Source organism: Trachemys scripta, chromosome 9, assembly GCF_013100865.1.
Source record: "Trachemys scripta elegans isolate TJP31775 chromosome 9, CAS_Tse_1.0, whole genome shotgun sequence".
Taxonomy (NCBI): domain Eukaryota; kingdom Metazoa; phylum Chordata; order Testudines; family Emydidae; genus Trachemys; species Trachemys scripta.
The window spans coordinates 99,545,940-99,617,017 of NC_048306.1; the positions used below are offsets into that span (position 1 = coordinate 99,545,940).

Genomic DNA, 71,078 nt, shown 5'->3' on the forward strand with positions numbered 1-71,078 from the left:
TCGTCCTTGAATGTTCCTTTAGCAACTTGATCACCCAGTGCCCCAGTGGTTGTTTAGCAGGCTTCCTGCTTCTGATGTATTTAAATAAAAATTTGCTATTACTTTTTGAGTCTTTGGCTAGCTGTTCTTCAAATTCTTTTTTGGCCGTCCTAATTATATTTTTATACTTCACGTGCCAGCGTTTATGCTCCTTTCTATTTTCCTCACTAGGATTTAACTTTCCTTTTTTAAAGGATGCCTTTTTGCCTCTCACTGCTTCTTCTCCTTAGTTGTTTTGCCACGGTGGCACTTTTTTTTTGGTTCTCGTACTATGTTGTTTAATTTGGGGGATACATTTCAGTTGAGCCTCTATTCTGGGTGTCTTTAAAACGTTTTCATGCAGCTTGCAAGGATTTCACTTGTTGCGCTGTACCTTTTAATTTCTGTTTCCTCTAACTTCTGCATGTTTGTGTAGTCCTCCTTTCTGAAATTAAATGCTACAGTGTTGGGCTGCTGTGGTGTTTTCCCCACCGGAGGGATATTAAATTTAGTTATATTATGGTCACTATTACCAAGTGGTCCAGTTATATTCACCTCTTGGACCAGATCCCGTGCTCCACTTAGGACTAAATCAAGAATTGCCTCTGTCCTTGTGGGTTCCAGGACTAGCTGCTCCAAGAAGCCGTCATTTAAGGTGTCAAGAAAGCAGCTTTCAATCAGCCAGCAATTTTTAAAGAATCAGGTGTTATGCTATAGGAATGTGTTTTGTCCTTTCCCCGAGGGTGCAATTTGTCCTCAAAGGTACACTGCTCCCAAACGCAGGACTAATATTCAGTCCTGAATCAGGAACTGGCTTGTGCCTCAAGATCTCACAAGCCATCAAGACTAGAGGGGGGGGAAGACTTTATCTCACTGGAGATGCACCCAATCTCCTTTCCATTTAAAGAGGTCACTTCTTCCTACTCCTGGCATATCATGAAATAGGGACCGTACCACCATCCAGACATGCCATATACAGAAAAGCAACTGTAACTCATGCTAAAGGGATCTGCTATTTACTAAGACATTTTCTCTTCTTTAGAGGCTGATGCAGTTAGGTTCAACAGTTTGGCTTTATAGAGATGCAAAAACTAACACCCCCCCCCCCAACTCTCCGAAAATATTCCAAAGTGTTTAGTTAACAATGTTGCATAACTAAATTGCATCCTAGTGTGGTAGAAAGGTTTTACTGGTGCTTATTTGCGATGCCGTGGGTGTAACTCATCCAGGCACATTGCTACTCACGAGTAAAGCCAGGGCGTCTTGTTACAATGCACGGTTTCAATTTTCAAAGTAGTCACGGGGTTTAAACACACATTCCCGGACAGGTGTCTAAATCCCCTAGACTGCTTTGAAAGGTCAACCTGTAGGTTTTGCGGTGCGAAATTCAACTCACCCTCCGTTCTGGAAGATAGCTACCTGTCCCTATACGCCATGTAGAGAGTAAAGCAAAAGACCCACAATTTGAAGGGCTGTGTTATAGCATGGTTTTTTCTGCACTGTGGTTGTCTGTGGCTGCCCTCCAAGGGAGGGGCTGTTAAAGGGAAAGCCGATCTCAAAGAGGAGACTTGGTGGGTTTTTTTCCCCCCAGTAAACCAACAACTCTAAGCGGCACCGTTTGAAACTTAAACTTTATTGCGACAAAGAACTAAAAGTCGTACATGGGGGCGGACTGTAGAGCGCCTGTCAGAAAGAACTAGTCAGAAATCACAACTCAGGTACAATCGAACGGAAAGTTTTATTAAAACAAGTGGAAATCAACGCAATTATTTCGGTGGTTGTTTAAATTTCACCATTACCGTGGATTGTATATGTACAGTCTTCGGCTCCTGTCGTGAAGGTCTTGCTCGGGATGGGGGGACCAGGGTTGGCGGGGCGGCGGCTGGCTTCGAAAGCTAACAGGATGTGAATGTTTTCCAGAAGAAATTCTTGCAGCCGGCTTTGCGTTCTCGGGGCGCCAAGGCGGGGTTGGGGTTAGCCGATCGCTCCAACTCCAGCCTCACTTCATCCTGCTCTGCGCCTCGGGACAGGTCCTCGGGCTCCAGGGCTTCATTTTCCGGCTGGTTGGGTTCTGAGAGCAATTCTGCCAAAAAGTACTTCGCCAGTTCCTTGGGGGTGGGGGTGGGGGGGGAGAGAGAGAGAGACCGTGAAAAGCTGGGCGCAGCTCGGTTATCTGCCTGGCAGCATTGCTCCCATCCCCAGAGCATCACAGAGTGCAAGGCCCATCTCTCCAAAGCCAGCTCCAACCCACCTGGGCAGCTGCAGAGGTTTGCATATCAACCCAGCCTGGGCCAGGAGAGCGTCAACCCAGCGCCCCCCAGCAGAGAGACCCAGTGTGGAGCGGGGCCGTGTTACACGGGTACAGAAGGCTGAGAAGAACCCCCACCCCCAACCCCCTCAGCTTTTCTTATTCTCCCTGAATTCTCCTCTAGTCTACCAAAGCCCCGAGACGGGCTGGGCTTCCCCGGTTTGTAACCCCGCAACTCGCGGGGCGGGAAGGGGGGTGACTAGAACATCGCTGATCAAAGGTCACTGTCAGGTCTCTCTCCAGACACTCATAGAAAGCGGTGGATCGAGGCAGATGCACCCGGAGACGCCTGGTCCCCATGGGGTGGATGGGACTTATCCGCTATCTCGTTGTTCCCCGGGAGCTAACACACACATCCAGCCTCTACAGCCACCCCCGTGCGCCTTGGCTAGCTCCAGCCCGCCTGGAACCCGCGCCCGGAGCTGGAGGCTTTGGCAGTGGGGCTGGTTTCAGCACCCTGGAGAAATCCCACCACCGCCACCTGGGAGCGACCCCTTCCCCCGGGTTTCTCCCTAGCACCCTGGAGAGTTCTCCCCTAGTCCGGCTGGAGGCGTAACCGCTTTCTTGGCAGGGCCACATTAACCCTGCGTTCCTTTGAAACGCCTAATGGGAACGCTAGCCCCGGGCTGCCCCGTGCACCTGTCCCTAACCAGCCTCAGGACGGTTCCCGCGGAACGACCCTGGCCCATCCGCTCCTGGGGCTGCGACCCAGCTGGAGGGAGCTCTGGGCACAGCTGGATTGCCCCCCCCCCCCCCCCCCCCCTTCCGTTTGAAAAGTGCAAGCGGACGCGTGTTAACCCCCTGCGCTCCTGCTGGCTGGTTTCGTGTCAAAGCAGCCCTGGAAACCCCCCCCCTCGCTTCCGTGCAGGTGAAACGCACCTGTGCATGGACCTGCTGCCCCTGAGGAACTCACCCCCCCCCTGGCAGCAGCCCAAGCCAACGCGCTGCAGAGCCATGCCCGACCCAGCCGGGAGAGAACCTGGTACGAACCCGCAAACGGCCCCGGGCTGCCCGCAGCTCGCTCGGATCCCTGCGGCACACTCCGGGAGAAGGTGCGGGGTGGGGTGGGGGGACTTACCTGTTTGCCCGCTGCCGCAGCCAGTGACTTTTGCAGGAACTGCCGGAGTCTCGGGTCCGAGGGCGCCGCGGAGACGCTACTCACCGCCAAGGCGACGGAGAGCAGGGCTAGGGCGCACTGGAGACGGCAGGACAGCATCTTTCCGACCTGCGCCAGCAAGTCAGACAACGAACGGGAGGGGCCGGGGTGCCGCTCAGTGTCTCCACTTCTCAGGCGGTGGCTGCTTCTGGGATCTCCTCCGCGCCCGACCCCCTTTTTAAACCCATCTCCTGACGTCAAGGCGGAGGCGCCCCCCTCGCCAAACCTAACCACCACTTTTACGCACCATTAGGCGCGCAGATCAATCACCCCAGGTGCTGGCGCTGACACAAGGCGCTTCCTTCCCTCTGCCAAACTGCTTCGGAGCGGCCCTCGTTGTACCGGGGGCCGGGGGGAGAAAGGGGGGCTTTCCCAAGGAACAGCTGCGTCTCCAAAGTAACTCTGGGGGAAGATCCATGGGGGAATGGGGCTCTCTTGATTCCTTCTCGGGGGCTCGCTAATGCTCCTTGAGACGTTTCATTAACCCATTGGGGAGACTCAGGGAGGGAGAACTAGGACATTGACTGGGACTCTCAATGCGCCCGTTACATTTTAGTGGCCAGGTTGTCTTTAGAGTCAGGCCCCCTCGCTGCTGCGACTTTTGAACATCCGGCCGATGGCTTGTTTTCACAGTCACTTGGCCGATGAATCAATCCGGCGCATCACTTCTCATTGAACTTGTCAAAGGTTTTTCTCTCCGCTCCATATTTGATCGTTTGTTTCGCCTCTTGCCAGGGGTCCTGGAACAATTTCTAGATACTGTGTGTAGGGGTGTGTGTGTGTGTGTGTGCTGAGAGCCATTGAACCAAACTCTAACCCCTGTGTATAATGGAAACCACTTCCAGCCAGGGGCTGCGGCAGCCCCCCACTTCCAGCCAGAGGCTGGCAGCCCCCCTACTTCCAGCACCGGTGCATCTGGCTACTTTTATCAAAGAAACTCAAATGAGTTCCATGAGGCGCGAAATCCCTGCTGCAAAAGAAGGCTGGTTTGAGCAGAACGGTGTTGGTGTGAAAGGGAGATGAATTTAAAAGTAAAATACCGCGCATATACCGTGTAACTATCACGCATTGCCAAGCACCGTGAACACCGACTCTCGGTCTGTCAGTTCGTCTGGCTATTGACCTGGGCCAAATTTCAGGTGCCTCTTTTTTTTTCCCCAAAAGGCGCTAAACTTATTTCCACCTTTTAAAACCTGCCATCAATGAATCTGGTTAGCCCCGAAGGTGCTATGAAATATTAGACACAATTGCAACTGTCTGAGAGCTACAACTTGATGAAACCGACAGCACCAGTTCGTTTTCAAAGGCTTATCATTCCCAGGGAGATCGGTTGGCCCCTGAGCCTAATGGCTGTATGATATGAAGAGTCTTCATAACGCCTTGTGCTGGCCATGGGCAGATTTCACCTCTGGGAGATGCATCTTTGCTCATCAATGACCTTAGCACGCTTAGAGGAAATGTTCAGATTTGTTCAGATTTCCGTTTAACGGGCTGAACAGAAACAAAATCACGCTTTTGTTGTTACAATTGTGCCCACCCGTAGAGCCCACAGAGGTGTGAAATATTCCCCCGGACTCGCGTAGGTTTGTCTGTGTAAAGAACTGGAACCGGCCGGAATGATTCGGGTTATTGGTTAGAAGAAAACGGCCCCAAATCTGCCACTTCCCGGGAGGCAAGGCGCGGCTTGCTCCGCGTTGTCGGAACTAGGCAAATGAGGAATTGGGTTTTTAATTCCTTTGATTAGCATCAGCTTCCCTACAGCGACTGTTCGTTCCCCACCTTTCAAGCGCCGTGTAACCACAGCTCTCCTTTCCCCAGTATCCCTTCCCCGCTCGATGGTTCATTAATGAGATTCCCAAGCCCTGTTCGGCTCATTTCAAGATCGTTTCTTCTCGCTGTACTATCTATTGATTGGGCCGTGCATTTCCCTTCCCGGACTTTCAATACCGCGCAGACTTGGCTCTGTGTATTTATTTCTGCTTCGGGGCTGGGCTCGGATTTGCATCTTTAATTAAACCCCTTGAAACCAGCCCGTCGGACGGCACTTCTTTCCTGAGCGCGGCACGAATCGGGGCCGGGAATACCCAGTGGATGTTTGCTAACCAGGAGACTTCCCTTTCCCGAGAGAAGAGCGTCAGCTTCCAGCTCAAACCCACCCAGCCCCACACAACTCCAGTCTGGGGTGATTATGAGACAAGCCAGGGGATGAAATGCACACACTGATCTCCCAAAGACACGCTTTGCTTATCATGCCTGGGCCCCCATCTCTCCCGATGGAGTTCACACCCCTCCTGGAAGCGTCTCTCTGAGCTTCTTTCTTTGGCAGGGATACAGGAGGGTTTGCGGGGCTGCATTTTCATTCCCCTACTGGCAACGGTAAACTCAGGGTCAAGGGAACGCGGGGGTGGCTGGTGATGGGTAGTACGTGCAGGGGAAACTTGGGAGTTGAAGTGCCACGGAGCCAGAGGCGGTTCTCTTTACTGAGCAGCAAAGGGGCTGTTCCCGTCCCAGCCGGGAGCGACTGCTCTGGGTGGGGCCCAGGTCGCCACTGTTCAGACTGTGCGTCAGAGGGACTAGTGCGAACGCCACCGGAGTCCTGCCTTCTCCAGCCTTAATCGTGGGCTAAATCCACCCCTGAGTCACAGCAGGGAGGAATCTGACCCGACGTGGGGCCACCTCGGCTCAGACCAGGCACTCTGCCCTGGGCGCCAGGCAGGTCCCACAAGCGATCCAGTTGGTATACACCCAGGGTTGCCAGTTTTGGTTGGGCACATTCCTGGAGGTTTCATCCCACGGCATAATGGTTCATGAAAGATCGAGCTTTGATTCCTGGAGACTCCAGGAACACTCCTGGCGGCTTGGCAACCCGACGTAGGTCGCTTCCCTGTTGGTAATTAGCTTCAGTGCCAGCCATCTGGTCCTGATGCAGGTGGCAGAGTTCTGCCCTGTTCCTTCAACAGCTGGAATGTGCAAGAACATCTGTTCTCCGGGGATGGGGGGCTAGTTAGTAGCAGTGAAAAAGAGCATTGGTGATTAATTCGTGTTTTGTTTCACTGTTATTCATGTTTGTCATAAATCACCTCCGCACTGTAGAAATTATCCTAGAATCAATAATTAATAATCCTGAGTTAAGGACAACCTCTCACTGAAGTCAACGGTGGATTTCACCTAAGCAAAGGGTGTCTAGATTTGACCCAATTATAACATCAGAAGATAAATCTGTCTATCCACCCATCCCTACATCCTGGTCTGTCTATCTCCCATCCTATCTTATCCTGATTATCAGGCACCTCGATAGAATCATAGAATATCAGGGTTGGAGGGGACCTCAGGAGGTCATCTAGTCCAACCCCCTGCTCAAAGCTGGACCAATTCCCAACTAAATCATCCCAGCCAGGGCTTTGTGAAGCCTGATCTTAAAAACCTCTAAGGAAGGAGATTCCACCACCTCCCTAGGTAACCCATTCCAGTGCTTCACCACCCTCCTAGTGAAAAAGTTTTTCCTAATATCCAACCTAAACCTCCCTCCACTGCAACTTGAGACCATTACTCCTTCTGTCATCTGCTATCACTGAGAACAGTCTAGATCCATCCAAATAGGAAGAATCCACACTCATCTCAGTGAAAGCAGATAACAAAACCCCCTCATTCTTCTCTTCTGCAGACTAAACAATCCCAGTTCTCTCAGCCTCTCCTCGATGTAATAGCAAACAGTGTCTCTGATAGCAGGATCACCTGATTTTCACAAGAACAGACTAGTCCCTTTGGCTCAGTTCATTTGGTAAACTGGCACCTGTTTTGCCTCATTAAATATTTCCTCCGTCACTTTCAGCTTCCCCGATACAATATTCCTGCTACGTTTGTCTGATGAGTTTCTGTGGGGCACTAGCAGCTGGAGGGCTCTTGGGAAGTTGCCACAGGAGTGATCTGGAATGCTGGAGAAAGTGCCACAAAATGTTTCTAGTCTGTGATTTGTCTGTGATTTGTCTGGCATCACCTCCGACGTGGTGTCCTGACACAGGACCAGATCTTAGCTGGTCTAAAGCAGCAACATCACTTCATTAGCATCCAAGAAAATCTAGTCCATAAGACTGTACAAAAGCTCTTTGATCCGGCCCTGCCTTCCAGCTGGTGAGTTTCATCTGCTTGATGGGGGTGCAGTTACCAGACAGGAAATGAACCTCTGTTCCCTGCCTGAATGGGTGAGCATTGCAGAACGGGGTCTTCGAGATAAAGGCAGTTGTTTAGATAATGATGAAGCCACTTGCATGAATCATTTGTGCTGGGAAAATATGAGGTAATTGCGGATTTCTCAGCTTGTCTCTTCAAAAAGAGCAAAATCTCCATGCATTGGGTTCCCCCCCCCCTTCTACAGATATGGAATCCACAACTCGGCATAATCCTTCTCACGAAGGGCCTGAGCGAGCAAAGCAAAGTGTGTGGGAAGTTAAACACGCGCCTCATCCCTGGAAGTCAATGGGACTTCTCACGTGCTTAAGGTGCTTTGTGGGATCAGGGCCCATCTGCAGTGTCCCAGGGGATGCCCTCCTTCCGTGCAAGTCTGGCCAAAGGAAGGACCGCAGGGTCTAGGCCTACTATCACTACTGGCACAGAACTAAGATCTACTCAGCCAGTGGGGAGGGACAGTTCCAAGCCATCTAGTGCCTTGTCTTCCTGGGAGCATGCATCGGGATCAATGATTTGCTTTTAGCTGAAGATCACAACTGATTTTGACAACACGGATGAATAGCACCCCCGGGAGATAAGGCTCATTCGCCACATTTTGCAGAGGGGGAAACTGAGGCCCAGGGTGGTGACGTGACTTGCCCAGGGTTACACCGCAGGCCACCCCCATTTTTCAACTTAAGCTTTCTTACACCCTCTTGTCAGTTGCTTTTCTTTCTACATCCGGCTCTAGCAGCCACGGTTCTAACCTCTTTGGCTCCCTGGACCATGTCCACGGTGGTGTTTATGGGAATGTAAGCAATAGGGTCACGAATGGATGCAAGTCTCAGAGTGCCTAACTGAGTCTAACACCTGGTATAATTTACACACCCAGGTAGCCAGGAGATGTCTGAACTCCCTTGTAGTATCCTCTGAATTGTTCTTCCTCTGCAGCAGAATCCAATTCCCACTGAAGCCAGTGGGGATCCCTTGTCCCTACAGGAGGGGGAAATTGGCCTCTGTCCTTTGATTTAGCCTCTAGAACACATTGCCCCCCTGAATCAGGAATAGGATGCAGAAGTCCTGCCTGGCAGCCTTCTGCTCTAATCACTAGGCAATACTTCTTTCTACAGCAAACAATGTAACCCAGGAGTCTGGGCCCCCCGTTTTCCGGCCAGCAGGTGAGGTTTCCAAGTCCGGCCTAGCTGAGCAGCAAAGCAGATGATGTAGCAGGATGGGGTGGGGGGAGTGTTGTTATTTCATTGGCCTGACTGATGGGAAGCTTTGCAGAGGCCTCCGGAAGTTCACTGGAGTCCCTTCCCTCCCACACCCTCCACCTCTTCATCACCGATGTTTGGTTCAGGAATCAAAGGGCTGATGACGTTGACTTTGCATTCGAAATGCAAGGGAACTTGCCAGCACTGTACAAATGAGTCTTCCAGCCGGAAAACATGGGGGGGGGAGATGGAAACAAAGGGGTACGTCCTGGGTCCCTCGTGTGTCCTTTGTACAAAGGGAACTAAAGCGGCCTTAAAACATCCGCTGAGGGTTCCCCCAGCACAGGGAGCTTTCCAGGGTGGGCTGAGGGCAGAGAGTGGGCATGTCAGGGGCAAGCTACTAATTCCGGCTGGTGGCGGTTGCAGCACAATTTAGAGCTACCCTGAGGCTGCTCTAACTTGCAGTTCAACACCCAGCATGCCCCAGCATTGGGGAAGGAAAAGAAGCATAAAGTGCTTCTCGTGCACCTGGGGCTCTAGCCTTAAATTCATTCATGGAAGGAAACCATGGCCGCTAGCAGCGCTGCATTTATATGCCCTTTAGCCCAGAGGTGGGAGAATCGGTTAGGTCTTGCTCTCGCTCTCTGGAAATCAGTGCTCAAATGCCTGGTGTGTATGCACATCATCTGGTTAGACTGGGGAGGGGGCACAGTTCAAAATGGAGCTGTTCAACCAATTCCCCCGATCTTCCATGTCTCCTGCCTGCTTAGCAGGCCCTGATGCTGCCCTCACTTGCACTGGTGGAAATGAGGAGTGGCTCCATTGACGTCCGTGGAGTTAAACTGGTGTCAAACTGGTGCGAGGTCAAAATCAGGCCCCTAAAAGGTCCGTTCCGCATCTTCCTCTGTGTTCTGTCCAAATGCTGAACACACCCTAACGACAACACCGCATCATTCAGTGGCAATGGTTACAAATTCATCCTAGTGCAGGGGGCTGGTGCCTCCCTTAAGTCCCACCTAGGCCCGATGTTGAGGGATTCACCATTGCCTGGGCCTTGTCCTGGTGTTTGACCAGAGGTGACTTCCACCCCCAGTATGTTGTTGCATTCAGCAGCTTAACAGGTGTGCTCCACCGGAACATGGCCTGGAAGTGATTCCCTGCAATCTAGCAGTTAAAAGCCTCCTTCCTAGAAAACAATAGCTGGAGGCGATTCTTTCTTTGTCGTGGTTCCGTTCCCAGCCCACGTTAGAGCATTACGATGAATGTTCGTGCCATTCAGGTCTTCCCGGGTTCCCATCCCTCTGCAATCACAGTTCAGAAGGGGCTTTGATTCTCCTGCCGTTCGTCAGAGAGGGAGTCGATCTATTGCTCCCTTGTTCTCATAATGACGTGCTTGTCCCTCTGCTTCCCGAGTCGTGCATCAGGCCTTAGTCACACAACTCCCATTAAAGTCGGTGCCTTGAGAATGGGCTCGTTAGTGTCTGTTTAAAGGCACCTGCTGAATCTCCGTCCCGTTCCACATGATCCCTGTGCTCACAGTGACCTGAGTGACAGCATGACTCCTTATCTTGCCTGTGCAGGGGCCTGGTAGTGTCCAAGGTGGGTATGTCTTCACCACTCAACTAACTCCCAGCACTCTCTGCTACTCCCCATCATTCCTAAATTCCCAGGGGGTAGTTCCTGCCGATAATCAGTTGGGGGGTAAAGATAAGTAACACAGAGACAGGAGTTGACAACTGAATGCAAAACAAACCAGTCCGGATTCTGTCCTCAGCCTCTCCCCGCCCCATGCCCAGCTCTGCTGCAGTCAATGGGCTCCGTGTGCATGAGTGTGAAGGCACCATTTAACCATAAAGGTCCAATTCCCACACCCAGCAGAGCTGTGCTTGGCATAGGACCCAAGTGAGTGGGTGGAGGGGAGGGAACGACAGAGGTGGTTTTATGCCCCATGCGCAGATTCTATGTTCTGGGGCAGCCAGGAGCTGGAGTACGTTAAAGCATCCTCCGGGAGGGTGTAACTTACACCTGGCTTCTCATGCCTTCAATCACCCATTCTTGCAGCTGGGAGTAGCTGGAGGGGAGAGGTGCTAGCCATCTCTCTTTTCCCCGGATATGCCTGGTAGGCCTCGGCTTGCAGGGGTGGAGTGTAGGGAGATGAACGGGAGGATATCCAGCTGGCAAGAGCCACCGGCTTTAGGGACACAGCCTTACAGAGTCTGCAAGGTTTGCCCAAGCAAAGCAATAGCTCTTTAAAGGAGTGAAATTGAGTTAACTGAAGGGCCATTTCGCTTTGGGTTGCTGTTGTTTTATTCTGTTATTTCTGCAGCCCTGTTGGGCATGTGGTTTTGGAGACAATCTCGGTGACAGCCTCTTGCCCCTGTTCCCATGATCACCCCTAGGTTTACAGGTTATTCCGCTGGTCCTTAGAGCAATTAATCACTGAAACCAGTCAGTCGTGGCCGCAAGTGTAGATCTCAGGCTGGGGAAGTTTGCCCTCTGCTGTCACAGCAGGGACATGAGCAGTGTTTTCCAGCTGCATGACCCAGGCTCAATGCCTTGCTTAAACCTGAATTTGCATAGAGTCAATCTGGATCCTGCCTTAATTCAGTTGGGCAGTGGTCACAGAATAATAGAATAGTAGGGTTGAAAGAGACTGCGGGAGGTCATTGTAGGTTATGTTATCAGGTGTTATCGAGCTGTGTTGAACTGCTGCCATGTTCCACCCCAGAGATGGCTGCATTTCAGTGCTGTGTGAAGGGACAGATGCCCTGATTGTGCCCTCGCCTTGTAAGCAAGCCCCACAATGGCCAAATTAAGTGGTTAACTCTGAGGCTGCTGCATCTTCCCCTCTAGTGCGTGGAGTTTGCCAACTTAGGGCCTGAATCTCTACCCAGGAAGTTCCATAGATCCCAGGACATCCGTGAAGTGCTAGGGTGCTCCCACAGCGAGCCAGGCCCTCTTCTCAGTGCCTGAAATGGTGCCGACTTCAAAATTGTGACCAAGTTTTGAAGTTTGAAATTTCAAAAATAAACAAATGAAATAAAGAACAGGAACATTTTCAATTACTTTTTTTGGGCGGGGGGACAAAAATCCCCCCTTGACACACACCTTTCCCACACACCACAGAACTGATGGTAACTTTTAAAATGTCAACATTAAAGAAATCCCAAAACATCTGAAAACATTTTTTTTTACTGGCTCTAGTTGTGACCTCCGATGGAGCAGGGCTATTAGCCAGGCCACCCAACGTGTGCAAAGTTCACTGCCCTCCCCTGTTGTGTCGGTGCAAGTGTGCATTGGTTGGGGGGATGTGACAATGATCAGATCTTGAATGTGTTTGTTGCCTTTCATCTCAAGTTTCACAGACTATCTACAGTAATGAACTCCCTAGGTTGTATCTGCACCGCTGCCCACAAATCAGAACTGTTCAATTGTTTCTCATAGACCCTATACTACTAGCAGTGAATGGAGATTCTCCTTCAGCTCAACTGTCAGCAGCTGGTGCTTTTGAAGGAGTGAAATATGAGTGCTGTCGCCATGAAATTCCAATTAGCCCCAGCGTGCAGCAAGATGATAACGATGAATCCCTAACTGGCCACAGATTCGTTATAGAAGCTTACAACCCCCTTGAAATGCAGCCAGCTCTGGGGAGGAGAGAGGCAGCCAGCTGGAGCACCACATCTCTTGCAGCTTACCTTTAAAACACAACAAGCCTCCTGTTTGTGCAGCCGTGTGACTGTGCCAGGGAGGAGACACGCATGCTGGCATTAGAGGAGCTCTTGGTTACGCCTGAAAGATAATGAGCAGGCCGAGCTCAAAAAAGAGCTAGAAACCCCCTTTTGGTTGGTATTTGGCGTATCCCTGGGAGAGGGCTGTTCACAGAATGGGCTCTGCGTGAACCCGAGCTGTGTGCCAATGTGTGTAATTACTACAAGAATGGAAGGGGTTCCCCTTGGGGAGTCTCTGGCTACAGAACCAGCCTGCTCTCAAATGAATGGTTTAGATCACACGGCCACTCCTAGCCATTTATTTTTGGTTACCAGAGTGTCAGTTGAAATATTCCGGACAATAAATTCTTATTCATGGGAAATTAGCATGTGCCTCCCCTAGGAAAACGAGAGTCTTAAAGGGAGACTGTCAAGATAAAATTCCTCTGCATTCTGGCTTCACACTTAGATTGTACACTCCCTGGGGCAGGGCCGTTTCTTCACCGATTGTGTGTGCAGGGTGCTTAGCACAATAGAGCCCCGATCCTTGACTGGGGCTACTAGTTACAACCACAGTACAAATACTAAACAAAAGTTTTACTACTCAGAACACAGCACTTTTCCATAGTAGATCTCAAAGCACTTTCTTTATTCCCATTTGTAAAAAACTGGAAACTCGGAGAGGTTAAGTGACCTGTCCAGGGTCACCAAGTAGAAGAGCCTGGACTAGACCCCAAAGCTCCTGAATCTCAGGCCTATGTGCTGTCCACTAGACAACACTGCCTCCGTTTTAAAAAGTTTTTATTTAGCAATCCCAATGTCATTAAGAAATTAGGAGATAATAAAAATGCAAGTGACTCTCAGCTTTTCGAGAAAAGAAACATAAGAACGGCCATACTGGGTCAGATCAAAGGTCCATCTAGCCCAGTGTCCTGTCTTCCGACAGTGGCCAATGGCAGGTGCCCCAGAGGGAATGAACAGAACAAGAAATCATCAAGTGATCCATCCCCTGTCGCTCATTCCCAGCTTCTGGCAAACAGAGGCAAGGGACACATCCCTGCCCAACCTGGCTAATAGCCATTGATGGACCTCTGAGTTCAGAGTCTCACAAAATCAATGTTCTACAGTACTCTATTGATGTGTTATTTCTCCAATGCATCTTGGCAGGAACAATTCATCTGAGATCCCAAATCCTCTCTAATTAAAACTCTTTCTTGTCTAAAATGTATAATTCAGAGACCAAAGGGGTGGAAAAACCCAAAATATATTACTTGAGTGGAAAGACGGTTCCTAGTGAAGATGGTAACAAGGTTTGGAAATATAGGTTTCCTTGTTCTTGTCACAAAAAATGGAATAGAAGACTTTTTTCAGCTCATACACTACATCCAGTATGTTAAATCATATTAATCAGGCAATCCCAGAAAACTGTGGAAACATCTGGTGAGATGGGCCCTTTAACATCTGGGGTGGTCTTACTTATCCTGCTAGGGGAATGTTTAAATCTCTCCACTGTAAATAATAACGTAAACTCCCCTAGTTTCAGTGTTACCAACTTTCATGATTTATATCACAAGTCATGTGATATTTGGTGTTTTTCTTAAAGGCCTCTTGTAATCACTTAAAGGTGAGAAGTTCAGCTTTCATTATTTAAAACAAGTCAGCTGCCAGCCCACATGGTTGCAGAACAAAGTTTGAAACCATGACCCCTAACGACTCCGTTGACAGAAGGTGAAGAAACAGAACCCCTAATTTATTGGCTTAACTTCTAATGATTTTTAAACCAACCTCATTATCTTGGGGGAAGATGGGGCAAGCTCATGATTTGTGAATGCCTGAGCGTGGTAATACCAGGTCCCTCATGCAAGGCTTGTAAGCAAAGTAGCAGTCTTGGGATAAGAGGGAAGGTCCTCTCATGGACCACTAGCTGATTAAAAGACAGGAAACAAAGGGTAGGAATAAATGGTCAGTTTTCACAATGGAGAGGGGTGAATACTGGGGCCTCCCAAGGATCTGTACTGGGATTAATACTGTTCAAAAATGATCTGGAAAAAAGGGTAAACAGTGAGGTTGACCATGAATTTTGCCTTCCTGCCAGATAAAAGGATCTGGGAGGCCAGAGGTGAATGAAAATAAATAACTGGCTTTTATTAAGAGTGAGAGGTCAACGAAGCCTACTGAGTGCACTGTTTTGCTTATTTTTTAAAACTTAAACACTATTTTAACTAGAAAATACACTGAAAGGTACAGGCCTCTTTTACAGTCTAGACCTAATCACTCTCTATGTATATATAGATATATTACATACACACACATACACACCCCACATTCAAGCTCTCAGTCTACAGCTGTTGTACAGTACTCTCAAACTTTGTCCTACACTGTCACCTTGTGGCAATTTGACAGATTACAACAGCATTCCCCAAAGTCACACTTCACACTGTCTACAGAATAATAAAGTTCCTCCATCACTGAAGGCATGTTATACTAAATTCTGTACATGCAATTGTCAGCAGCTGATGTATGTGTTTAAGACTTCCACTTAATTCATGGGAAAATGATTAAAATAAAAATTGGATTAGTCCATATGCATCATCATTATTATTCTATGTACTCTATCTATATAAAGTCTTATATGGTATCCAGAATTATGATATATATTTCTCTCTCACTAACCTCCAGGCAACATCATTATCAAACAACTTCTGTATATTAAGGCAGTGTTGCCTAGTGGATAGAAACATGGGACTAGACTATAGGTGACCTGGATACAATTTGTGATAGTCTGGCCAGCTGGATGACCTTGAGCAAGTTACTTCCCTGTTGTGTGCATCAATTTACCCATCTGTAAAATGGGGAGAATGATACTGACCTCCTTTGTATAGTTCTTTGAGATCTACTGGTGAAAAGAGCTATGTATTATTAATGATAATAGTGATAAATCATAGATGATATTATCCGAGGTCTCAAAGACTCAGAGAAACTCTGCACCTTAAAGCCTGAAGAAGCTATTTTTTATTTGCTAAAAAATAAATAAAAATACAGGTGTTGGAATTATCAAATCCATCCATATATTGAGGTCAATTTCCATGTATTTGGAAAGTTGCAAAGATAATTCTTGTGTGTAAACATTCCTTATATTTCAAACAAGGAGAGTTTTGCTTCTGTTTTACCTTTAAAAGTGTTTTGTGCGTTTACTTCAGCGCCACATGCTGAGCCAGATCCTACTTCACTTACACAAATGTTGGGGAGGGGGGGGTTTGGAAATGCTGAAAATGTGAAAAACAAACACTTTTCAGGTTTTGGGAGTTTTAGATGAAACCTCCCCAAATTTTGACCATATCCGGAATTAACGTCTGGAAATGCCGGCTTTGTCAGAAAGGTATTTTTTGTAAAAAAACAAACAACAAAACTGTTGCTGTGTGGAATTGACGCCTGTGGAATTTATGGGTGCTGCCTAGTTTTTATTTACGCACCCAGGTTTGGAAACCCTGGCTTTAAATTAACAAACAGGAGCCTTACCCAGTGTTTTATCAACAGAGGACGCGAGTTGCTTTCAACATGTTGCACTAGGGTCCAGACCGGTTGGACTGTCCCACCTTTGGCCAGCAGCCCAGACAGTGCAATCATGTAACCCATCGCCATGCTAGGGATTGTTCATTTCCTGGAGAGGCTACAGACCCAGCTCAGTTTCACTGTTGCGCAATGCAGCAGACGCTAGCAGGGTGGCGGGTAGCAAAAGCCCAGTGGCCTTTGAGCCGCACTTACAATGCTTGAGCGGCAGCAGGGCAGCTCTCCTTAGTTCAAAATACGCTCCAGGCTTCATCAGCCTGAGTGGAGAGGCGAGGAGCAGGGCAAGCAGAGTGGAGTGTAGCTGATAAGAGTGGAGCTCGTAGCAAAACGGTGCTCTTGGACAGTGCAGTATTTTGGTCTATTACTTAGGCCGCTTGGCATGATTTATAAATGGATGCAGTTAGTTTTCCCCCTACACAAATATTGTCCTTTTCCAGATAGACACTGGACTTTTACCTCCCCAGAGGGCAGTGCTTCCAGTGGAACTGAAATTGAACCTGGCTTTTATTAGCTAGTGCTGCTTGCGCACCAGAGCAAAAATAGCAACCACCAAGTCATAAGCTATTCTGTTAAATTTCTCAGCCCATAGATTCCAAGGCCAGAAGGGACCATTGTGCTCATCTCATCTGATCTCCTGCCTAGCGCAGGCCAGAGAACGTCCCCAACATAATTCCTAGGGCAGATCTTTTAGAAAAACATCCCACCTTGATTTAAAAATGGACAGCGACGGAGAATCCGCCACAACCCTTGACAGATTGTTCCAAGGGTTGGTTACTCTCACCGTTAAGAACGTGCACCTGATTTCCAGTCTGAATTTGTCTCACTTCGACATCCAGCCATTGGACTGTTACATTTTTCTAGACTGAAGAGCCCATGATTAAATATTTGTTCCCCCTGTAGGAACTCACAGACTGTAAACAAGTTACCTCTGACCTTCTCTTTGTTAAGCCAAATAGCCTGCTCGAACAACAAAGCGGAGCAGAGGTTCTGGAACTGTGGTCCAGGAACAATTTTTGGGGAGTCACATGATTACTGGTGTCTCCTTCTTTGCAGCTTCTAAAATATATCCCCAGTCAGACTTCACCAGCCAAATGACTGGTGTTGCCACTGGGGTGTTATGTAGTCCTGAATGGAAGAAGGTGGGTTCCTCTGGTTGCAGACGGGAAGGGTGGAGAGTCACAAGAGAATCTATATGGCCTAGACCACATCTTCAGCTGAGCTCCTGAGCTTGAGATTACGGACTCTAACTCATCAGCGATCTAGCCCTTCAGTGCTGAGCATCAGGCCCCCAAATTTGGAAAAACGTTGACTTCCTGGCTAGGCACGTTAGTAACAGTGGTCTGATTTTCAAAGGTGGTGAGCTTTCACAAAAGACCCACTGGAGTCAATGGGAACTGCAGGCTACTCCTTGGTCGTGATCTAGCAAATACTTGAGATCATGCTTCATTTTACACAAGTAGCATAGGCCCTTGAAGTCAACGGCACTACTTGGGTGCACGCGTTGCTGGGTTAGGGCCACGTGCCTCAGTCGGGATTAGGGCGTCTTTCCTATTGACTTCAGGGCATTTTGGATCAGACCCTTAGTGACTAAGCCCTGGTCTACACCGAAGTCGACGTACTTAGATCGACTTACCGTGGTGTTTTCACTGCAGTGAGTCGACTGCTGCCGCTCCCCCATCGACTCTGCCTGCGTCTCTCGCCGAGCTGGAGTACAGGAGTCGACGAGAGAGCGCTTGGGGGTTGATTTATTACGTCTAGACTAGACACGATAAATCGATCCCTGCTGGATCGATTGCTGCCCGCTCATCCGGCGAGTACTGAATACATACCCTAAGTCTGGACCCTTCCAAGTGAGAGAATTTCAGATCAAGATATTTTAAGCCAAACAGACAGAAGAAAATACCCCTCACTCCACTGTACTTTACTTTTCATCGTTTTATTCTTGTATTTGTACAGCTATATTTTACAGAACGTATTAATGCAGTTTAGACACAGCCCAAACCCTGTCTCCCGAGATTGTTCATAACACAAGCATGTAAAATAAGACAAAAAAAAAAAAAAAAAGACCCAAAAAACAAAAAACATTCCCCGATAAACAGTTCTGCCAGAGGACTCCTTTTGCAACATCAGGCTGTACCTTAAAAAGGAAATTGGGCTCATACAGTTCATACATTGAAAACGTCCATTGAAAAGAAAGGCACCGTGCGAACCACATTTTACATATATACAGACTGAAAACAAAACCAAAAAAATTACACTTTATTATTATTTTAAAATTCCTTCTGCAGCTTTGTTGGTTTAATACACTTTTTTTGTAAATTGTAAACCTTCACTTGCAAAAAAATACAAATACACTGATGCATTTAGACAAAATATTTTCTTACTTATACAGATGCAATACTTTAAAATATCTTGTTAAGTGCTCTATCACACTAAAGAGTCTCAAATCAGCGTCTGCCAGCAGACGCTAAATCAAGCCTTTAATGCATTTTATATATTTTTAATATATCTTTAAGGTCTATATATATTTATTTTATATATATATATATATATATATTTATATTTATATATATATTTACAACTCTGCCATAGATTCCTTCACCTTTGGTTAAAAAAGTTAAAGCCCTCTCTTCAATAGTACACAATTCTTTTCTTCTCTTTAAAAGAACACACATTTTGCATACAAAGAGAAAGCAAAAAAACCCCAACAACACAAAAAAATAAACAAAAAAGCCAACTGTTCCCGTAAATCAACATTACATTCCTCATCTTCAGACTGTGAAGGTTAAACACTCCACTGCACAGACATTTTTTATACACATTTAAATCTGAATAAGGTTTTTTTTTATATAGTTTCACATAACTGGGAAAAATAAAAATAAAACCCGTGTAATTTTAAATATTTTTTCCCACCTATCTGCACTATGGGCTTAGAGGCACTCCATCGTGTGATGAAAGTTTTAAAGTGTTACAAGTGTTACAAGTATCCTTTGGATATCTTTCCCCCTCTCCCTCAAACACCTCTTCCTCTCTCTCCCTGCAGAGAAATCCACCTGGCTTTCAGCACGCCTTGGGCAGTTCTGGTGGCAGCTCTGTTGTCGAGACGCGGTATTGCACCTTGGTGTTGGTGATGGCGCCGTGTTTCTGCCGGAGGTGGAGCCGCAGCTGGCTTTTGTGGCGGAAATGCAGGTTACACTTCTCACACTAAAACCGAAAGGATGGGGGAGGCGCTGTTAGCTCGGACGTTTACAGAGCCATATGTAATCTAGCCACATAAATGCCCTCCCAACCCCCACCTGAGTCGCCTCCCAATCATTCATTAATGTGGCCTCACAACATGGCATGGGAGCGTATTTTACAGATGAGCAACTGAGGCGCAGAGAGGCTAAGTGACTTGCCCAAAGCCACGCAAGGCATCTGTGGCAGAGCCAGGATCTGAACCCAGGGCCAGCGCCTGAACCGCCAGCCCACTTCCGCCTCAATTTTAAAATATCATCGTTGCCAAGACGCTAAAGAAAAGACTGACCATCTCCCAGCTAGTCACTTCAAACACAGTGAGTACGATTAATATGAAGCACTTGGCAGGTCTGCAGTGCCTCTGTCTGGGGACTCTAAATCTTGTCCTAATTAAGGATTGCTCCGGACTCACAGCACCCTGGACACCCCCTTTCTTCAGAGAGGGAAAACAGCATCAGCGAGGTTAAGTGACCTGCCTGAGGCCACGCAGCAAGTCAGTGCCAAAGCTAGAAGTAGAGCCCAGGGCTCCCGGCTCGATTGCTTTAGCCTCTAAACCACAGTTCTGCCCCGTGTAAAAGTCAAAGTGGCTTTTTTCTGTCCCTTTCCATCCTAACTATTCCCACCTGCTGAGATTGCACAGGAGATCTTATATAGCAATCTCCCTATGGGCCAGATGGGGGCTCCCAAGACGATGCATGGGAAGGGGGTGCTACATGGTATGGGGTCACTCCAAGCCCCAGTCCCTCTGACTACTAGCATCTCCTCATGGTTAGCTCCAGCTATTTGGATTTGAGGTTAAGCCCCCAGGTTATGGGCCTCGGGGTTCAAAAAGCATCCTGGGCCAAGCTCACCGCTGGGGTAATGCTGTGCAGTTGGTGGTTCACTGGTTAGGGTAATAGCCCTCACTCAATAGAATTATGCCAGGGATGAGTTGAGCCTGGAGAGGACGTTTTGACAAACCTCTCATCTCTAGCGTCTATGATCCTCCGTACAGTAGAGGAGCAATGTCCTTTGTCCTCTACTGTAACATGAGCCGCGGCCCTTCGAAGGAACGGGACCGTCTTCGGTTGGGGAAGGGGAGGGAGAGAAAAGGGGTCAGGGCTGTTCCAAATACAGCTCAGTCCTGGTAAGGATGCACCACAGTGAAGACTGAACTGGTGGTCAGGACTGAGCCATGCCAGGGCGATGCCAGCGGTCAGTGCCAGACCATTTCTCCCCACCATGGTACGTGGCCCTTATGGCTGCTAGGGAGTTCTGGCTCTTGGTCACTAGCACGGATAACATGGGGAGGTCACTTACATGGTACGGTTTCTCTCCGGTGTGGATTCGAAGGTGACTTTTGAGCGTCTGCAGGTGCCGGAAGCGCGTGCCACAGATTTCACAGGGGTAGGGTTTTTCACCAGTGTGGATTAACACGTGAGCTCGGAGATGGGCAACCTGTCGCAGAGGAGACAGTGTCAGAAAACGGGTCCCATAGGCATGCTTGTCACACGCACTTCCCATTCAGACCAAGCTTCCCAAGCCAGTCCTATCAATCCTCATGCTTCAGGGCATTAGCTAGACAACAGCTGGGGTCAGGAGGAAATCCTCCTCCCATCCACTGGCCACGAGAGGAGACACTGGATTGGACTGACCATTCGGTACGGCAGCTCTGATATTAAAGGCAGACTCTAAACCTAATGGATTCTTCTAATAAACCAGCTTCATCAAAAGGAGTTTGAAAAGCTGCCATCTCTATGGACAGAGACTGTAACCACGAGCCCAGTCCTTATGACTCAAGTGACCATCCGAAGGGCCATCTTCCTAGAGTATGGAATCCTAGATCAGACTCCATGGGCATAAGCTAATGAATGTTTGCAGCAAAACCCTTTGAGATCCCAAACGGCTGACAGCACACGGAGAAATGTAAGAGGCACAGATCTGTTTAATTGAAAAACAATGGACTAGCTTCATTGACCTGCCAAGGGTAAAGTTCAAGAGACCTGTATTTGCTCCTCAACAGGCCCTAAGCAAGGAACAGTGCCCCCTTCAGGGCATTTCCCATGTCACAGACATGCAGCAGAGCCCCAGGCCCAGAGCCCATGCTCTGGGCAGGAAGACGCCTCCCACTCTCCAGGGGAATTGTAGCGTATGAAGCGGGATCCCCACCTGGACAAATCTGGCCCCGCAGGTCTCACACTTGTAGGGCTTCTCTCCGGAGTGGATGCGCGTGTGGGTCTTCAGGTTGGCCGGCCGGTTGAACTGCGCTCCGCAGATAGTGCAACGATATGGCTTCTCGCCTGTCACCCCGCCAGAAACAGAGAGACGCCAGGTTAGTGCACAGTGTCCCGAGCTCCCCAAAGCTTCCACTACAGTCACTAAATCGCTATATAGTCCACAAGAGAATGGAAAAGACACGGGCCTCCTAGAAACACCCTGTAAGCGCTGTCCCTGCAAAGCCCAGGGCAGACTCCCTGCTGTGTTCCAATCCCTTTGTTCGGCTTCGCTCCCCCTAGCTGGGAATCACCCAGTGTCTTTGTGATGGGAGTCCCCAGTGGGGATACAGCCATCATAGTCCGGTCCTATGCCAACCTCCCACGGTATGGCATGCTCCAGCTATCCTCAGCTGGCAGGCAGTCCCTTGGGGGACCAGTGCATGTTAGAGCAGTCCTCAGGCTGCTCCAACCTACATGCAGAGCCGGGTTAAGAGTCAGGGAACCTACTGCCTACAACATTTGGGTGCAGCAGACAATCTGCTCACTGGCTGTGTGGCACACCCACTGCACACTGGTATTTTTGGCAGGCAACCCTAGCCAGATGTGACCCTCTCCTCCTTCTCCCAGAAAGTTATTCGAAGAACTACTGTCCGGCTCAGATTGTGAAGCACAGCCCTAGAAATCAGGGCTACCAGGCAAGTCTGTCTGCTTTGCCAGACGGGGATTAACAATTCAGCCCCTCCTAGTCCAGCGACAAGCTGTATCATCCAACTTTATACTGTAGCTGGGTGAGCAAAGCAAAGCAGATGAGATCTGCCTGGCTCCGTTGGTCTCTGAATGGTTTCAAATACGTTTGGTCCAATTGTTGGTCGTTCCTTTGGCAAAGTGAGCAAGGCTGAGAGAGATCGAGGATGGTTCATAGCTATGGAGCCAGTAGTAACTGTGCTCCAAACCATTCAGCCTCAATTATTCCCACCTGCCATCTACACAAAGGGAATCGTCATGGGATCTCTGCCCTCCGTTGCATCCTTGGGATGGATACAGATGGCCTGAAAGGTTCATGGGAGGTTTATTTTTTCCCCCTCCTGCCTTTGTTTTTAAACGAAGAATAGTCTGAACATCAAATCTGCTTTCCCCTGATTTTGCTGGAGGACGTGCTGAGAATCTCCGGGGACGTATATTGTGAGCTCTTGCACCTTACGGCTCCGATCCTGCATGTGTTTAACTATGTGCCGTAAAGTCAGGCCATGTGCAATTCAGCCCAACTGAAGGGGGAGAGAGAGGCTGGGTCTTTAACCCAAACTTCCTTTCCCCGAAGTGTTAGTTGGGCATTGATGTTCTGAGCGTTTACAGAACCAAGCCAACCCCCCCGATCCCTTCCTGTCTCATCTTTCACTGGGCTGGCTTAGACCATTTCATCCGTCCGCCAGTCACCAGGGATTTTGCCAGATTAGATGGCACCCGACTTTCTAATGGAAAAAAACCAACCAGACTATTTGTTTTTGGTAAGAGAACCTCTCTCAGTCTCTTGATCCATCATAAAAAAAGCCCACAGGGCCCATCCCCCGCCCCAAACACTCTGAACGGGACAGCCAATACAGCTCACATGTGGAGAGGGACCCAAATGCTAGGCAACACCTCATAGTCAAGGATCCCAAAGTACTTTGCAGATATTAAGCTTCACAGCCCCCCAGGGAGGAAAACAAGTATTTCCCCATGGATCGCTGAACCACAAAGGGGTTAAGCCATTTCCAAAGAAGCAGAACCCAGGAGTTCGGGCTCCCAGGATGCGGCTGGGACCCTCCCTTATCAGGCGCTGGGGTGCTCTGCCCTTCCCTGCAGGCCCAGTCACAATGACCCAAGTGCAGGGTAGGGATTAGGCCTGCGCGCAAGGCAGAATGAAGCTGTGCCCTGAATCTGCTGCTCTGGCACTCGCGTGCCTTTCAGGACCTGCTTCGACGCATTGCCACGGGCTGGCGCCGGGAGCTGTACCTGTGTGAACGGTTTTGTGGCTGGCTAGGTTTCCCTTGTAGCGGAAGGAGGCCTGGCAACGGTCACACTTGTAGGGCTTATCACTGTGCGCCTGCAGGGAGTGTCTCTTGAGGGAAGCCTCTTCAGAGAACCTACAGTCACACTCATTGCAGAAGAAGGCTCCGTTTTCTGTCGGGGACAGAGAGAGAGAGGGAGGGAGAGGCGGGGAGAATTCATGAGATCAGCAAGTACAGCAGCACACGGGTCATCTCCTGCATGGACCGGGGCTTTTGACAGGGCCAAGGAGCCGATGGGGAGGCAAAGTCAATGTGTCCAAGCTAAAGTCTGTTTCACGAGGGTTCGATGGAGTTGGGGGAAGCAGCCCGGGAGAATGAAATCAGTAGCACTTCCACAGCGTCCGTTACCCTCTCTGTCATACATACACAGCAAAAATCACCCATGGGCCTAGCCAATAAACAAACCAATCCGAGGGAGTGTCTTAGCAAACAGGAAGCAGAAGGTGGGAAGCCGCCTCATGATGGTGGTTTCACTGTGTATGAATTCAGAGTTCTACTCACTGAGGGAACTTGGGTTTTGAGCAGCTTCCATTTTCCCCCCATTGAGTTGGAGGATGGGGACAAACAGATTTTTACAAAACAGGGTTCTGTAAGCCTCTTAAGAATGGCCATATTGGGTCAGACCAAAGGTCCATCTAGTCCAGTCTACTGCCAGTGGCCAGGTGCCCCAGAGGAAATGAACAGAACAGGGAATCATCAAGTGATCCATCCCCTGTCGCCCATTCCCAGCTTCTGGCAAACAGAGGCTAAGGACACCATCCCTGTCCATCCTGGCTAATAGCCATTGATAGACGTATCCTCCATGAACTTATCTAGTTCCTTTTACAGTCTAGCCCTCTTTATCCACAATTGCTCCTCTAGACTGGAGACAGCTCCGAGAACTGATGAGTGAGGCAGATAACATGGCCATGGCCAAGTGTGGGATCATTTCTTTCTGCCTAACTCAGTCCCCCCTGGCAATTTTGAGTGGCTGTGGCATTCTTCACTTCCTGTCTTAAGCTGTTGGGAGACTCTAATTACTCTCAACTAGCCCAAGCTGCCTTGTTAAAAGCAGAAACCAATTCCCATGCACGCTTCATTCAGCTAGTTAGAGGGTTTGGAAAGCACTTTGAGATCCGCTTGGAAAAGAGATGGCCTGAACCATTGAAGTTCAGGTTCAGGATTTGGGTTTAGCCCATTGTAGAGACCGACACCGGCCTGCTAGTCCGGCCGCAGGCTCAAACATGCCCAGAGTTCTGGGGGTGCTGCGGCCGGGCCCCTCTCTCATGTGGTGGAATGGCATTGTGGGAGCATCAGCCCACAGATTCCATGGCGCCCCCCTCTGCCGGCCTGGAAGGGCAAGTGCGGGAGGACGGAGTCTGGACATACCACAACTGGAGTCGGAGTATTCGGAATGGGTTTCGCCCATTTCCTCTCCGAAGGTCGAGCCAGGGGTGTGAAGGCACATCTCAGAATGCTGGGGGGACTGGGAGCCGCAGGTGCTGCATTTTGAGGAATGCAGGTACAGAGGGGACTGCCCCTCGCTGCTCCGAGGGGACCCATCCAGAGATCTGTGGAAGAAGAGCAACGCCCGTTGGAAGGCTTTAGTGACACCAGACCACGGCGCCTCCGTCAGCCCAGGCATAAAGAATACACACGCATTGCTAAGCGGACCCTTAAAGACGCCCTAGTCAGGATCAGGGCCCCATGGGGCATTCAGCAATCACACTTCATTCTTTTATAGTGCCCATCCCACAAGGACCTCAATGCACTTTATAAACATCCCACTTGGGTAGGTAACAGAAGAGTAAACCGAGGCACAAGGTTTAAGTGAATTGGCCATAGCCACAGAGTGAACCAGGACGCCTAGTCCCTAATGTAACCATCAGCCTACGCTGGGTGTGGTTACACATTTGGGAAATGTACATTACTGGCTAGATCCTCAATTAGTATCAGCTGGCGAGGCTCCACTGAACGCTCTGATTTATACCTGCCAAGGAACTGAGGCAGGAGGCTAGTTCACCAATGCTGGGCATCTACCCAAAACATGAATAAAACCTAGCAGCGCTGCAAGGAGTCCTGTCTCCTCCACGGGGATCTGCCTTACCTGTTCACAATGTTGTTGAGCCTGCTTGCTTGTGGGATTGTCGAGTCTTCCCCATTCAAGCTCAGCTTGGTTGGGGACTGGACGTCTAGATTCTCAGGTTCCATGGACTGCTGGCAAGCCGACGTAGACACGTAGGAGCGAGGGGAGAGGGTCCCTGCTTCGTTCTGGTCGGCGCCGTCTTGCTTGGTGCTCTGGTTGAGGTTGTTGAGGACGATGAATTTGTACTTCTTCCAGTTGCAGGCTTTGGGGTCGGTCGGGCTCTTGGTACCCAGAGATCCAGAGCTTTGAGCGATGCGGGCGTTCTTGCTGCTGCTGGACTCAGTTGGCGAGTTGGGTTGGCAGTCTGATTTCTGGGGGCTCTGGGGGCTGATGAGACCCTTTCGGTTCATTGGTGTATTGGTTGGTTCGAAGTGTTGGCTTATCTCGTCTTCCGAAGAGGTCCGCTCTTCTTCTTTGGCCACTTTGTCACAGGCGAAGTAGGGATTGTTTCGGACCGAAGGTGTGACGGGCTTAGGACCAGCGGCTATGCTGTAGTGCATGTCACTTCTGGCCTCTTCGACAGCAGCCTCTTTTGGAGAATAAATGGTGGCATGGCACGTGTTGGCTGAAAGATCAGTGACGGCTCTGGTATAGTCTGTAGGGATTGTCCTGGAGCTGTCACATGGCAGCGTTCTCTCCTTTGGAAAAGGGTTGACCCTCGAGACATCCTGCAGGGGCATCCTCGTCTCTCGCAGCTCGTCGTCCAAGAGGAAACCGTTGACTGGAATGGGGTTGTATCCAGTGTAGGAAAGGGGCGATCCGGACAGGCCACTGTACAAACTGGAGGCAAAGGCCCTCCCATCACAGAGAGGCGTGTTTCGGAGAGGCATGTTGTTCTCGGAGACTTCCCGGCTCCTGTACGCCATCACCTCCGGATGACTCAGCATCCGGCCCGTCAAGAACTCTTCCCTTGGCGTCTTCATTGCGGAGACCATTTCGGCTTCGCTGCATGGAGACAAAAGGAAGGGCGTTACGCTTTATTCCCAGCCTTTGAAACGAGCTGTCAGATGCGTTGGCAATTCCACCCTCTGCCCCACCCCCCCAAAATAGGCTCTCCAACTCAGCCACGGGTGTCTCACCTAGACTTGACAAACCTTCGGCAAGTATCGACGACGTGCTCCATCTGCAGGTAGAGTGCGGTGGCCATGACGGCCATGATGTTGCTTTCCCTCAGGTTGAGGCGGGAGGTGTACATGAAGTCCAGCAGGATGCAGAATCCCTCGGGGTTGATGTCTGGGGCCAGAGTGATGATGTTCAGATTGCACTTTAGCTGGTCGGTGAATATGCTGTAGAAGAGGCCGCTGCAAAGGGGAGAAGGGGTGGGAGGGGAGAGTGAACCCAACGTTCCAAGATTTCAGAAGAAGAGAGGGGGGAAGAGAACTTATTACAGGGGTTCTCCATCGGGACATCATGAACTCTCAACCTCCACCCTTCCTACATTGCGACGCTGGAAGATGGATGGGAGGCCGGCCCCAGCGAGGTCCTGTTATGGAAAAGGTTGAGAACTCTAACCTTAGTTAATTTAAAGACCCTCCGTAGATTTAATCCTCTCACTCCTCCCTATGTCTCCTGCCTCCTCTGATCTAGCATTAAATTCTTCCATTGGTCCCCCAAATTACACCGCTGGGTGCAAGCGCCTTCTCCTCTGCAGCTCCTGCCATCCGGAGCAGCCTCCCTGCATCTCAACTGCTCACCAACTCTCCACCTTCTCCACTTAAATGTCTTTTCTCCCTTGCCTACTTCTCTTAATTCCTCCCTCCCGCCCCGCACTGTCTGTTTTTCCTCCCTCGGTGAGTTATTGAGCTCTGAAGCCGCATGGGAAAACACGGTTTGTGTCAAATGCACACTAAATATTGCACTGTCAGAAGACGTTTATGCAAAATACAAATTGTCGATGATTTGTTTATGCATTTTTCCACGCCAACGGCCTCTCATTTCCTCCACATTAGCGCCACCTGATAAGACGAGGCCCAGTGACAATGCCAGTAGAGGTGGCGGGTGTTTTATTTATAGGGTACAATAGCGAATGGATCTCTCAGTCTGTGGGGAAAGCAGCAAGGGCAAGCTCTGGAAAAGAGGAGATGAAGGGGGGGGAATAGGATTGGGGTCTTCAAATACTTGAAAGGCTGCCATTAAAAAAAAAAAAAAAAAAGTAGAAAAGTTGCTCTCTCTTGCCAAAAAGGGCAGGGCATGAGGCAACGGGTTCAAACTACAGCACAGCAGAGTTAGATTAAATCTCAGGAAAAACCTCCTAAGGGTAAGAACAGGAGGACAATGGAACAGACGCCCAGGGAAGCTGTGGAATCTTTCACTGTAGGGTTTCAAAAGGAGGCTGGATCGCCATCTGTCTTGAATGGTTTAACCACAACAAATCCTGCATCTTGGCAGGGATTAGACTAGATGACTCTTGCGGTCCCTTCTCACCCTATGGTTCTATCATTTCAAAGGAGCAATAATACTACACTTTTAAAATTCATTGAGATGTAGCCCTTGACCTCTGAGGCGATAACCAAAGCCACCAGAGCCGGGTGACTCTAGAGATGGGTGCACAGAGTCTCTAGATCTAAATACTGCTATCTTCCCCAAGGTCGGAGAGGGTTTTGGTTTGGATGATCCCGTGCAATGCTGCATTGCACAAAACACACTTTTAGCTGCACATCGGTATGCAAACCAGCTAAACCAAAGAGTTGAGCATGACGGACTCGAGTCCCTGCCAAGCATCTGCTACTCATGGATGTGAACACAGGGCTCGGAAAGGCAGAGCTGGACCCTGGGAAGTCAGACGTGCTATTTATCTAATGGAACAGTGTGTGCGCACAAAGGAAGGAAAGGGGGCTTGGCGGGGGCGGGGGCAGAAAGCTACTGTGTCATTAGCCCCTCCTCACCTGCAGGCCATGAGGACAGTTTTGTGGGCTCTGAACTGTTCCCGGTTCACGATGATAACAACATCGGTGAGGATATCCCGGCTCCGAAGGCGGTTGAGATTGAGAAGTACGTCACTTGCGTGGCGGGTGAACTGGATGCAGCTGTCTGCCGGAGAGGCCATCTCGACTCTGCCTGAAAAAGAGAGAAGAAAAATAGGACCATGAAGAGACTCAGAAAGCAACAAAGCAGGGCCAAGAGGCTGCTATTGGTCTACTCCAGCAGGGGCTACCCTGCAAGGCAGTGTTTGCTTAGGACAGCAACAGACCCTCAGCTAGAGAAGAAATAATAATCTAGGACGCAACCACATTTCAGCTTCCATCTGTACTGGCCATGAGCACCAGATTGTTCTGCTAAATGTTCCAAAAATGGGGCAAGAACTGGAGGGGCTTCAGCAGGAGTCCCATCCTCCTAGCTGATAGGGGACCACAACAGGACCTTCCTGGGGAATAGGTGGGCAAGGTATATCACACCCCAGGCCTGCTCCCACTGTGGCCAAGCCAGCAGGAACTGTCCTTAGCTCAGCTCCATTGGAAGCTGCTCTCTGAAGATCTCAGAGGAAGAGCAGACAAAGCAAATCAAACCCTGGACGCTACGCCGCAGTAGTTATTAGATTACACACTTTATGGTTTGGTCCCGCAGCTCTGATACGTGCATCATTCCCATGGACGTCAGGGCAGCCAAACTACAGAATCCAGCCATGGAAATTAGAGCTAGTCATAAAGATCCCATACAAAGCTACAGGCGTTCAGCGCTTCTGAAAATCCAGCCCTAAGGGTCTCAAGTTGGGCATCCAAAGATCAGTGGCTACTTCGGAAGATAATTTGCCCAGGGTCACAAATCAGTGGCTGCATCAGGAACAGAAAACCCAAGTCTCCCGATACCCAATTCCCTAGAATCTAGATCACCAAGGATTCTTAATTCCACAACTCTATTCCTCTTCCCTCGCCAGTTCTTCCAAAACACATGTTCTCTTTGATCAAAGTTGGAGGGTCTGCCCCAGCCCTTTCCCAAGAAGCTACCATCCAGCACCTGAAATTCCACACTGGAATTTGAATCTTAAATGCCAAATTCCTCAATGACAGGATTAGTTCCAGCCACGGTTCCTCTGCCGGTGGTGGGATATGAATGTGTAATTTTGTTCAGAGCAGCCACTCTCCTGAATACAGATTCTGGCTGGGCCTAATGAAACATTTCATTCAACACATTTAAAAAGGCATGAAATTAAATTTACATACCCAATGCCTCAATTCACAGCCCAAAAGTTTCTTTCAAACCTACAAAGCAAGCACAAGAAAACAAACACCAGATTAGTTCAGAAATGTAAGTGGGCTGTGGTAGGATGCAAGCTTGTTGTTTTGATGTAACATCAGCAGGATGCGAGCTGAAGCTAATAGTACTTCCACTCTCCAATAAAGTTAATTTGTTTCTCCCAGTACAGTATGTTCTTATTGCAACCACAGGCTTTGGGAATCTAATCAGAGACTCTTCCACACCCTCTACCCCAAACCATGGGTGTATGCCAAAGAGCCTTTCATATCTATGAGTCAGGGACTCGAGGGTAGCTGGGGAGGGTACAGGAGGAGTCAAACAAGAATTCATTTACCACTTCTTTTAGAGATGCCTCTCCCCTTCCACAATATTCCCACTTCTTTCTTCTCATTGCATCACACAGGGCTGCAAGACTCTCTCCCCTCCCCTCTTTCATTTTCCCCAGAAACTAAAAAGGGGCCAGGAATCATTCTCCTTAGTAGCCACCATTCTTCTGAAGATTTCAAAGCACTTTGGAAATATGAAACACTAGAAATTGCTAAAGATTGGGAAACTGAGGCACTGAGAGGTTAAGTAACTTGATCGAGGTCACACCGCAAGTCAGTGGCAAAGCTAGAACCAGAACTAGTCCCTTCTCTGAATGCCAGAAGATGCTCATTGTCTCCACCTGCTGGCTTTGGGGAGTTAATACAGTTGGGACAGAAGAATTTCTCCTTTCCATTCCATGCTAAGAGAATTTTATTTTTCTTCTTACCTACATGAGGACAAATACTCCCCCTCCCCCCATAGTTGGTTGTTACATTTAAAAGAGGGGGAAAGAGCATCATAACTGTTATTTGGCTTTTCAGATAGAACCATAATCCTTTCCATGCCCACAAAGATGTATACCCAGAGATTTATGGGGCCTGGGGAGGAAGAGGAATTAGTATGATTTTTAATATGCTAAGACAAATGCATGGCATTAAAATCCATTTCATACACTCAAATGACGTGAGTTTTCAGAGCGCCTCCGAGTCTCCCTATCTTGAAACTCAAAAAAGGTGACTCATTTCCCAAATACTGCAGACTCTGACCTTTTTTGCATAGCCCTCTGTGCCAACCACTTTCAATGTTCACACAAAAGCCAAGAGATTTACAGATTGTGCTAGCAACTGGCCTAGCTTCCAAGTTCCCACCCAGTGGAATGTGTAAGTGATGTACAACCGGGTCAGAGTCTGAGCTCAGTCATTTCAGTGAAAATGCCAGGCACATCTACAAGCTACTGGAGTTGTCCCGGAGATCAGAACAGGGCCCACTTCTAGGCTACGACATGGGTCTGAGAATTACAAAGCTCACCATGAACTCCATCCCGTTCCACGGAATGCAAGCAGTTCCCGCAACGGTAGAATTCTTTTACAGGGATGCGGCAGGGGACAACCTGCCCTGGGCGCTACCTGGTCCTTTGTACCATCCTGCTGCTGCCCTCTAGCACATCCACAGCACACATCCAGTCTCGCTGCCCAGCCCAGCCTTGGTCCACACGGTGCCCCTCTGCAAACCCACTGCTGTCCTGCCACAGAAAGCAGACCAATCTGGGCTCCTGCCAGCCAAGGGGCCTTTTCCAACAAGGGTCCCTCGCATTGCGTTGCGCAGCAAGGTCTGCCTTCAGTCTGCTGCTGGGATTGAGAAAGAGGAAGGCGCTCCTCCCCCCTCCCCAGACACACCCTTGACCCACCCACCCCATATTAATCAAGCCAGGTGCAAATGAGTCCCCCCACCCCATACAGTTTGGCCTTTGCACCCACCTGATCATAAGAGGGCGCAGTTCAGCAACAATAAAGATAGAGACTGTCAAGATTTGATGGCTGATAGTGGGGAGGTGGGGGGACGACGACGGGAATTCCGATATGAAAAATCCACCCCCCCCCCCACCCAATTTCCCACGCCCCGGGGTTCACCCCCCCAAAGGCCCCTTTTTCTCCACGTGGGGGGGGGGGGGGGGGGGGGGCCCCTTCCTCAAAAACCCCCCCCCCCCCCCGGTCACCCTCTAGCCCTGCTCATGGAAGGGGGGGGGGAAACCCAGGCGCCACCCCCCCCCCCGAGACCTCCCCCGAAGCTTCTCTTTCCCACGGTACCTTGCCGCCAGCTGCCGGCCCCAGCCCCGCCGGTGCGGTGTGAGCGCCGCGTTTAGCCGGGGAGGAAATGCGCCCCCATGGCCGGCGGGCGCCGGGGAAGGGCACCGCGCTGTCATTCCGGGAACGCGCCGGGCTCCGGCTCTCGGCAGCCCCGTTCTAGGAAGCCAGGCGGGAGCCGAGCCCGGGGCATGGCGAGCCCGGGGAGCCCGCCCCCTCTGCGGGCCAGGCTGCAGCCCTTTGCAACACGACCGGGGGGGCTGGAGCCCAGAGCCCCGCGTGGGAGCGCCCCCCTTTCCAACCCGCCCGGCTCCCCCACGTGTGCAAGGGGGCTGGAGACAGGAGAAGTGCTGGGGGGGGGGTCCTGCCGCCTAGGGGTCCGGGCAGCTCCCCGCCCTGCACCCTCCCTGCACGTCCTTGGCAGGAGGCGGGTGGATCCCATCCAGCTGCAAACAAATCCACCCAACACCGGGGAATGCAGCGGTCCCTCGCCCCCCGCCGGCAGCGGCTCGCCCCATCTCCCCCACGCCGGGAGACGCTCTGCCAGCCAGGGCGGGCGGATCCCGCGGGGCCCCTTTGCCCGCTAGGCGGCGCTCCGCCACCAGGCAGTGAAGAGCCCCCCCCGACTGGATACATACTGTCAGCAGGAGAGACAGCTGCAGGGGTCCCTGCCACGGGGCTTGGTTTATTTTCTGGGGGCAAGTGACCCACAGCAGGAACCTCAGGGTGTGTCATCCCCTTCGCCCCTGCCCGAGAAGCAGAGCCCAGCGGGCACCGCCGGGGTCCCCAGTCTAGAGGGAAAGTCACCTGTGGTGAGAGGCTGCTCCGGTCACAGGGACCTCCTTGCAAGCTCCCTGGCTCGGAGAAGCGTTCATTGGTTACAGAATGGCATGAGACCAGGGGGTTGTAAGAGGCCGTCAGAGCAGGATTTTATTAATTTAGTAGCCTCCTGGGGCCAGGCCAACAACTGGTTTGATTAATATGAAAACTAGAGAGAGAGAGAGAGAGAGAGAGAGAGAGAGAAAAGCTCAAAGACTTAAATACTGTGTCAGCGTAAATCAAAGAAGCTTTAGCCACTCTTCCCCATCCCTTGTTCCCTCTGGCGACTCGGTCACTAGCAGCGTATTCAGCATTCTGCACTGCCAGGCTGGTCTAATTTCCTGCCAGCAAACAAATGTTTCTAGGAAATGCAATATATTACAAGGATGGCTTTATGATCAGCATTTGTAACCAGGAAAACTGCACCTGTCCTCTGGCACTGCAAGGTGTTCCAGCGAATTTTAATGTCTTCCTTGGAAGAAGATTTTAAAGGGGTTGCACTTTTGAATGCTTGGAAATGGCCCAGTTTCTAGTCTGCACATTACTTTACTCTTCATTTAAAAATAAAGGGGGGGGGGGAGAGAATACCATTTCAAAATCCTATTGATCTTGCCAAAATCTTGCTTAGCATTAATGAAGATGTAAAGCCAATAAGCGTCCTTGGAAAGCGCTGAGTCAACCTTTTCTCAGGGCTTCCCAATACATAAGAAAGTCCACACATTAATTTTTAAAATGAATACAGAAATGTTATTTCCATGGAAGTCAATGGAGTGACGCCAGGGGAAGTGTGGCCCATTATCTCAAATATCAGGTACTGTTTAAAGTAGCTTAAAAGAATACATCATCCTAACTGCAAGTTTGGAGTGTGGACACACACTCAGGTATACTCCAGCTCAGACTCGGCAAATAAATTTAGCCCACATAGCTGCTCCCAGTGGCCATTAGCACACACTACATTTTTTAAAATAGCACAGCATGGTGGATTTGGGAATTAGCCAGGTAAGTTATCCTACAGAATGGCCAGGCCTGTGACTCCGGGAGAAAGGTCTCTCCTCTACAAACAGTTCTACAGTGCATTAGTCAATAGCTCCCTCTGTAGTGAGTAAAATTCAGGTCTTCATTGTGTCTGACTGATAATAAATGTAATTGGAGGTGAAAAGACTAGCCTATAACACAGGGATGAGGGAGAAAGCCAGCCACTATTTCCCTCCCCCCTTATAAATAAAATTTCCACATGGAAGTTACTGTTTTTTCTGTAATTCTACTAATCACAAGAATTGTTTAAAAATAAATCTAGTACAAAAATATGGGAGTTCTTCATAGGGGAGATTCTTGTTTATAGACCCTGTACTTCACTATAAGTCTGAATGAAAGGTTAAAAGGAGGAACAGGAGTACTTGTGGCACCACAAGTGGGCTTAGTCCACGAAAGCTTATGCTCTAATAAATTTGTTAGTCTCTAAGGTGCCACAAGTACTCCTGTTCCTCCTTTTTGCGGATACAGACTAACACGGCTGCTACTCTGAAACCTGTTAAAAGGAGGGACTCAGTCAAGTCAAATTTCCCCCAAAATGAGTTTTTAAACAAACTTTTCCAAAATGTAGGACCCACTATTTTTTAAAGTTCCAACTAAAATTGTAAACACTGCCCCAGGCAGTGTTTGCATCCAAAATATTGCAGCACTAGAAGCTGAAACTGACTTTACCTTGATTTTTTTTTGTTCAAGAGGAGAAATATTAACTTGGCTATTTAAATTACTTTAATCTTGCTCATCTAAAGTCTTTGTAGCACATTAAGAAAATGTTGCTTGAAATAGGATTTAAAGAAACAACAACTTGGCATTATCATAATTAAGTTTTGCCACCTGCATTTACATTGGTGTTTGTCAATGTGTTATCCAATATAGTATATTTCTTAAGACTTCCTTATAAATAAATAGGTTGCTGCCATGTGGGGAGACTGAAACCTTTTTTAAATGAATGCATAATTCTGCAATACAAGACAACCTGTATTAGACAATGATTCAGGAACAGCAGATGAACACCACAAATAGGAAATATTTTAACATGTGATTTCATGAAAACATTCAGACAGAGCTCCACATGTAAGTATCAATAACATTTTAATATGTACTTGGTTGTTTTCAGTTAGGCTAGTCAATTTCTGTGGCACTAGATGCGTCTCTGTATTCTTCATTGCTGACTTTTAGCTAGCTAGCAATTTTTTTTTGAAGAACTGTATTCAACATGTTTTTGATTTCCCAAGCTTGAAAGGTTAGCTGCAACCAGTCACCAAAAGGAATTTTAAAAACAAACCACTAGATGGTACCCTTTAGCTTTGTTGTAGAGATCTACTATTTCCCTTGGAAAATAAAACCCCACAGCTAAGGCTGGAAAACATATAATTTTGTCCATGTAATTCTGTTTCTCTTAAAACACGTCTGAGCAACATTATTATTTTTTACAAGCTTTTTCATCCTTGCTTTTCACAACTTAAATGTTTCTGCTAGGCTTATTTTAGACTCAGACTGAAGTCTTAAGTCCTCACTATCCAGCATTTAGACTAGCTGGGAACACTAGCAATTAAAAAAAGAGTAATACATGCTTTTGACTTGTTTTTTGAGAATCAAATCTCATTCAGAGTTCCTTCTCTTTAGGATAATAAATAACCAATGAAATACCATTTCTTCTCTGATTATTGACTCAGACAGTCAAAACAGAGGGTGGGAGGTGGGGGAAAATGGATTTGAAACAGATCCCAAGAGATCTTTGATCTATTTTGCCCCTCAACATTGAGGATTTCCCTAGAAATGGAGTCTATTCTTCTTGGAACAATGAAAATCCATTCTTCTGGAAGATCCTTACACAGCCTTTGAATATTTTAAATCACTGATTACTTGACAAAGACAGAAAAATTGAGGGCTTTTTTAAAAATGATGGATTGCTGGTTTAAAACACACAGTTGTAATGCAAACTGCAGTTCTTGCCCCATGAGAAAAAGTTTTGCCTTAAAATATTTTTGAAGGGATTTCCTAGCTGTAAAACAAGCCCTTAAGGCCTGCTGGAAGGAAGTCTGTATTTATTCTGAAAGCACTTATCCCATAAGCCTTTAATACAATATTGTGAATAATCATTACATTTAAAAACCTCAGGACAAGAAGCAAGATGGGTCTGATGACAGACTCAAGGCCCAGTCCTGGAGTCAGGAGTCAAGTAAAACCATCTTCTGGAGTCAATGAGAATTTTGCACCAGTTAGAGGCTGCAGGTCCTTTTCTGCTTATCAGTGTAGATCTCCATTCCCAAGCCAGGTTAGTGCTGACCTTGCATCCAGTGAAGTCAATGGCAAAACTCTCATGGATACGGGCTTTTTTTTTTTTTTGGTACTTGATTTTTAAATCAAATCAGATTTACCTGGTGTATAAACATAGCCAGATCCTGGGTTGGATGCCTTTAAAAGCCAGATTCAAAGAGGGACGAGAAGCCACAAATTTGAAAAAAAACTGTAGGATGTTTTTATTTCCCTACTCTTCCTTCTAGGCTATCAAGGCTATTTCATAATATTTCAAAATATTGTGACAACAAACCAAACCCCAGACACATCCAGAAGGCGATTCCCTTTCAAACAGAGCGAGGTCGCTGCTACTCCACACACCATTACTTAAACCACTAAGTTTTCACAACAAAGTTTCTCCCCCTTTGGGGTGGGGGAGGGGAAGTATTTTGACATCAAGTCACATCTGTCATTTACACAACAAACTAACTGGAACTCTCCAATACAAAGCAATCACACAGACTGTACAGATCACTTTTTCCTATTCCTCCCCCCCCCCCCAAGCAGAAGCAATTTGCTTGGACACATTCCTATGGAGGAGGCACTCCTGCCATTTAAAAAAAAAAAAAACCTTAAAGAAATTAACAAGGTTAGGTGTGAGGAAAATGAACCCTTGGCTCTGTTGGCACTGGAGTTTGATTGACTTTCTCCCCCTGCTTGTCCTTGTAGAGAAATACAGAGGGGTTTTCACCACCCTGCTCACCTCATGAGTTTTAAAAACTCATCAGCAACCCCTTGACATGATCCCATATGTCAACAGGGATCGGATTTCAACCCTGGCTGGCTGAAGTAGAGATTTCTAAAGAGTCACCCCCCTCCTTTCTCCTCCTCCCCCCCATAAAGTTTGATACTTTGCACCTTGCATGGGGGGGGGGGGGGTGCGTGCACTTTTGCAAAGCTCTGAGATTTCCAATCCCCCCCCTTCCTTTTTCAAACAAACCCGCCGGCTTCTCTTTGCTGGTTGCTACCTCCAGGAATAGCGTGTGGAAAGGGGCCAGCTGGGACTGCAGGTTTACGAGCGCCTGTCTCCACGCCAAGCGCGATGTGGTGTGTGTGTGTACGTACGTACACACACACACACACACCCCACTGGCGCTGCAACCAGCAACCCTGCTCCGGAGCCATCCGCGGATCGTGTTTGCATTCCGCAGCAGCCCGTGTCCTGGGCGTTTTGAGGACTTTAGCTGCACTCAAGGAGACCATAAACTAATTGGAAATCCATTAAAAGATTACACGGGTTTCCTGTAGGACGCTCGCCCTCTGGGACACGAGCCCTGGGAGGTTTCGCTCCCTTTCCACCTGAGTCTCGAGCCCAGAATTATTTCGTCGACGCTGGTTTGATGGACTTCCTCCTCCCCCCCCCCCCCCACCCCCCGCCCCAAGCTGGTGATCATCCAAATCTTTTACAGAGATAGTAATTCAGTAGCCAGGGGTTTAAGTTTCCTTAAAGCACTTATGTCTTGGTCAAAAATGCTTTTATTTCTCTGTCAACAACAAAAATCAAACCCAGGATGGATGAATTATTCTATGAAATACAAACGTGTTTCCTAAATAATGACTAAAAAAAAAAAAAAAGGCAAAACACGGACGTGGTCAGCTCAGGCAGGTAAGAGTTAGTCGATCCAAGCAACAGTCGCTTCGCACAAGGACTTTGGGATCCCCCTCAAAATCTCCCGCGAGTCTTATCCAGCAATCACGACTTTTTGATCGCTTGGGTTGGCAGGACTAGAGACAGCCACCGGTTGCAGAATTCACTAGCCCTTTTGCAAAGTCATCTATTTGCATTGGATTGGGGGGAGAGAAAAAACAAACACACACACCACCACCACACACGCAACCAAGTTGTGTTGTCGCCTCCCTTAGCGCAAGCCAGAAATAAAATCGGGAGTGTTTGTGCCCCGCCGTTCCTGCCCTCTGCAGTCACCCTGTCTAGTCTGAATCCTGGTGCATGTGCCTTTGATTATCAGCCCCACGGATGTTGCACCGTGGAGAAAAAAAAAAAAAACCAAAACAAAAGGAAAAAAAATACACAACAACAATGCAGCCATTGGGAAACAGCCTTAAATCACGCAGCGCCCAAAACACCACAACATGTACTGCCACCTCCCCCCCACCCCAAGCGATCTCGCTCCCACCGTCCTGTCAACACCTCCCCATCGCCCCGAAGACCCCACATCCAGATGCGGCTGCAGGTGCAGAGCCCCCTGCCCCCCGGAGGAAGGTTCTTCCCCAACCAAGACAGTGGATGCTAACATGTTTCCAATGCAAAAACAACACCACCACAAATCGCCTGTCCACAAACACACACACACACACTTCAAGCCCAACGGGGGTGGTCAACCAACGGCAGGGGGGCGAGGCCGTGGGGCCGCTGCAAAGCGGCCGAGTTTGCTGGGAACATTTGTTGTTGCAAATCTCTGCTCGCTGCCCGCTGTCACTGACTCGGCTCGGGGAGGCTGGTGGTGGCCGGGCGCCAGGCGAGGGAAGCCTCAGCCAAGAAAGGCGAGGGAAAGCAGCCGCCCGGGCAGCGAGACTCCGCTCCCTGTCCGGAGGGGCAGGGGAAAGGCAGCCCGAGGGGAGGCAGGAGCAGGAAACGCAGCCGGCCCTGAGCAAGCCACCAAATCCTCCTCCTCCTCGTCCCCCCGGCTCGGCGCAGGAGCCCGCCGAGACCCTGCGCGCAGAGCCGAGCCTGCGCTCGCCGCCTGTCCCCCTCCAGCCAACAGCCCGGGCTCGCTCCGCTCCCCCACCCCAAATAAAAACCACGCGAGGCCCCTCGCCCCGAACACCTGCCACGCGCGAGCGGGAGGGAGGGCGGGCGGGCACGGGGATGGGGAGAGAGGCGCCCGGGAGCCAAGGGACAGAGGCGCCTGCTGGCAACCTCCAGCCCCGGCAGCATTAAAGGGTAAAAACGCAGCGGCGGCGGCACTAGAAGCGGCAGCGGCGGCGGCAGCAATCACCTGGTCTCCGGGCTTTCCTAGAAACTCCTTGCATCACCACTTCTAAGAACCCCCGTTCTAAGAATCAACACAGCTCGATTCTCGGAATTTGAGCTGCCGACTCTACCACTGCGCCCAGCCCAGGGGAGGCCACCGGCCACCCCGCTACCTCCCCCCTCGCTCCTCCCCAAGCCGCCCTGCCCGCCCCCTGCCGCCCGCCGCCGGGAGCCCCGGGGAGCCTTCCCGGCCGGGCCCCCCACCGGCCGCGGCGCCACGAGCGGGGGCTTGCAGCCGGGGCCGGGGGGCTCCCCCCGCGGCCAGTGGTAGGCGCCGGGCTCCGGAGTCACGTGGCCGCCTGCCTTCTGTGACGTCGGGGCGGCTTCAATGTTGCAGAGTTCGGCCCCTGGAATTCTGAGAACTAATTTGCTATTCGGTGACATAAGAGAGATCCGGGGCTGAGGCCACCCCGTTCTCGGTCGTGAAAGCCCCACAAACACCGCCGGCCTCCTCGCAACACACCAGATCCCCCCCCCACCCCCCCAGCAAAAGGCTGTGCAATGTAGGGACCTAGGAAAGGGAGGGGGGGTGAGGTTTTCATAACGCAGGAGGAGAGGGGGGAAAAACCCGAATAAAAAATGCAGGAGGAGGAGGCAGACAGAGTCTCAGGCAGTCAGGAGGGAGGCGAGGCACAGGATTGTTTAACGTTATTTTTGCATCTGCTTGAGCAAGTTTCGCCTTTAAAAAGATCCCGGGATCGTGCTACCTTGGACTCTTTTAAAAAAATAATGATCCATCTTTTATAGAGAGAGAGATTTGTATTCTGTCCGCCTCTTTTTGCCTCTCATGATCGTACAAGGGATTTACTTTTGATGAAAGAAGCTTATTTTTTTTTCCCCAGGCAGATCTGTTTTTTAATGATGTTTTTGGCATGGCTTTTTCAATGTGAGGAATATCCTTGCTTTTGCAAAGAAATATACTCAAAGGATTCTGTTTTCGTTTGGTCCTTCTTCCCCCCCTCCCTTCCCTTTCCAGGACTCTGAAGTGGTGGGTTGATTCTTCGCAGTTGTTGTCATTGTTGCTGATTCTTTCGAAATAGATTGTAAACAGTGTGTCAATAGATCGCTGCCTCTGTGTTGTAAATGTCTAGCTACGGTAGTGTGCACTTGTTTTGGTTATTTTTGTTGTTTAAAGTCGCTGTAGACTGTTTGTGTCAGGAGGGAACAGTGAAGGCCTGCTTTTGCCATTGGGGGAGACTTCAGCCAGCCGTGAAAACGTAAAGACCTTCCGAATCGATGTTACTGGTGTGTGTGGTGGGTAGTGCGGCGGGGGAGGGGGCAGGGGCAGATTGCAAACGTATTATTATGTGGACCCTCTAGTCATATATATAAGCAAATGTATTGCATATTTATTTTCACCGTTCATCCACTCAGGCCTGGTCTGAGTGGGTACATGTCAGCTGATTTCTATTGCAATTATTTATTTTTTCCCAAATCATTTTGAGGTAAAAGGAGCCACTATTTCTGGTGGCTGCTTTCCACAGAACAGAGGGGAAGGGGTGGACGGCCGTAGGTGTGTCTGAGTGATGGTATTTCATGTTTATAACAATTCATAGAAATTTGTTCACGAGAATAACCATCACAGGGTCACTGTGCCCTAGCTCCCGCTAATGCAATTGCTTAGAGCAACTTATTAAATTACAAATGAATTCCGCAAAGGCTGCAACCCTAATACAAAGATATTATTGTACATTCTTTGCTGCATTTTTTATTTTGCAGCAAAGTTCCTGAACCGAAATGCTCAGATCTGCTTTAAAGTAGAAAAAAGAAGGAGAGCCTAATACTACATGTCTAACATTTAAAATAGCCCAGTAGCAAGTCAGGTCTCATACTAAGACACTTGAGATGATACAGACATGCTTTAAAGACGTCTTCCCTGTAGTTAAAAAGTAATATATAATTCAACGTGAACAAGCATAGCTTTACTTAGATTGTAAGATCTCAGGGACAGGGAAGATGCATTTATCTGCATTTATCTTGTTTATCTGTGTTTGCAAAGAGCAGTGTAAACAAATGGTGCTATATAAATGGACTTAATAACAAATAATATAGTGATGATAATAACTAGGCTTTTGTTCCCCTACTAGATGGAATTTATGAAGAAAATCTCTGTTCTGTTTGTCCCTCTCTGCAGTCTGATCTTTTGTTCTGCATGTATTGATCGGCTGGCTGAATGCAATGTTTGCAGAAAGTTAGGAAGGAGCTAAAAAAAAAAAGTCCTAAGATTGAAGATTTATCATGATCGCTGTTCCAACTGGCATTTTACAGAGTTGAAATCTTGTCATGCATTTATGCTGCCAAATGTAGGGTTGCATCAGAGTTTCCATTATCAGCCCCCTGTTTACAAGGAATTATAAATCAGCTATGAGCATTCCCTTTGGGCTGGGAACTTGGTATATAGGTTCTTAGCCTGGAAGCAAATACTAGATTTTATTAATTTTTCCTGGGTGTCCCGTATTCTCTCCCTCCTCTCCATTTCGCCCTTGCCTTCTCGTGGTTCCCCTTCACCCCCACCCAGTTAGTGTACCTTGGACATGCATTCCTTGTGCACTGAACCCCCCCCCCCCCATTAAATTTCCATGAAGCTTCTTCCCCATACTCTGAAATGGGAGTTTTGAATACATAGGGGCATAGGAAAGGCAACATCGAATACCCTTCAAATCCCATGGGTGCCACTCCTACATTGGCCAGAGGGGTCACCGCAGAGTAAGTCCGCCCTTGCTGTCTTGTACTGGAGTCCCTTTGCTTTCTTCACAGCACATCTAGCCCCTGCTGGGCCTGGGAGTGAGGTCAGAATTCCAGGCCAGGTTTTTAGCCACATCTTGCAAAACGGCAAGGAAGTTTACTAATGTTGACTATATGATGTCATTCCTGTAGCGCAAAAACTGGCTGCTTTTTAAGATGAAATTGGCCCTTGAAGGGGGAAGTTAACTGGAAAATAGGCAGGGAGTGGAGTGGATATAAAAACATGTAAACAACCAAGTTGTTAACATTGATCTGGTATGCACATGCTTTAATTTCTTGCATAATCTGGATTCAGATCTGATGCATGCAACCCTCCGTTCCCCCCATATTTCCTTTTTGGTCCTTACACACATATAAGGACTGTAGGAGCAGTCCTCACTATATCAACCTACATATTTTGTCCATACTCCACATCAATACAATACTAAACATTAGATTCACATGAAGGACCAGGACAGCTCCTTTTGCAGTGTGTCAGATCAGTCAGACCTAGGTTTCAAACCAGTGATGAAGACATGGACACCCATCAGATTGGTACCACTGCTTCTGATACAGGCTATAATTGATTATATTAACCCTAGTATTCTAGTCAAAATTGCAATGGAGGTAATTCTGCCTACTTAAAAACCCTCCTATGGTTGGGAAAAGTTTATTCTTCACTTTCCCCTCCTGCAGAAGTGCACAGCAGTTTTGCAGATGTAGTAGAACTGGTGAGTTACTAGACACCTGAGAGGCATGTCACAAGTGCCTTGGTTGTTTTCCCTTTCTAAACCACTTTGGGATGAAAAGCACCACATACATGTAAATGATTATTAATAATAATACTCACCCCTCTACAATTACAATTCTAAATTTAAGGCCATAGGAGTTGGGTATATTGATCAAGGATGGTAGATGGCCCTTAATACGGAATTAGTCAGTCCTGCTGGGATATAGAATATGTTTTGATATGCAAGTATTTCATGTTCTCAGGTAGGCAACACATTTAAGAAGGAGGGCTTGATCTTTTGATAAATATATATTTTTAAATAAATCTCAATTTAAAATTATTTTCATTTTTTTTAAAGTACTCCCTTCAGACAATAAATCCTACCTACCTAAATACAGACAGAACCACCAAGTCTTTAAAAAAAAAGGGCCAGAGACAGAAAAGTGACCCTTAAGAAAGAACACTCCATCTTTGACACCTTTCCTATGGCAGTTACAGTCGGATTGTCAGCTGAGCTGTGGAAATCCAGCCTTTGTGTCATAACATAACATTATTTAAAGGCAGTTTTGTGCATGTGATTTTATAAAATAAGGATGGATTGCACACTGCATAGAGCAGTGTATTCCCTGATTCAATTGCATTATCTTGTTTTCTAATCTAACCTACTTTTCTGTCCGAGGTTGGTGCTTTGCAGGAACCTGTCTTCGGTGCAATCTGTGAGCCCTTTTGTGGGTGTCTGATTTCTGTAACATGTTTTGGTTTCCAGTATGAATGTAACATTGAAAGAATATCATGACACTACTCTAGGTGTATGCGATCTTATCTACCTGACATTTAGTTTTTTAACCGTCCATTCCCTTGATTTGCATAAAATCACACAGTCATAATTTTTTGGCATCATCATAACAAACTACTCGAGATTACCAGCTTGCTTTTGCTCGCTGCCTGTCAGCATGAATGCATGTTTTCCCCTTTTCTTTGCATCTGGACTAGGAGCTTTCTGGATCTATTAACGTAGCACTTTCAAAAGGATGAGCACTTCTGCCATCATGTCTGTGACAACAGAAAAGCTCTTTAATAAGTGTCATGGTTTAACTTCCAAACCAAACAGCCCAACACACCAGGTTCTTGCATCTCATTCTGTTTTAGTTTATTGTTTTAAATATAGATCTCTTTGTTTTTATTTACACGGAAAACCCACAGAACACTCTGTCTGATCCCAGAAGACTTGCCCTGCGACTGCTGTGTTCATTACAAAACAATCCTGCAATTAAAATAAACTCCAAGAGCTAAACAAACTGCCCCTGTTGCTGATCATTTGTTAAGTTCAGCTCCTTCTGCCTAAAACAATTTTTCCCCGCAGCCCTGGTATCAGAGGAGGCAGCAGCTGGAGTTGTGAAAGGAAGAGGGGGAAACACCCTAATGTTTGTAAACTACAGGAGGGGGGAGGATATTATTATGTTAAATAGTGTTTTTATTGGAGTATTCATGATCTGGCAGGATCCTTCCTTCTGGGGAAAGGACTGGAAGTGGAAAAACTTGATTTGCATGGTAGGGCCTGGCTTTTTGTACACACCCTCTGTACACCGGACCATACTAAACCAGCTCTGAAGGCTGCTGCAGCTCGCTCACAGTCCAAGAATGTGCATGGGGACTACACTGGTACTTTTCCATTCACATGCCCACAGTGGAGTGTCTTGTTTATTTCATCCTTCATGCAGAAACCTTTTGACTTAGATACCAGTCATCATCACACTCTTCCATGAAGTCAACAAAGGGACACGCTGCAGAAGGGGAGGGAAAGAGATTTTCAGCCTATCTGCCTAAAAACCTCCCTGTACTGTCAACTGGAGAAGTTATTATTCACTCATTCACCTAAAAAGAAACCACACAACTGTTGTGTTACTGGTTTCACACATGTTATCACACACACACATTCTCTCTCTCTCTCTCTTTCTAAATACAACCTCAATTTTCAGATATCCTGGAGACTAAATCTAGATTACCAAGGGTTTGGATAATCAAAGCAATTGTCAATGTAATTATAAGACAGTGAGGGCACATGGCCCTGTGTCACACAACAGGACAGTTCAGATAATGAGGCTTGGAGAACTGGATAATCATATTTTATCAGTAAAATTGGCATTCATATCTTATTGAGAAATTGTCCTGATAATTGACAGATCTATTTTCCCATCATTACTGTGAAAGTCATAGTGAAACTTGTCTGTCAGAAATTACTTTCCCCAGGTAAGTGTAAGAGTAGAATGTTTGCAGTTTTTCTATCTATCTATCTATCTATCTATCTATCTATCTATCTATCTATCTATCTATCTATCTATCTATCTATCTATCCCTGCAAATACTTACATCCAGGAACAGTAATTACACAGTATGTATGTAAGGGTATCTATTGTTCCCATCACCATGCAAGTAAGCATCACAATTCTATGCCACGCGTACCTGATCTTTGGTTTAAAAGGTAAATTTCAAGCCCAAGTACTAGTGAGCATCCAGCCAATCACAGAAAATTATCCATCCTCCTCTCTGCCCCCAATCAATTTTTAACCAATTACAGACCAAAGTCTGTGGGGCTTGGTTTGGTTTTGTCCTTTTCTGCTGAGTTTGTTAGTGATTAAGTAGAGCAAAATTAAGTGATCCACGTGTAGTAAGGGAAATTTACGAAGACCTTGTACCACTGATCATTTTAACATTTTCAAATATAAACATACATTCCATACTCCCTTGCCCATGCCTTACCCATTTTTTTTCCCTGCTGCTTCTTGTTAGAATTTGTCTCATTTGAAAATATTAAGCATGAGACTTCTGGAAATTTAAAACTCACCATGTATTTTAAGCTGTGCTAGAAATGGCTTTTTTTAGCACCTCTCTTAACAATCAACTAATGAGATTAAAAACAAAACAAACAGACAAAATCCCTGAGATGATTCAAGCCTCCCGTTACATAAGTGTTTGGGTTGCCTGAAAAAAATTGATCAAGGGCAGTCTTTGAATCAGAGTCTTATTCATTATTACTATCTATAGAAGGCCCAGCCAAATCCAGGGTAACAAAAGTCAGCCGTGGAAAACATTTTGATTTCATAAGAAGAACTTTGTGAGCTAGGAAGTTTCTCCAACAATATTTGACAAAGGGCCTGATCCAAAAATGGAAAGACTCCCACTGACTTCAATGGATTTGCATACGACCCTTAATTCTTACTCTAAACCAATACTATTTTGATAGTTTTTGTTTTATTAATTGTTTTGTTAGACATCTAGGTGGTTCATGTTATCTGCATTTCATTTTCTTCAAATAAAATGGTAATGCTTTGTCTATACAGTTCTTTAAGTGATCAGTACAATTTTGGTTCATGAAATGTTTGTGACTATACTTAAAAAAGAATGCAGTTAATTAATTGGAAGAGATCAATAAATAAAGGGGGAAATGTCAATAAGTTGTTTAATTGTCTCCTGAAATCCTTTAGCTCTGTGTATCCTTTTTAAAAGGATGGATGGTGCTAGCAAACTTTATTTGGGAAAGCTTCATTTGTGTCTGTATGTTTACAAAGTATTTTACACATATTCTATTAGTAGATATAGAGTTAAATAATACCAGGTAGACTGAATTACAGACTATATTTAGATACAGTAAATGGATAACAACATTATTTGTCAGGATACTAGTAAGTGGGGAGGGATTTATTTTATTTTATTTGGAGGGGGGTTTTTTAAGTGTGTGATAAAGAATTGAATTTTCTCTCCTTTTTCATGATGGAATGTAAAATGGCTGGGGTAACTGAAGCTGATTTCGAGAGGAATAATTCCAGTAGGGGTTCTCTGTGTTTTAAATAATTAAAAAATAAATAAAAGCAGCAGCAAGCAACAGTCAGTTGGATCCTACAGTCATGAGGAAGAATTCCATGGGATATTTATCTGCATCAAGTGTATGGTAGCTACATTCTTCCCTGTCTGTGAGCTGTATTGAGTAACCTATAATCCAGGGCATGGTTACATAGATTGTTATCAATCATATTTTAACTCCATATGTCCTAAAAAAATTATTTCCCTATAGGATTATTTTTAACCAATTATTCCTCTAAAACAGAATTAAAAATCCATCTGTCTCCAAAGAGTAAGAAGCAAAATCTAAGAGTTTTTTCTCCCCTTTCTTCGGTCCCTGTTTTCATTCCCTTTCCAAGCCTCCCATCTATTCTCCCAGATCGTGAGAGTCGAGTAAAGTGACTTCTGCCAGAGAATGTGCCACTTGGGCTTCCAAACTTCTCTGAGAAGCTGCTGTCTCTTGCAAGACTCCAACGCTGGATCAACAAGTTAACCTTCAAAAAGATTACAAAGGTGCAAGTGGGCTGGTTGGGAGGTGAATCATTAAACGAGGTGAAGTATATGACTGCAGGTTTCAGTTAAAGAGACAGTTCACACACTCTCTCCTGGGCAAGGAAAGCCATCTCTTCCCAGATTCCAGTGGGGTAGTGGTAAAAAGAGAGATGGATAAATGAACCTAACTAAACTGTATATTCCCCAAAAGAGAAGTGGGTAAACTCTTTACCCTTGATTGCAGTACTTCTGGGTTCCCCTTGCTACCCTTATGCACAACAACAGTTCCATGGGCTTCAGAGTCTCCCCCCCCCCCCCCCCCCGCTTGCATGAATACGGAGTGTTCTCTATAACTAAGGATCGCAGAGTCAGGACAATATGTGCAGTAAAAACAGTAGGATGGCATTAAATATTAGGCTGTGCTTGGGACTCATTTTATCCTGACCACACTGGAATAAAGGGGCCTGATTCTGATCTGCCTTAAACCACTGTGCTCCACAGACATCACATGAGTTATTCCTGATTTACACCAATGTAAGGGAGAGGAGAACTAGGCCTGGTCCTTTTAATAAATGGCCTCTTTTATCCCCAAGGCAGAGGAAGTAGCTCGAGTGAAGTGCTGCAGTTTGCCTGCCTTCTCCTTGCGTGTTCAGGCTCTGCATGTCACAGCTCCCTCCTTCCCTTCCCTATGGGGAGTTTCCATGGGTGTCTCTATGGTGTTTCACCCAGGAATATAGAATACTGCCCATGGAGAGCAATGCGTATGCTGGATTAGCCCAATCTATAGGCTCACACCAGCAGCTTCGTCCATGAAATCTTCCCCTCTTGGGAGCCAAGTGATCCATGAGGGGTGCCAGCAGCACCCAGTGTTGGCATGTCGCTGGCTTCAGGGAGCAGAAGTAATAGCATCATAGACTGATAGAGGTTAGAGATGGGTAAGGTCATCTGGCATATCCCGAGCTGCCAAGCAGGAAGGTTCCGGACATGATGTTTTCTGGTATTTTTCCCAGTCTAGTTTCAAATATCTCAGGTTTGTACCTGAACTGCTCATACACAACAGAGAAAGATGGTCCAGGGATTAAGGTGTTTAGTATTCACGAGACCTGGGTTTAATTCCTTGCTGAGCTACACATCCCTCTAGCTGACCTCAGGCAGGTCATTTTGATCTAGATCCTCAAAGGTATTTAGATGCGTAACATCTATGGGAGTTAGGCACCTAAGTACCTTTAAGGCTCTGGGCCTTGGTCTCTCTGTGCCTCAGTTCCATTTCTGTAAAATGGGTTTAGAAGCACTGTCCTACCTCCCAGGGGTGTTGGGAGGAAAACTGCATTAAAGGTTATGAGATGCTCAGACAGTTCATAACGGGACTCATATAAGTATGGTAGCTAGATGCCACCTACTGCAAGTAAAATTATTCCACAGATTAATTTCACTCCTCTCTCTACCTCCATGTACCACTCTAAGAAATCCCTCCTGCTTCTGGGTTGTTTACACACCCATCAGCTTTTTGGTGCACTGTAAAAGAAGAAGGAATCTAAATACTATGGAATTGAGGTGTATTCCACTTTCTGCTCACATCTGCTGAAATCAGCCACCAAATCCCTCAGCAGGCAGTGCCTTGCATGGTGTATTTTTATTTTGCAGGCAGTATTGGTGTCAGGGAGAAGAAAATTTTGGACACAGTCCTACATGACATTCTTATCAACAAACTAGAAGATTAAATTACTACAAGGTCGGTGCACAACTGGCAGAAAGAGTGGACTCAAAGAGTAGTTAGCAATGGTTTACCCTCAAAGTGGGAGGTTCCCGTGGGGTCCTGGACGAGTCAGCCCTGGATCCAGCACTACTCAATATTTTCATTAATAACTTGGATAATGGCATGGAGATTATGCTTATAAAATATACGGATGATGCCACCAAACTGGACAAGGTTTCGAGCACTTTAGGGGACAGGAATAAATGACCTTGACAAACTGGAGAATTGGTCGGAAACCAACATCATGAAATTCAATAAAGATAAGTGCAAACCTCTATGCTGAGGAAGGAAAAATCAAATTCACAACTACAAAATGATGAATAACTGGCTAGGGGGTCATACTGCAGAAAAGGATCCAGGGGGGTTATAGCAGATCACACATTGAATATGAGTCAACAATGTGATGCAGTTGCTAAACAAGCTAATACTGTATAGTCCTGGGGTGTATTAACAGGAGTGTCACAGGAGGTAAGACAAAGGAGGTAATTGTTGTGCTCTGCTCAGCACTGGTGAGGGATCAGCTGGCATACTGTGCCCAGTTCAGGGCACCTCGCTTTCAGAAAGCTGTGGAGAAATTGGAGAGAGGCCAGAGGAGAGCAACAAAAATGATCAAAGGTTTGGAAAACCTGAGCTCTGGGGAAAGGTTAAAAAAACTGGGCATGTTTAGTGTTGAGAAAAGAAGACTGAAGGGGGACCTGATAACAGGCTTCAAATATGTTTAGGGCCGTTATAAAGGGAACGGTGATCAAATGTTCTCCATGTCCACTGAAGGTAGGACAAGAAGTAATGGGCTTAATCTGCAGCAGGGGAGATGTAGGTTAGATATTAGGAAAAACTTTCTAACTATAGCAGTTCGCTAAGTAGTTAAGCTCCGGAATAGGCTTGCAAAGGAGGTTGTGGAATCCCCATCATTGGAAGGTTATAAGAACAAGTTGGACAAACATCTGTCAGGGATGATCTAGGGTCACTTGGTCCTGACTCAGCAGAGGGGGCTGGATTTGATGACCTCTTGAGCTCCATTCCAGCCCGACATTAAGGGAAAGGGTTGATGAGGTTATTCGGTGTTGGAGGAGGCTTCTTTTAAAATGTAAATACATACATTTCAAATTCCCAACGTACAGTCACTGCTGACAGGAGGGCTGCGAGAGATGGCTCTGAGCACCTTTTATAATTTTGGTAGGAGCCCAGATACTGCAACGATAGGCACCCTATGAGACCCCAGCTAGACCGAGACAAGGAGTGGATAATGGCAGGCAAGAAAGAACCCAGATCCCAGAGCATCCCTGAAGCTACTAGGCCAGCATTTAATTTGCCAGCTTACAATCATCAGGCTCTATTTGGGTTTGCTGTTGGTGATTTTGAACCACATGATGCCTGGGCTATTTTTAAGCCCATTACATTAACTGCTGGATTAGAAGTCTCTTTTTCCATTAGGTAGGTTTAGCAGTGTTATTCCAGGCCATAGCCTTTCTCACCGGAGTGAGATCTTCAGGGAGCTGAAACACAAAAAGGAAACTTACAAGAAGTGGAAATTTGGACAGATGACTAGGGAGGAGTCTAAAAATATTGCTGGAGCATGCCGGGATGTAATCAGCAAGGCCAAAGCACAATTGGAGTTGCAGCTAGCAAGGGATGTGAAGGGTAACAAGAAGGGTTTCTAAAGGTATGTTAGCAACCAGAGGAAGGTCAGGGAAAGTGTGGGACCCTCATTGAATGGGGGAGGCAACCTAGTGACAGAGGATGTGGAAAAAGCTGAAGTACTCAATGTTTTTTTTTGCCTCTGTCTTCACAGACAAGGTCAGCTCCCAGACTGCTGCACTGGGCAGCACAGTATGGGGAGGAGGTGAGCAGCCCTCAGTGGTGAAAGAACAGGTTAAGGACTATTTAGAAAAGCTGGACATGCACAAGTCCATGGGGCTGGATCTAATGCATTCGAGGGTGCTGAGGGAGTTGGCTGATGTGATTGCAGAACCATTATCTTTGAAAATTCATGGCAATCGGAGGAGGTCCCAGACAATTGGAAAAAGGCAAATATAGTGCCCATCTTTAAAGAAGGGAAGAAGGAGGATCCGGGTAACTACAGACCGGTCTGCCTCACCTCAGACCCTGGAAAAATCATGGAGCAGGTCCTCAAGGAATCTATTTTGAAGCACTTGGATGAAAGGAAGGTGTTCAGGAACAGTCAACATGGATTCACCAAGGGCAAGTCATGCCTGACCAATCTGATTGCCTTCTCTGATGAGATAAGTGGCTCTGTGGATATGAGGAAAGCAGTGGATGTAAAATATCTTGACTTTAGCAAAGCTTTTGATACGGTCTCCCACAGTATTCTTGCCAGCAAGTTAAAAAAGTATAGATTGGATGAATGGACTATAAGATGGATAGAAAGCTGGTTAGATCATCAGGTTCAATGGGTAGTGAGCAACGTCTCAGTGTCTAGCTGGCAGCAGAGTGCCTCAGGGATCGGTCCTGGGGCCGGTTTTGTTCAACATCTTTATGAATGATCTGGATGATGGGATGGATTGCACCCTCAGCAAGTTCGCGGATGACACTAAGATATTCTGGAGGGTAGGGATAGGGTGCAGAGTGACCTAGACAAATTGGAGGATTGGGCCAAAAGAAATCTGATGAACTTCAACAAGGACAAGTGCAGAGTCCTGCACTTAGGATGGAAGAATCCCATGCACTGCCACAGGCTGGGGACCGACTGGCGAAACGGCAGTTCTACAGAAAAGGACCTGGGGATTACAGTGGATGAGAAACTGGATATGACTCAACAGTGCACCTCTGTTGCCAAGAAGGCTAACAGCATATTGGGCTGCATTAGTAGGAGCATTGCCAGCAGATCGAGGGAAGTGATTATTCCCCTTTATTTGGCACTGGTGAGGCCACATCTGGAGTATTGCATCCAGTTTTGGGTCCCCCACCACAGAAAGGATGTGGACAAATTGGAGAGAGTCCAGCGGCGGGCAACAACAATGATTAGGGGACTGGGGCACATGACTTATGAGGAGAGGCTGAGGGACCTGGGCTTATGTAGTCTGCAGAAGAGAAGAGTGACGGGGATTTGATAGCAGCCTTCAACTACCTGAAGGGGGATTCCAAAGAGCATGGAGCTCGGCTATTCTCAGTGATGGTAGATGACAGAACAAGGAGCAATGGTCTCAAGTTGCAGTGGGGGAGGTCTAGGTTGGATATTAGGAAAAACTATTTCACTAGGAGGGTGATGAAGTACTGGAATGGGTTACCTAGGGAGGTGGTGGAATCTCCATCCTTAGAGGTTTTTAAGGTCAGGCTTGACAAAGCCCTGGCTGGGATGATTTAGTTGGTGTTGGTCCTGCTTTGAGCAGGGGGTGGGACTAGATGACCTCCTGAGGTTTCTTCCAACCCTGATATTCTATGATTCTATGATCTGCACTGCCTGGTGTGTGTAGGTTTCTGCCCTGTTTTAGCTACTTCTAAAATGCTCATTGCCACACAATCTAATTGACCTCCCTGTTCCCAAAAACAAGACCTTTATGCATTGCTTTCAAATGTTGACCTCTCGGAGAGAAATGCAGAACTGTGGGAATAGAATCTATTTTTTGTAGAAACATATGAAATGAGTTACATCATATTGCTAAATAAAATACAGGAAGAGGCAGGAAAAGAGACAGTAATCAGTGGGACACTTCGGCAGAGTAAAGTGACTCGCATGACTCTGGGTTTGCAGGACTTGACCTTAAGTTTCCAATGTTAGCTGCCCTCAGTATTTCATCTGCATGAACCTGAGTTTTTATTAAGAATTGCTAATGACTATTATCATGCTCTGCTGACTAATGAGACTCTTCACCCTGTGTAGCAGTGCAGAAGTGAAGATCTGTTATCTGAGGTTAGCCCAGAGTAGAAACAGTAAGTTAATGTAAGGTCCAATGAGGCAAGACCTATTCAGGCTAAACTTCCACTGAGGGGCACCAAATCTGGATGCTTTGTGAACTGGAGTTATACAAAAATTAGGGGCCTGATCCGGCATTCTTGACTCACAGATGACTGGGTCAGCCCCAGCTGTGACTCGCTTCCCAACCGAGGCTCTGGGGTTAGGGCTCAGGTGAGCATCTCATCCTTGCAAAGGCCAGCTAGAGCTGAGTTGGGCTGGAGATTTGTAGGGTGTAGGAAGGTTTGTGGGTTAGGGAAGGAACTGGGAAAAGCTGAGAGAAGCAGGGGGGGGGGAGGTCTCTGGGGCTACAGCCTGCTTTAGTTGGGGGAATTGCTTTGTTTTGTTTTACTCCATTGAGGGTGGGGAGTGTTTGACCCAAAAAATTATGTTCTGAGGCAAGGGCACTGAAACAGCCTGGGAGGGCATCATTCCTCCTTGGGCTGGTCAGACAGCCCTGCAGCTTCTGAGTGCTCTGAGATGTTGTAGTAAATTGTTATTTAGCAGGGTGAAAGCCAGACAAACACTGGGCCAGATCCTCTGCTGGTATAAATTGGCCCTGCTCTGATTTTGGTGGAATTACACCACTTTCTACCAGTTAAAAATCTTGACCTGCGACCAGGAGGAAGATAAATGTGTCCGTGTGTGATTTTAAAAAGAAGAAAACAGTATTGTTATTATATTAAGAAGATTCATAAATGTACGTCACAGCCAGGTTATAAGTCTAGATATAGATGCCCTCCCTCACCCTTGATTTTCCGGCTGTGATATTGACATTGTTACAACCCATTAGATCACTCGACCCCAATACAAGGATTCAATCTCCTAGATCCGGGATTCTCAAACTGGGGGGTTGCGAGGTTATTACATGGGGGTCACGAGCTGTTAGCCACCAGGCGGTGGGGCTCTAGCTGAGTGCTTGAGCCCCTCCAGCCCAGCTCCACCCCTAGCCCCATTGCATCTCCAAAGAAAGGGGGCCAAAATAGAAGTTCGCTCAGGGTGCTATTTTCCCTAAGGCCGGCCCTGGGACTGAGGCAACATTAAAGGGCTTGGTTGTTCAGCAGTTGAAGAACTGCATTAAATCACAGACCAATCTGAACACTGAGATCGACAAAAAAAAAAAAGTAATTTATAATTTAACAGTCAGACACACAGGCGGGGTGATACGGGGGGGGGGGCTTGCGGGAGCTATAGATACCCCAAAATTTGCCTTAGCCCCCTCTTCCCCATAGCCAACACTACCAGCACAAAGGTCAAACAATACACAGAAGTGAGGGTGGTATGATATGGCATTGCCACCCTTACTTCTGCAGTTCTGTGCTGCTGGTGGTGGCGGCGCTGCCTTCAGAGCTGGGCACACAGCCAGCAGCCGCCACTCTCTGGCCGTCCAGCTCTGAATTAAGGGTGGCAATAGGCCACTAAGTCTGCTGTGAAAAGTGATATTGGCAAAGTTTTTTCGCAGCCTCTTCCCAGTATTAAACAATAACTATTTTAAAAAATAACTTTTCTGCTTATAACAATAATTCGATAACAATGTGTTGTAGTCTTAATTAAAAAGTGGTGAGAAAAGGTAAATTCCCTTTAAACAATAGGGTTATACATTTAGCATTTAAAATGGTGTTAAATATAAAAAGTGTGGTTTTAATGTATAAGGGGAGGTGTCGCAGTTAGAGGCTTGCTATGTGAAAGGGGTCACCAATACAAAAAATTTGAGAACCACTGACTTAGGTATATTTCAGGCTAGCAATTGACCAGATTCTCATCTATTGTGCCAAGATCTCTATGTTTTATTTCATTTCTATCTCCGGTGCCTCAAAGTCAAGCGAATACCTTCAAGGGAATCTCAGGAATAAAATATATCCCCTTCTCCCTGCCACCAAGAGAAAGCAGCGTAATCGTTTTTTGATCCATTGTGGACTGGTTAATGCCTCACTTCTCATGACCAAGCGCAGCTAATAAAGGAGTAAAGGGGATTTGGCAGTTTAATACAGCAACTAATTTTGTGCCTGCCTCCCCTGCCAAAAAATATTTTCACTTCTGGGTGATGCCAGAATATCAGAGCTGAGTAATTAGCCTTCTCCCAGGCAGGAAGAATTCAGCTAATGAAGCACATGGGCACCTATTTTCCCATGCCCTGCCCAGCCCCGATAGTAGGCTGTGCACTGGGTATCTCCATGGATGGGTGGGGCGAATGGGTAGGGAATCCTCCTCCAGCAAGCGGCAGATCTACTCTATAGATTCTACTGCAGATTTACCCTGCCCTTGCCATGGGGAGAATGGACAGGAGGAAAAAATATGCAATGGATCCTTGTCCCGGGCCATCCCTACATGATGTCGTGCAATGGGTTATCTGGGCTTTATGGGAGGGGGCAACCCCCCTTAGCAGCCCCTGCAAATCTTGCCTCTCTGACTAGCACAGTGACACCATAGTATTTACGATGCCCAGGGCACTCAGTGGGTGGGAGGATGAGACAGGATTTGTCCAGGGTGCAGGTGGAGTGGTGGAGTCATCAGGCTGACACTGAAGTTTATGTTGCATGATTCAGATGTTATCTTCAGATCAAAGTCAGGTCTGCTGCTATTAGAACACTGGTTCAAATCCAACTCTAGTCCGTAGTGACTGGGAGGCTTTAAAAATAACTGGCAGCTGTCAGGTTGCCCTGGTGCGGTGAGTTTGGTGGTTCTCGGCCCATTTCCTAGTGGGCAAGTGCGTATCTCTCTAACCGCCATGACCCAAATGCAGGACAAAGGCTTCACACTGGGGGCACCCAAAAAAATATTCAGGCAGGAAACTTAGAACCCAGTGGGGGCTCAGCCTTGGCCCTCCTTGTGACCTGAGCTCTGGGAGTCTGCATTTTGGATGCAAATAATTTCCAGCAGGGGAAGCATGGGGGAAACCAGATGCGCACGGAGCGTTAAGAAGACAATGAGGGTTGTCCCTTGAAATGTAGGCCACTGCAGAGGTCTGGGCAATGGACACCACAGCAGAACATCCACCCCACCGCCCACCACGCCTGGCGTGAAATGAAACCCTTTGAAAGCAACCTCAGCAGCGATGCAGCTGCAGCTGGAATCCAAAGTAACCTCTCCCTGGTAGGGATGCAGAAGCCCAGTTGGCATTGCCTGGCGTTGGGTAATTTTCTTTGCTGGGCAGCGGTGGCGGCAGGGAGAGGAAGGTAGAAGAGGAAGGGTTGAGTCGGCTAGTAGGTGTTTGGGGGAAGTTTATTATAAAACATAAATGGATACCTACAATGAAAAAATCCCCACAGACAAAATAATGACGTCCAGTCCCCGCTGGCTGTGCTTCTATCTCTGGTGGTCAGAGCCCACCTGGCTGGTGGGCACAGTGCGACTGACTCTCTCACTGACTCAGGAGTGGAAACGCCTGGCTCCCAGAGTGGAATTTACCCCAGCACGAGGCCTACGCACGATCCCCTGGAGCCCTCAAGACTGGGCCTTTGCTGGCCCTTGGCACAGGGATCTATTTGCCCACCGAGGCCTCGGCTCAGCACGTAGCACACGCTGAATTCCATCCTTACCCACCAAAGCGTGTAAGCAGAGGCTTAACTGTAAGCATGTGCTCAAGTCCCATTCAAGTCAAAGGCTTTAAGAATGTGCGTAAACTGAACAGGGATGGAGAGATGAACTGAGGCTTTCGTGCTGAGGGTCTACGCTCCAAGATTGCTGCCATGGGGTGCCCGTCGGCAAGGTAGCTAAGCAAGAGTGCCCCTGCACTCCCTGTGTACTGCAGAACGGAGGACAGAAGGGGAATGTGTGCTGCACAATTGGCCTGATGAGGGCAGATCACGGGTGTCATCTAGCATAGCAGCTCTATGCTCCTATGTAAGATGAACACCTGGGTCTAATGGGCTGCAAAGTTGCTGATCCCTCTGTATAAGGTAGAAAGTCGGCCCAGGAGAGGACTTATAGAATCGTAGAAGATTAGGGTTGGAAGAGTCCTCAGGAGGTCATTTAGTCCAACCCTCTGCTCAGAGCAGGACCAACCCCAACTAAATCATCCCAGCCAGGGCTTTGTCAAGCCGGGCCTTAAAAATCTCTAAGGATGGAGATTCCACCACCTCCCTAGGTAACCCATTCCAGTGCTTCACCACCCTCCTAGTGAAATAGTTGTGATGGGTTTGGTCAGAGACTTTCACATGATGTGCTGAAACTACCTCTGAGCCCGTTTTCTCTGATGGCTTGGGACTCCAGAACCCTGTTGTGTTGAGTCAGACATGCTAGCCTGCTGCAACACAGACCCAGGGTCTGAACCATGCCCCGAAAGCTGCAGACTTAACTGAAAACAGCTCAGCAAGTACTCCTGTCTCCAGCACCCAGACACCCAGCTCCCAATAAAATCCAAACCCCAAATGAATTCGTTTTACTTTGTATAAACTTATAGAGGGTAAACTCATAAATTGTCCACCCTCTATAACACTGATAGAGAGATATGCTCAGCTGTTTGCTCCCCCAGGTATTAATTACTTACTCTGGGTTAATTAATAAACAAAAGTGATTTTATTAAGTATAAAAAGTATGATTTAAGTGGTTTCAAGTAATAACAGACAGAACAAAGTAAGTTAACCAGCAAAATAAAACAAAACACGCAAGTCTAAACCTAATACATTAAGAAACTGAATACAGGTAAATCTCATCCTCAGAGATGTTCCAATAAGCTTCCTTCACAGACTAGACTCCTTCCTAGTCTGGGCCCAATCCTTTCCCCTGGTACAGTCTTTGTTAGTTCCAGCTCAGGTGGTAACTAGGGGATTTTTCTGGCTGACTGGCTGCCCCCTTTGTTCTGTTCCACCCCCTTTTATAGCTTTGGCACAAGGCAGGAATCTTTTGTCTCTCGGGTCCCCACCTCTCCTTCTAAATGGAAAAGCACCAGGTTTAAGGTGGATTCCAGTACCAGGTGACATGTTCACATGTCCTGTGAGACCCTAAGCCTCCATTCTTCCGGGCCTGACTCACAGGAACACAGGAAGGCTTACAAGTAAACAAACCCATTCACAATTCATTGATTCTGAAGCACCCTTAATGGCTTCCACTTAACATGTTTACATCAGTAATACAAGTTTATATCTTATTCTCCTAACTCCAGACATAGAAATAATACATCCAAACAAATAGGATGAACACACTCATGAATAATACCTTACAAGAGACCTTTTGCATAAAGCATATTCCAGTTACATTATATTCACACTCATTAGCATATTTCCATAAAACATATGGCGTGCAACATCACAATAGTTTTGCCTAATATCCAACCTAAACCTCCCCCACTGCAACTTGAGACCATTGCTCCTTCTTCTGTCATCTGCCACCACTGAGAACAGTCGAGCTCCATCCTCTTTGGAACCCCCTTTCAGGTAGTTGAAGGCCGCTATCAAATTCCCCCTCATTCGTCTCTTCTGCAGACTAAATAATCCCAGTTCCTTCAGCCTCTCCTCATAAATCATGTGCCCCAGCCCCCTAATCATTTTTGTTGCCCGCCACTGGACTGTCTCCAATTTGTCCACATCCCTTCTGAAGTGGGGGGCCCAAAACTGGATTCAATACTCCAGATGTGGTCTCACCAGTGCCGAATAGAGGGGAATAATCACTTCCCTTGATCTGCTGGCAAAGCTCTTACTAATACAGCCCAATATGCCGTTAGCCTTCTTGGCAACAAGGTCACATTGTTGACTCATATCCAGCTTCTCATCCACTGCAATCCCCAGGCCCTTTTCTGCAGAACTGCCGCTTAGCCAGTTGGTCCCCAGCCTGTAGCGGTGCATGGGATTCTTCCGGCCTAAGTGCAGGACTCTGCACTTGTCCTTGTTGAAGCTCATCAGATTTCTTTTGGCCCAATCCTCCAATTTGTTTAGGTCAGTCTGGACCCTATCCCTACCCTCAAACATATCTAAACATATCTACCTCTCCCCCCATCTTAGTGTCATCTGTGAACTTGCTGAGGGTGCAATCCATCCCATCGTCCAGATCATTAATGAAACATACAAGGCTGTACACCTTAGAACATATAATACAGACTTAACTGTAAACTCTTCTCCAGGGGTTTTATCTTGCTATCTTTGATGATATCATGAAGAAGCTGAATCCCATTGTTCCGGCCAAATCTGCTAGATGAAAGATATCTTGTGCATCTTTCAGAGGGAGTTTAGCCATAGGGAGTGGTTCAGCATGTAGCAGGGATTGATTGTGAATTGTCTGGCTGCAAGAGAACACATTCTTCTGCTAGTGGTTGTCATGGGATCGAGATCTGTTTTTAGTTTCGAAGAAGTAGTTATAGATTTCAAAAGCAACAACTGTGGCCTTTGTTACTAAGAGCACCTGCGATCATTGGAATGGAAAGAATGTTTACATTTTCTAAATCAATATTCACTATTAATGCTGCATGCTGTTGCCGTCTATCTTTTGACTTACATGGTATTCCGCGCCATCCACTTACGTGGTATTCGCCATCCTAGTATTTGAATGTCTAACCTTCCACTGTATCACGTAGTGCTCCGTAGATGGGATTTTGATAATGCCTGATTCCGGTATGCCGTACAGCGTCCACCATTGCTATGCTGGGACACCACACTGATGGAGAATAAGCACAACCGGTCAAACAGTTACGCTGATTTGCACATCTTTTTGCACCAGATTAAAGGTCCCAAGTCTGTAAAGACTTGGGCACCTGCTTGGCTTTAAAACCAAAGTAATCCCATTGAACAGAATGTGTTGCTTGTGTTATTTATGTATACTCCTTTCTCTGGTGCTCATTACTGTGTTATCTAAGTGGCTTATAAATATTTATGAATAGGTCTCAGGCCCTAGCTCGGCGGCAGGGTTTGTCTTGAAAATGGTTAAAGTCAAAGAAAAAGCTGTTTTTGCTGATTTTGTAAAAAAAATTCTGTTAATGTTTCTTTTTATTAATGTTTTTAAAAATGTAGCCAATTTTAGGGGGTGTCTACACTACAAGGAGCACAGCAGCTAAGCCACCACAGTGTAGACACTTGCTATAGCCACAGATGGGATTTTTCGGTTTTTGAAAGACGTTAGCTAGGTCAATGGAAGAAACAAAGCAGTATCTATAGCGGTGCTTAGGTTGGCTCAACTCTGGCTCTCGGGGTGAGTTTTTCACCCTCCCCGAGCGATGTAAAAACCGACCTAAATTTTAGGTATAGAGCAGGCCTAAACTACCCTAATGTTGCCTCATTAACTCAGGTATGAAAATATGTGCCGTCTACAAAGCTGCTCTCTTCCAAAGAAAGAACAGGAGTACTTGTGGTGGTGCACTTTTTGCGGATACAGACGAACACGGCTGCTACTCTGAAATCTCTTCCAAAGGATTAACAGAAACCATCAGAGGCACCACAAAACCTTTCAACTCCTAAAGGGTTAATACAAGCAGCTATTGAATTGGCTTTGAAGTTATTTCTAATGGAAAACTATTTCCTCTTGGTTAAACAACTGACCTCCAGAGAACAATCATGCTCCTAACCTTGGCCTTCTGGATTTATAAACCATTGTTGGCTCCTTTGTTTAGACTTCAAGACAATTCATTTTGACTGAAACATCAAGAGCCAGTCAATATTTGAATGAGATATGCCACGGCCATATTCCACATGAGATATTTATATCCTTACCACCTACCATCTCTATTTAATATTCTATTCTTCACTTCCTGCCCTAAACTTTTGTGCAGTATTGCTGGAGGGCTGGAAAACAACTGCTATGTTCTACACCAGAAGCAGCTGCATTTTGGTGGTAGACGACGTAATTCTTGTATACATAGATTCAGATAAGGAACCAGATTCTCTGCTCCTGTAAATCCAGTGAAGTCATGCCAGCGGCTAATTTGTCTCACTGTCTCTGAGAGTCATGAGAGGAGGGGATTCGGGGTATTGGAGATTGGAATGTGTTGGGATGGATCCCAATTTCATCTCTTTAAGGGGTGGGAAGAGGTCCCATCTGGCCAATGAGAGGGAGAGATGGTAGGTGTAATCTGGGGAATGTCAAAAGGGCAAACCCTACAGAAGTGTGGATGGTGGGCAAATGATCCTGGATCTCTGTGCTAGTTATTAGACAGTGACTTCTTATGAATCTGGATCATGGACTAGCTGATAGAAGTGAAGCTGGATACCTTCAATCTGGAGCCAGGACTGTTCCAATCTAGAGTGCCTTGAAAATTAGTATGTTGCACCGGGAGGCTGGCAATACACATTTTATCTTATTTGATCATGGCACAGTTATGTTGATCAATGTAACTTGCACCAACATGGAGTGTATTTGTGTGTGCCCATCTGCACATGAATGTCTCAATGCGTGAGTGTGTGCCTATGGGGTGTAGGCGCACAAATTAAGGCAGAATTTCCCAAACCAGACATATTTAGGCTGATTTTGAGAAGTGTCTTCTGATTTTGTGATTGCAAAATCTAAGCACCGTGGTGAATCAGCTAGTAGGATATTTAAATGCTATAAGGTGTTCCCACAAAATTGGAAACTGGATCGAGGTCCTTTTATGACTCAAACCATTAGATTCAGTGGACAAAAAACAAATCAGTGTGCTAGCATCCAACACATAAGTGAAACCAGAAGCAATCGGTGTTTTAAGACTGGAAATACTAAGATACATTCCCACCAGAAAACTGATCTTTGTAATAAAGATTCATCATTATCTCCTCATTCTGTCTCAGCCTCAACCATGGCTCCCTTTGTAACACCAAGGATACTGTATTTTTTTTTAAATGACAATGATAGGTGCCAGATCTGCGACACAGGAGGCTGAAGATCTTTGTGGATTGTCCCAGCCCCATCTCCTATCCCCTTCTCCCCAGGAACCTTCTTTCTGCCAGTGACCCCAGACTTATGCTACCTTCATTTCTTTCCCCAAATGCCTGTGTCTTCCATACTGCCCCTTCTTATCCCCCTGTTCTCTGCAACACCTTCTCTTCCTCACACAAATCCAACCTACAAATGGAGCTGGTTGGCATTTTTTGTTGGAAATGTTTTTCTGGTGAAAAATATCCTTTTTCGGTCAAGACGAAATTTGCTCTGGGAAATATCCATTTGCAACACCTCTTTTGGGGTTTTCCTTTTAAAAAAAACCCAACAACCCCAAACTGATTTGTTTTCTGTTTTCAGCAACTGAAAACTCAAGAATATCAGCCTGTTGGGTTAAAGTGTTTGTTTTTCCTGAAAAATGTTCACCCCACTGAATGGAATGTTCCAATTGTCAAAAACTAAAAACATTTCAAGAAGTTTTGGTTTTTCAACAACACTCCAACCCTTCTCCCCCCCAAAAGTGTTGAAAACTTTTGATGAAAAAAAACCAATTGCTTTGGTTACATTTTTTAGGGGGAAAAAAGCTCCATTTCCCAACCAGTCCTATCCACAAATCCATTCCTGCCATGTCACGTGGAAGAAGTGAGTTAATCAACAAAGCAGCATCACACTGGGTAAGGAAGTGCTCTGAGCATTGTAATGCTCCTTTGCTCACCTCCTGTTTGTTTATACTCTCACTTTTTCCTTTTACCTACATCCCGCCTTCCTTTTGATTGTCACACGCACTTGTGGCATCTTGCCTTGAATTAGACTGTAGGTATTTTGGAGCCCAGTTCACCTCTTACTGCATGGTTGTGCAGCAGCTAGAACCTTGGGGCCCTGATCTAGATTGGCGTCTCTATGCACTATCAAAATACTACCCATAAATTATAACTTCTTGTGTCAGGTCTAAAATCCAGATTGGAACCCTTCAGGGCAAAGCGTCCAGGCCAGGTTCTCAGCTCGTGGAAATCAGTGCAGCTCCGTTCAGCTTGGCCAGTGATGGCTGTGGTTTAGAGGACTGAGCACCGGGCTGAGAATTAGGTGGCTTTTATTCTAAACCTGTGTAACTTTAGCGCCCTCGTGGCCAAGATGGAGTCTGCTCTGCAGGCAGCTCTGGCCAAGAGAAGGCGCGCGCAGGAATGCAGCCGGAGAAATCCCTTCCACCCCAGGGGCACCTGTTCCAAACCCCCCAGAGTGAACGCATCCACCCACAGGAAAAGTACAGAGGATATAACAAGGGAAATATTTATTTACAGAGGGATGAGAGGGGAAAAACAACAAGGGGAAATATAGGGTGGGCAGTAAGACAGGGCTGCATCTAAGCCAAGGCCCCATAGGCCCAGTGGTAGCACAGTCTGGAAGGGCAGACACCGAGCCATGTGTCTGCACACAGAGTTCAGGAGCCCTGAGCAAAGTTCCAGTCCAGGGGTGAGTCTTGGGTGCTCCTGGTCGTCTTCGGCGCCAGTGAACTTTCCCCCAACAAACCCCTCCGGTGCCCTCTTCTGCCGCTCTCTGCAAAGCCACACAGAGCGACCCCCTCCCCAGTTAACTAGCTACAGCCTCCCTCCTTGTCCCCAATGCAGAGTCCCAAGCCCCAGTACTCATAGCCCCGTGCAGCTCTGGGCAGCTGTGATACTGGGTCCAGCTCCGGCCTGTCCTTCTCGGGCGATTCCTCCCTGGCCCAGTGCTCCTCCTGGCTCCTGTCCTGGGGTGTCCCCGATGGGCCCTGTCCGTCTCAGGCCTCGGGCAGGTTCTCTGCTGCTTCACTTTTCCAGGGCCTGCAGGCTGCCTCCCCCTCTCCTTGGAGCTCCAGCCTTGCCCCCTGGAGTTTCCCTCCTTTTTCTTATTCTCCCCCTCCCCCTTAGGAAAAAGATTTAAAGGGCCTTGCTCTCTAAACCCCAAAGGGGTTACACCTGATTCTGCCATTGTGTGACCCTCCCCGCCGAGCTGCTACATTTTATTAGTCTTGAAAGTGCCAGAGCGGACCCCGAAGAGAGGGGCAGGCAGTTTTAGAGAGGCTGGCCGCACTTGGTAACTCCAGGGAGTAAAGAGAGGGCATGCCAATTGTCCTGAGGGGTGGGGGCATTTTTCATCACTGCATGGACACCAACAAGAGTCATGCTCCTCCTTCCCTGCTAGTGTAGTGTCCGGCCCTGCCATTCTCCAGTTGGAGTCAATGAGGGCTTTGTCTCCTGAGAAGTGGAAAGGATCATGCCCTGTCCGCAGGGCGATGAGCAGACTGACTTCAGAAGCTGTGCACGTGCCCAGGAACTTGCCTCCGGCACAAGGCGTAGCTAGCTACCTAAACCAGCTGCACCAAGTTGGAACAAAGGCAAAATTTATAAATAAATAGATAAAGGGGAGAGACTGCTGTAACATTTACGGCGTCTGGGAAACAGCCCTGTTTGCACCTGGCATGGACGAATATGAATACGGGAATCAAAATATGTTGACTCCTGTCCAAAAAGCAGCCTGTGAAAGAAACAGAGCAGTTAAGATGGGTGTACCAATGGAGACCCAATGTCTGGTAATTCTAGTTATCAGAAACTATTATCTGAAAACACTATAAGCTTTCATTATTGTGCCATGAAAGAGCATTGCTGTGGGGGTTTGGAGTCACCCAGCTGCCCGAGTGTCGACATTCTCTCTCCTTGCCAGCTAATATCCCGTTCCCATCCAAGGAGGAATGTGTCATTCCCCTGCTGAGCTTGACCTAAGGTCTGCGCTCCACTCGGAAGAATTCTTACAGGCAGGGGAAGTCGTGAAGGAAAATTCAAGGGACCTTTTGGGCACGTTAGATGGTTTGAAAAGTTCCTTTGTTGCTTGTTTTTTTGACCCTAGAGACATGAGGAACATCAAGTCTCATCTTCCTGTTTCTGCTGGAGAACTTCTTGGATGGCTCAGAGATGTGGAATGGAATGTTTCTGAAGTTTTAATGACAAGAGCAGGGGGGTGAAGAGCATGTGTCTGAGTCCAGTAGGCCTTCTTAACCAAAACAACCAAACCCAAAGAGTTTTAAACAGTCTGAATGAAAATTACTTCCCCCTTCCATTGAATCAGGTTCCATTGCCTGCGTATAGTTGGTGGCATAAACTTGCTAGTTCTCCAGCTGACCATAGATGCTTTCTGGACGGGAAAATCTGGCATATCCTTAATATTCCAAAGCCAATCTGAAGTTTTAAAGCCATTGGTCATATCAGCTGAACGTTTCTGCTAAAATGCTCGGCAGTGAAATAGTTAAGTACCTTGCCATTTTGACTGTCACTATGGTGACTCCAGTATACTGGCATCTATACCTAGAGCAATTGCTATTTTTTGTCTGTATTTCTCTCCCTCAACCTTTGTAAAAGCAAACTCACTGGGAAAACCTTGGTGATATTGATTTGGGATTGACTGGACGGGTGGGGTTGCTATCAAACAAATTCTAAACGATGATGAAGCATGAAACTTAGATCGCACCATTGCTTTAACTATCTTGTATATCTTAGGGTTTTATATACTACTGCCCGTGGCCATGGTATCTGAACACCTGCCATGTGAAAGTCATAGCAATAGCAAAGTCCCTAATGGATTTCCTGGAGTCTCTGGCATTATTCCCTTTACAGGGTCAATAGTGTGTTTGGGGTTGGTTTTGGGGGGTAGGTTAAGGGGTTTTAGTGGGTTGGGAATAAAAGGGGTATTTGAATTGTAAGTATCACATACGCTGGAAAAGATCTTTCAAGGAGGAAGGCCTTGCAACATTTCCTGAAGCTGGTCAGACTCCGGATTCAACTGATCTCCCCTGGAAGATTGTACCACACTCAGAGCTTCTCCGCAGAGAATGCTTTGTCCCCAGCTCTCACATGGTCCCTTTATTTCATAGATTTGTCGATTCAAAGGCCAGAAGGGACCATTGTCATCATCTAGCGTGACCTCCTGTATAAGAGAGACCATTGAATTTTATCCAGTGAGTCCTGCGTCAAGCATGGTTTACAGCAGATCTAGTTCAAAATTTTACAAAGGATTTTTAGAAAATGTTTCCTATTCCCACTTTGGAAGATCAGACTGACTTTCTAGAAGATACTACCATGGGGGGGAAAAACGGTACAACAGCGTCTTACATAAATGGCCTTTGCCTCTCTCTCTCCAAGTCCTTGTGTTTGGGTTACAAAGAGACAGAGTAGAAACGTTTAAGGTTCTCAGATTTCATCGCTCTAATAAATGTTAGCCCTAATCCCAAACTCCCTGAATACTTTATGGCATCATCCATGATTTGACATTCCAAAGTCAGGTATTTGTTAAAGAATCATTTGAATCTTTTATCATTACAAAGTTGGGTTTAAAAATATATCTATTAGTTCTGTTAATTCCCCTCTGTCCTCTCCCCCCCCCCTTTTCAAACACACGTATAAAGTTAGGAAAACAGACGAAATGGGAAATAGCCCTGGAGATCCCCCTGCTAAGTAACGCTGTCTGGCAATGGGAGGTTTTGGATTTCAGCTGGAGGACATGGTGACATCAAACGATATTGTGTCATGGTTGGCACTAACTGGGTACAAAGTGCTGCAGATGACAGCTTAATTCCACACTCACCTTTTCTGTGCAAGGCGTTGAAAAGAAACCGCTTGTCACATCAGCCAAATGTGTTTTAGATGCTGAGTGAGATAGAGACGCATCTGACATTACAGTTGTATCCGTCAGTCCTGTTGAACGACTCGCTGGATCTGAACTGGCTTTCAGAGTAGCTGTATGCAACGCATTACTGAGGAGTCTCTTTGATCCTCGACTAGAGAGAAACACACACGAGGCATGTCCACTCTCTGGTCCATTCAATCTTCAGTCCGCCAAGAATTTTAGTACCCAGCCTGAATATGAATTCCTCCTGTCCTCTAGAGGGCATAATGGGAATCGCATGTAGTTCTCATTTATTCACTCTCAATGGGCCCTATCGAGTCTGCCTAGTGTTGCCAACAATCCCATATTACAAGGGACGTCCCTAATTGAAACAGAAAATTTCCTGTCCTGGGCTTCATCTCAGTGCAATAAGATTGAGGGTTTTTGAGTACTGCAAAAAGCAGCAAGAAATACCCCTGGCAAATGTAGGTGACTACTGATTATTATTATTAATAATTATTATTATTAACAATAATTATTATTATGAGAATAACACTAATAATAATATCGAGAGGAGAGGTGAGGCGGGGGTGGTAAGAAAGCAGTCCCTTATTTTTGAAATACAATGTTGGCCACCCTAAATCTGCCCCACATAAAAACCTCCCAGAAAGTGAGAATGTGTGTGGGCCATCTCAATGGGAGTTGTGGGTGCTGCACAGCTTTGGAGGAGTTGTCATGGTAGGGTCTTGTCCCCTCAGTATGTGGGGCTGGCACGAGTTAAAGACATGACCAGGAGAACAGGGTCATGACCCACGGAACGAGGCACCCCCCCAATATGTCTCTACACTTCTTCTAGCCGTCCCAGGGGTGCAGCAGGCGTGTTCACACGGCACGGAGGAGGGAGACCTCTGAGAGGCGGTGACTGATGGTACCTACAGCATCGTACGTTACCCCACTTGGAGAGGGTTATCCCTGGAGAATGGCTATCCCTGATCCCTCCCTCCTCCTGCAGCATGCACACTCCTGTTAGATTGCCGGTCAGCTCAGAGGAGGGACTGCGTGATGAGAGATGCACAGCCTCCAGCGGAACGTCCCCTCACCAATGCCTCCCACACCTGTTGCTCTCCCCTGAAACCAGTAAAAGTGAGCTAGACTCGGGATGGGCAGACTTCACCGATGTCCGAATCTGGCTGCGGTTTGGGTAAGGAGTCGAAAGTCTAGGGGAAGCCGACCGAGATGCCTCGACTTACATCAGATGAGGAACTCACCCTGGCTCGTTAGCTGAAGTTTATTTAGAGTATATGTAGCGCGGCTTTTGAGGTTTCCCTGCTCGAAAGCAGCACAACCCTTGCTCCCTCCCTAATCCTCACACAACCCTTTTCCGCAACAGTCCTTGGCACCCTGCTCTCCAGTTGCGAGGTTCTCCTCAGCACACCCAGAACCGTAATATTGTATCCAAACAGTTGATTCAATTGCTTATTTCCTCAATAGACCACAGCTTCCTCTTCCCAGTTTGCAAGTTTTCCTGGGGGGGTCCCATCTAATGCCTCCAGCATTCTGTTCTAGGGAAACCCAGCAGCCATTTTTCCCTCCCAGCCCCCACACAGGTAGGCCCACTACTCCTACCCACCATCTGGAGGTGAATGGCCCTCTCCCTCTTCTAGGGTCCATTGCTCCCAAATTCACCTTTGGTAGTGGCTGTCTTCTAGTAAGAGGTAGAAACGGCACCAGAAGAGCATTTCTTGCTGTGTTTTGCCAATTCCAAGTCTCAACCAGAAACGGGGAGAAAAAAAAACAACCACCATTTATTTGAAGGCTTCAAAACCTTAAAGAGTGATTCTGTTTAAGTCTGGTTCTTGCAATGGGTGACGATACAGGCAGTGTTCAATTTGTAATGAAAGAGATGCCAGGGCATAAGCAATTAGGTGCTGGGGGCTCAAGCAATATTTTAATTTTGTCACTGATGTGGCAAGCCCAGAGGTGCCCGGGCTATGAACTGCCAAGCCTAGAGGGACCAAGGATCAGCCCTGGCAAGCCCTGGATAAATAAGCACTGGGGTCAGGGCTGGGGGAGATCCTTATTTTGTCAGAAGCAGTTTGCCAATTCCCTACTCCATCCGGGATTTCTTTGGTTATTATCTATTTACTCATTTAATTTCTTTAGATTGGTAAAAGTGATAAAGAGACGGTGTCCGTCCAAGAGCTCTGGGCGCCCTGCCATTGCCTAGATGTAAAGATTGTGCTTGTTATTGAATTAGCTCCTGACACCAGCTCTACTTCCCGTTGGACTCACGTGGCTGATTCGATTAAATGGGAAGCTTTGTGTGCCCTAAAGTCAAGCACTCATATGTAAGTCTCTGCAACCCCAGAGCCATCACAGGCCAAATTCTGACCACAGTTGTGTCTCAATCAACCTCCTTCCCTTGGTGTGCAGTACTTCTGAAAACCAGGCCATTAGGTCCTTAACCTTAGGCACCCAGGTTTGGTGATTTGAACAGCAACTGCTTTTTCTGCTTATGGAATTATCCCCAAACAGTTCTCTATTTCCTCAGATTTTATTCCTTCTTTGGATCTTTTAAAACAAACCAACCTTTTGACTCTATGGTTCGATCACAAATATTGGAAAAGCTGTGTTGCTTAGTTGCAGTTTGTCCACTATGTCGCGTGGGACTATTGCTGTTCTCTGACTGGATGACTACACAAGTAGTTCCAATACAAAGACTTCTGCACCTGTATCCATTTCCAGTTGAGATTCCATGAAGAGAGGTATAGATTCCAAGGTCAGAAGGGAACTCTGTGATCATCTAGTTCTACCTTCCGTATAACATAGGACATAGAACTTCCCCACAATAATTCCTGCTTGAACAAACTGAATTAATGGGCTTTCAAAACATGGGGTGAGGGACAGACCATACCCTCTAGAGCTGAGAACCATTCCAGGCCCAGCTCTGCACCCGGGCATGAAGTAGGAAGAAATCAACCCATACTGCGTTACTCCACGTGTCCATGTGACTTTGCACGGGGGTGACTTTAACTGAAAACAAATTTCTGAGGGCCAGCAGAAGGTATCCTTTAAGTCCCGCTCAGGCCCATTATGTGATTCCACTTAACTGATGCCCACAGTCCTTCACTGGCCTTCTGCAGAGGGGCAAATTTCACCCTTTGGGTGAACATTGGTGGCAGTGGAACTTAGCAGAAAGAGGATGCAAAATGGGCATAACAACCTGGCTGGAGCAAATGCACTGAAAATGTGCATCAATATTTGCAGAAATATTTTTTCACCCAGCTCTAATCAGTATCAATAAAATCTGCCTCAGACCTGTGCAATCAAAAAATGTATGCAATCTACTCTGCCTCTGACATAACACTGCATACGATGCCACTCCCAGCCACTTCTGGAAGATCAAATTAATGTGTTACAAGAACACAAGGCTCAGCCACTGCCTTGTTGGAGTGGTTAAGGAAGATGTGGAATGTACTCATCAAGCTGACATGAAATAATAACTCATACAGAGCAAGTTCCAAACCTCGCACCATTCTAATTGGTCTGGCTGCTGAATGGACCTGTACCAAAAGTGGGACAACATTTTGTTTCTTCTTGGGAGGTACCAGGCTGGGTCCATCTTTCCCAGCTCAGGAAGTGGGCACACATCCACACTCCAGGGGTATCAATCCCGTAGTCTTTCAAGTATGTCTGAGGGGATCTCAGCAGTTCCAAACCACCACCAGATCTTTGCAGCAAGCTAGCCAATCTGTGCTTAGTTCCCAGTGCCTGCTCATTGTCCAAGGAGCTGAGCGCCAGGAAGTTCACTCTGACCTGGAGCAGACAAAGCTGAAGGGTGAGCTGCTGTTCCCACTTTATAGCTAGAGGATCCTTAAAGTCCGTTGGTCCATGGTAATGGTCTCGGAAACTCCCTCCAAACATGGACCCTGTTGCTCCAGTGATCCTGCCTTAACCTACCAATGGAGAACTTATTCACGCTGCATTCGTATCCAGAGCTGCCACTGAACTGCTTGGCTCTGGAGTGCACGTGGGTTGTAACTCTCCTGAGAATGAGTCCTCTTATAACAGTAAAGTCCTGGTACCGCCTGGGCTTGAGAGACAAGAAGAATAGTCTTACTCTGGGCATTTCCTCTTCCCATCCAATTTAGGACAGCACAGAGGAGGTTGCGTGGGTGCATGGGCGAACATTATGGCACCAAAATATAAAACAAAATGATAAGAGGAATTTCTACCAACATTTTTAAATGTTAAAAAAGATTTTGAGTCCAATTTGGTTCAGATTGCGATTGGGGTTCTGATTTCTTGACCAAAGGCGTTCTGAATGCTTAAGCAAAGTGAATCCCTGACTTTTAATGACTGTCGCCATTCCCAGGCTGTTCATGTTCTGAGTTTATTCTCTTTCTCCTGTATGCCACACACAGTGTCAGTCCTGGCACATAGCGAGGTGTAGGCAGAGCCAAAGGGCGGAGCCAGCATCGTGGTCAGGAGGCAAGTCAGTGGTCAGAGCCAGGAATCAGGAGTTCAGAGGCAGGCAGGGACTAGGCCCGGAGCGGAGCAGGTAAGGGGCAGTGCATGGGCTGGACAGGAAGCTGGAAGCAGGCCTGGCGCATCTGCGGGAAGCGGAAAGCATTGATCAGCCACTGGGCTGCTGTTGCTACCCGGCCGTAATAGGGATCTGTTGGGCTTTCAGTCCAGTCAAGGAGCACAGTCACTTAGTGAGGGTGTATTGGGCCCAGCCAAGCTCATTGGGTTGCTAGGCAACAGCGCCCAGAGCCAGCTGAGTTCCTAACACTTCAGCCTTGATGTTAGGCACTGGCATGGTGGGCAGGTTTTTATAGCAGGAACGGTGCAACTTAAATAATATTGGCTGGCAGCAGCTCCCTTAAGTCTGTCCCTAAAGGAATAGCAGGTAATAGAGGAGAGTTTGCTGCTGACCTGCAGCTGGTGTGTACTCATGCAAGAGTCTACGCAAGCCCCGCATTCCACACTTAGCAATTCCAGATGCCATCCCATAAAATT

General features: G+C 47.3%; 2 protein-coding genes across 8 annotated transcripts; both read right to left on the reverse strand.

The window, feature by feature from the left end:
* Nucleotides 1-1,631: 1,631 nt before the first annotated feature.
* Nucleotides 1,632-3,801, reverse strand: SST (somatostatin). Its single transcript, XM_034781864.1, has 2 exons — nucleotides 3,405-3,801; nucleotides 1,632-2,126 (listed from the first exon to the last, which is right to left on the reverse strand). The coding sequence occupies exons 1-2, from the start codon at nucleotides 3,540-3,542 to the stop codon at nucleotides 1,914-1,916; spliced, it is 351 nt and encodes a 116-aa protein (XP_034637755.1). The 5' UTR covers nucleotides 3,543-3,801; the 3' UTR covers nucleotides 1,632-1,913.
* Nucleotides 3,802-18,060: 14,259 nt separating this feature from the next.
* Nucleotides 18,061-39,275, reverse strand: BCL6 (BCL6 transcription repressor). 7 transcript variants are annotated; one of them, XR_004647114.1, is made up of 11 exons: nucleotides 39,157-39,275; nucleotides 29,906-29,944; nucleotides 28,631-28,802; nucleotides 26,825-27,046; nucleotides 25,707-26,690; nucleotides 24,989-25,170; nucleotides 23,565-23,732; nucleotides 21,526-21,656; nucleotides 20,677-20,814; nucleotides 20,229-20,438; nucleotides 19,257-19,344 (listed from the first exon to the last, which is right to left on the reverse strand). XR_004647114.1 is itself a non-coding variant. In XM_034781618.1 (9 exons), exons 1-9 carry the CDS (start codon nucleotides 39,188-39,190, stop codon nucleotides 19,201-19,203), a joined length of 2,175 nt encoding a protein of 724 aa, XP_034637509.1. In that variant the 5' UTR covers nucleotides 39,191-39,210; the 3' UTR covers nucleotides 18,061-19,200. The 7 variants fall into 7 exon arrangements, 2 of the variants coding, with proteins under 2 accessions (XP_034637509.1, XP_034637510.1); XR_004647116.1 differs by lacking the exon at nucleotides 39,157-39,275 and adding an exon at nucleotides 32,054-32,271; XR_004647115.1 differs by lacking the exon at nucleotides 39,157-39,275 and adding an exon at nucleotides 31,275-31,598.
* Nucleotides 39,276-71,078: the final 31,803 nt, after the last annotated feature.

Excerpts from the sequence above, each read along its gene's own strand:
- BCL6 (XM_034781618.1), bottom strand. The coding sequence starts at position 39,190 with ATGCAAGGAGTTTCTAGGAAAGCCCGGAGACCAG. Across the intron at positions 28,803-39,156 it reads TAGGAAAGCCCGGAGACCAG|GCAGAGTCGAGATGGCCTCT; the intron begins GTGATTGCTGCC and ends TCTCTTTTTCAG. Across the intron at positions 19,345-20,676 it reads CCGGAGAGAAACCGTACCAT|TGTGAGAAGTGTAACCTGCA; the intron begins GTAAGTGACCTC and ends TTTCGGTTTTAG.
- SST (XM_034781864.1), bottom strand. The coding sequence starts at position 3,542 with ATGCTGTCCTGCCGTCTCCAGTGCGCCCTAGCCCTGCTCTCCGTCGCC. Across the intron at positions 2,127-3,404 it reads CTGCGGCAGCGGGCAAACAG|GAACTGGCGAAGTACTTTTT; the intron begins GTAAGTCCCCCC and ends CCCACCCCCAAG.